Source organism: Quercus suber, unplaced genomic scaffold (assembly GCF_002906115.3).
Source record: "Quercus suber isolate HL8 unplaced genomic scaffold, Cork oak 2.0 scaffold_4, whole genome shotgun sequence".
Classification (NCBI taxonomy): domain Eukaryota; kingdom Viridiplantae; phylum Streptophyta; class Magnoliopsida; order Fagales; family Fagaceae; genus Quercus; species Quercus suber.
The window spans coordinates 2,611,686-2,683,774 of NW_027069470.1; the positions used below are offsets into that span (position 1 = coordinate 2,611,686).

Sequence of the window (72,089 nt, forward strand, 5' to 3'; positions counted from 1 at the left end):
TCCATGGAAGCAAACAACACTTTATTCTAGGATATAATATGGGAGATCGCGTATTTATTTCTCCCATAGGGAAGAAAAAGTTGATTTTTTTTTTTTTTTTGACATCAAATATAGAACTATAGAAGTACATTAAACAAATGAAAAGTGAGCAGTATACATAATCCAGATAGAGAGACTTGGCTGAGGAGCTCTAAAACAAAAAGCCATGCAAGCCATGCATCGTGGCCTACAACCTTTACGAACCCAAGCAGTACATGAGAAAATATAAAATAACAAAACTCTAATGATCTGTTTGGATGTTTAAAAAAGGAAAAGAGTAGAGTAGAGGGAGAGAGAGTAATTTAATTATCTTGTTTGGAAGTTTTTTAAAGGAGGAAGGGGAGGAGTTTGGAGGGGTTTCAACTATTTCTAACTCATCATTTTTAATTCTCCAAATTGAAGAGATTTAAAAGGAGAGTAGAGTAGATAAATTATTAACCAAATAAATTTATCAATTTACCCTTTCTAAATTAACAAAATTACAAATCAATTATTTAAATAATCTTTGTTTGTTTCCTGAGAAAATAAATAATTTAATGCTAAACTTTTAGAAATTCTGAACCGGAAAAGCCACCAAAAGCAAACACTTTCCTCTTTCAAAAAATTTTATTTTCTAACAAACAAAACGACCAACAAAATACACAATACTCAAATTTCAATTCCTTTCCCTTTTCCTCCATTTTCAAAGCACCCAAACAGAAATTAAAGCCACAAAATTTTTCTCAAAATCTCACAACTGTAACCCAAAAAAAGCACAAGATCGAGAACACGACACCACAATTCGAACTCAAAAACCAGTGATTAAATCAACAAAGAGAAGCGAAAACTACAATATGAGCTGCCAAGCTGGTCTCTATATGGTCTCTGGATCTGGACCTGGGTTTCGCCGGAATCGGCGTCGATGAGAGCACGCATTTACACCGGCATTCTCCTCTCCTCGGCGGCGGAGATTCGAGACACACGCTAGTTCTGGCAACGAACTAAAACGACAGCGCCATTTCAGTGGCTTCTCTGCTTCTTGCTTGGCACGCAATCGTTTCAAGTTCTGGCGATTCTGCTAACGACGTTGCTGTCCTCCATGGTTTACGGGTACCGTTTCTGGACCGCAATTGGGTTGCCCAGCGCGTGCTTCCCATTCGTCGTGAACTGCCAGGTCGTTTTGCTGCAACTTGTGGGAATTGTTTGTTTCTCGGGAAAGTTGAGGAAAATGGAGGAGGTTTTTGATTTTTTATTATCATTTTTTTTAGGGAATAAAAATTATTTTATAATAGTTAATAGTAGTTTTATTAGTTTATTAATGGTATTTGATGGAATGAGAATGTTTATTAAATAATTATTTAATTTAACAAATTAATCATAGACTAATGATGCAAGTTAATTTTTAAATAGTGGTAAATTTGTCTATTTAAATCATTTCTTCTACTCTCCCTCTTAATTTTTAAAACATCCAAACAAGAGGAATGACTAATTACTTTCTTCCCCCTTACTAATTTTAAAAACATTTAAACAAGGTGGAGGATAATCATTCTCCTCTACTTTACTCCCCACTACTCTCCTCTACTCTCCTCCCTCTCTAAACTCCCAAATAGGCCATAAGAGGGTCCATAACAAGTTCCTTATATTCTGCCAAGGTCCTTAACAAAAAAGCTATAGGAGTCATCATGCTTTCTGCCGTTGCACAAGATCTTTAACAAGTTTCTGGTAATCCACCATCAGGTCAGTTCCTTGCTTGAGGATCTTAGTTGAATTTTAACTAGTTGCTAACCCGTGTCATGGGAAACTAATAAAAATGAAATTTAAAGAAATAGTGTTATATTTTTTTCTATTAAATTGTCATGGATTTCAATAATAACTATTTTATTTACATAATTTAATAATTAGGAAATAGAGATAGTTTGTTATATGTGTGAGTATTGTTATCATGTTATAATAACTTTTTGTTATAAAGTTAGTATAATTTAAGAAAAAAAAATTATAAAGTTAGTGATTGTCCAAGCATTTGATTAGTTAAGTAGACACATAGTGTATAAGTTTATGTATAAATAAGTGTGGTTGTGTGCGTTAATAATTAATACAAAGCTAATGATTTTGCTTTAGTAATTTAGTTTAAAATATTTTTATAAAAATAATAACAAATAGATAATAACAACTACATAAAAATAAAAATGTTAGATAAACCTAACAAAATAAAATGATCATAGGCTCATAACTACCCACATTGACAATAGATACTCATAATGAATTATCATATAACAATTTAAATTTTGAAAACTCGTAGAAAAAATTGTAAAACTTTATGTATTAATTTTTTTTTTTTTGTCGATAACTCAATATATATTCAAGTTCTTTTTTATTAAAATTTTTTAATGAAACCCCTAAACAAAATTTCTGGAGCCGCCACTGTTGTTAGCTCAAATATGCGTATGGTGCTCATTCTCAAGTCATGATTTTTTTTTTTTTTTATCTATCCTTTTTGTGGACGTGTTTTGATTGGAGTAGCCATTAGAATGACTATCATAACCTTTCTCATGTACATATTTGATAGGTGATAGCTACATATGTGGATGTGGGTTTATTATAATATTGGTGTTCATTCTTTTTCTAGCCTATTCCAAATGTATGTGTGTGAAATTTCTTTACGGAGACTTAAATTTCAGCCTTTAACCTCTCACACTCTACAAAGATTTATACTTGTCAAGTGACCATTATATCAAAGATGTGCGTGGCGTGTTCCATCTTTTTAGTTTCCCTTCGTTTTAGCATTTGGTTATCTAATTTAGTTTGATGTCTTTGAAAGAGTCCCTGCTAACATTACATTTTGATTTTGTAGTTTTTGGGTCTGTTGTGGACCCAAGTATGTTGGGTTTTTTTATCTTAGTAGCCCACATTGTGGAGGCAGGTCCAGATATTTACTTTTTAACGTTGCTTGGTTATGTATTAGGTAGGGAAGTATTATGAAATAAAGGCATCAAAAAACTTAAACCCAATTGAATCTTTGAGAGATTTCCTCAATCAAATTTAAAACTTATCTTTGTTTTTTTAATTTTTTCTTAGCCAAACCAGCCATCATAGATAAGGATTCGATCAATTTGGAAGGAGGAGGGAGTAAAATAGACATCCAAACTGGCCGTAAAGGTTACAATTTAGCTTTAAGGCCCCGGTCCATTGCCATCTCCCGTAGTGAGTTGGGTTGTTGCCAGTGCCGGCTCAAGGCATAGACAAGTTGGGCCTAGGCCGGCCCCACCAAAAAATAAATTTTTCCTTAGGAAAAAAAGCCCCACTTTTCATAGTTAAAGGCCCAAATTTTTATAAAATTATATATATATATATTTTCTAAAGGTTGTACATTTTTTTTTATTAGTGATGTTAAAGATACTACAAATTTTACTATTAGCTTACAAATTGCCATATTATTAATCACAAAAAAAGTGATATAAACATTCATTAGTTAAATTGATGAAATTCATCAATGAGAGACAATATCATATTATATTTTGAACATTTTATAGTGTTTTTAATTAGCGCATTTTTCTTTTTCATTTTTATTAAGACTCTCAAAGTACGAGACTAATAGAACCTTAACTCAATTGAAACCCTAAAATATTTCAAAAAGATGTTGCAAAGGTGTTAAATTATCAATTATAGATTAATCTCTCCTAATAGTTTGAGACTTTGATTTTTGTAAAATAATATCCTACAAAGTCATACACCAAGTAATATCTATCTCTCTCTCTTAAAATCAAAATATAAAATTAAAAATTAGATTACAATTTTATTTAACTGTGCATCGTCTTATATCCAAAATAAAGTATCTTTTTCAATCGGAATATATTTTTATTTTTTTTTATTAATATTCATAAGTTCAACTATGATATTCAATTCTTTATATGAAATTAACATTAATCTAGTTGGTATTATTTATGTATTTAATGTATTAAATTAACCTTAATTTGATTAGTATTAAATAATTTTGTTTAATTAATATTTACATATTAAAGGCACCGCATAAATTTTTCGCCTTAGGCCCCAAATTATGTTGGGCCGCCCCTGGTTATTGCTCGACAATAACATGGGCTAGCCTCCTATGGCAATCTCTATTTCATTTGTGCATTTGTACTTGTTCCCTGTTGCTGTGTTGGTTTTAATGCCATGATACGCATAAAGGTCCTATGTCAATCTCTTGTGTGGTTCCGTTTGCCTTGACATTGTGCATTTTTACTTGTTCCTTGTTCCTGTGTTGGTTTTAATGCCATGATACGCATAAAGGTTCAAAGTTTGCGTCAATTCCAATACCCTTAAATCACTCACAAAAATTTTCAACTATTTCACTTTTTACCTATTTTAACTTTTAAATTTCTTTAAAAAACTTTTTTAATCCAATGGCTAATATTAAAAGTAATTTTCCTAACTTTTGATTACAACCATTCTTAGAGCATCCACAATAGTGGTGCAAAATAGCTATATTGCTATTTTTAGCATCATTGATACTTAAAATGCATGTTGCAGTAATGGTGCTATAGCTAAAATTTTTTAGCTTCTTGCTATAGTGCACAGCCATAAAATGGTTGTGCACTGTAACTAGAAGTTTAAAAAAAAAATTATTAAACTTCTCTATCTTCTCTCATTAAAAAAATATTTTCTCTTTTCTTTCTTTTTCTCTCTTTCCAGCTTCTCTTCTTTCTTCCTTTTTCCTTCTCATTTTTTTTTCTCTCTCCCTCATCTCCTCTCTGTTGGATCTTCATCTTCATCGCCGATTTGTTCTGGGTTTGTCTCCAGTTTGTGCTAAGTTTGTCTCTAGAGACCCATCTCGCCCACATCACCGTTCCACACCGCCAACCCATCTCGCCCAGTCCTCCATCTCACCGCTCACCCAACGCCAACAAACCTAGTCCTCCATCTCACTGCTGATCCAAGTTCCATTGCCAACCCAAGCTTCATCGTCGATCCAAGCTCCACGGGCACTGCCTTCATCGAACTCAAGAGTGTCGCGAGACCAATCAAGGTAGAAACGACGCAGAGGAATTCGGCTTTGGTGGTGTGGCTAGATTTCGTGGGTTTCTCTAGGTTTCGTGGTGGTGGTTTGGCTGGGTTTCATGGTGGCTGGGTTTTGTGGGTCAGTGGTGGTGTGGCTGTGTTGGTGGTGATTTGTGTGGTGGTTTTTGGCTAATTTGGATTTTTGGCAGTGGTTGTGGGTGGTTGTTCTTAGCTTGCTAGTTGTTGTTGGGTGGTTGTGGGTGGTTGTTCTTGGTTGGCAGTGGTTGTGGATTGTGTCATTGATCAGTTTGTGGTTTTTTTTTTTTTTTGGTAGTGGGATGTATTATTTTATTGTGATGTTTATATTATTTTATTGTGTTAAAAGCTAAAATAAATCCACTGATCTAGATTTTTTGTAAAATGAGTAGGTAAAATTGATAAAGTAGCTTCTTGTGATGCCAAATAGATTAAAAAAAAAAATGGCTCAACTGTTGTAGATGCTCTAAAAAGGAATTTGTTTAAACTGACTTTTGCAACTTGGAGCATCAACATTGGTGGTGTCAATAATTTAGCAATTTAACACCACAAAAATCTAGTTTATCTATTTTACCACTTTACTTTACAATACACCAAATATGTCCTATTACTTTGATTAAAATAATATAAAAAACTCATTAATTTTTTTTTTTTAAATATCCACCACAAAAACCTTTCAACCAGCCACAACCTCCATGTGGCAACCATAGCCCATGGCAAGAAAAAAAAAAAAAAGCACAACCCACCATCACCAGCCACCGCCACCATTGACCCACCATTTTAACCATAACCCACTGTTACAACCAAATCCATAGCCAAAATCAAACCCACAGATAAAATCAAACACCAAACCACCACCAACATAGCCACCAAACCACCATTTCAACCCTAACCCACAGTCGCAACCAAATCCACAAACAAAACAAGCACCAAACCACCACCATAGCCACCAAACCACCGCCACGATCACGATCACCACCACCACAGCCACCAAACCTACAAAAAAAAAAATAATAAATAAATTCAAACACCACTACTACCACCACAGCCATATCAAGAGGAAAGGGAAGATATGGAGAGGCGGGGAAAGAAGAGACTGTGTGAGAGATGGAGAGGTGGAGATCGCGTGAGAGATGGGTTGGTGGCGGCTTGGGGTGTGGGTCCTTTGGCGATCGAGCAACTGAGTAAAGCAGATGGTGTCGGCGAGGCCTACTTCCTTCTGTTCTTTAAATTTTTTTTTTTTTTTTTTTTTTTTTAGAAAGAAAGAAAGGGAGGACTGATCCAGAAGAGAGGTGAGAAATAGGAAAAAATTATAACTAGGAGGAAAGAGAAAATAGTGTTTAATTAGAATGGGGGGAAGATGCAATATAATATTATTATTTTTTGTTTACCTTTGAGCTATAGTGCATTGCTATTGATGGCAAGTTACTATAGCTTAAGAGCTAAAATTTGTAGCCATAGCTCCATTTAATGCCTTAATATTATTGTTGTTCGAGCACTTACAACAGTGGTGCTAAAAAGCTAAAAAGCTATTTTTAGCACCACAAACTACAAATATTGAGCTACAACTGTGTAGCTATATCTAAAAATTTTAGTTGTTGGGCTATAGTGCACATCTATAAATAGATGTGCACTATAGCTCAACAACTAAACCCAAATAATATTTTTTTATTCTCCCTTTACTTTAAAATATTGTTTTAATTCACCCAACATGTTTTACTCTCTGTCTTTCTTCATTGAGCTTCCCATACACCTCTCTCTTCTCATTCTCCCTCAATTCGATCTTCATTGAGCTTCTCTAGCTTCTCTCTCTCGTGCCTCTCTGAGTAAATCATTGTCGTCTTGCCACTAACGGGTCACCGTCACACCGCTGAGGATCGCCATCATGCCACTAAATGGATCGCTGTCTTGCTGCTGATGGTTCACCGTCATACCGTGATGGATTGTGTAGTGCCACTGGATGAATTGCCATCGTGCCACTGGGTAGGTCGCCACCGTGCCTCCCCTCTTTGGGTGGATCGTGGTCGTGGGTTGCTAGTTTTTATGGTGGGTTCAAGTGTGGATGAGTTTGCAGTTGGCTTGTGTTGGCTTTTGATGGTTTGGATTGGTGGTTAGTGGCGGTGTGTCGATTGGTGAAGAACATGGGTTTTGTGGGTTTGTGGTGGTGGATCGTGGCTGGTGGCAGATTGATGGTGGGTTTTGCCATGAATTGGTTGTGAGTTGGTGGCTGGGTTGGCTTGACATAGCAGTGAGTGGTGGTGGTGCCGTGAGGGGCTGTGGGTTGAAGAGAGGGAAGAGAGGGAGAAGACAGAGATAAAGATGAATAGTGAGAAAAAAAATAATAAATAGGTGTTTGTGGATATATATTATTTTATTATGATGTTAATATTATTTTATTTTGTTGAAAGCTAAAATAGATCCACTGTTGCAATATGTGAGTAGGTAAAATAGATAAAGTAACTTTTTGTGGTGCTAAATGGCTAAAATTATAACTCCACTGCTGTGGATGCTCTTACAAAGTTATTTTGCTATTTTTATGGCTTTTTAGCACCACCAATACCAAAAAGCATGCCAAAAAATTTGGTTGTTGAACTATAGTATACAACCATGCAAAGATGGTTGTGCATTGTAGCTTAGAAGGTAAAAAATTTTTTTTATTAAAAGTTATATTATTTTATTGTATTGGTGGTGGTGGTTGTTGTTTATTATAGTAGATATATTATTTTATTGTGTTGTTTATATCATTTTATTGTGTTAGAAACTAAAATAAAATCACTAATATTGGGTGTTTTATAAAATGAGGTGGTAAGATAAATAAAGTAACTTTTTATAGTATCAAATTACTAAATTTATGATTTCATTGATTTGGATGCTCGCAACTTCTTTTTTGTTATATTGGTTCTTAAATTTGATAATTTGACAATTTAATACCGCCAATACTAAGGGGTGTTTGGTATATACACTTAAAAACTAAAAATACGTGTTTAAAAATATGTGTGAAAATACGTATGGATAAAAAAGTGTGTAAAAATATGTGTTGAAAACATGTGTTTGAGTGGGTGTACCAAATTGGCCTAACACTCTTAAAAAGTCAAAACAAACAATCTCGATTTTTTGACAACTTGCTATATGCCGGAATTTTTGACTCTTTTTTATCAACTAGTGTGGGTTGCACGTGCTGGCTCTTTAGTGAGAGAATTAATATAGATTTTTTTTTTTTTTGGTTGAAGAAGAAATATGAAGTCATGTACTTAAATTTAAAATAGCTATTTGAATATCTATGTACTATGACAATTTCTTTTTTTTTTGAAAACGACCTTAAATATCATTCATTGAGTAGACAAACAATGAGAGTCAAAATACACTGCCTCAAGAGCTGGTGGTGGGACTTCCTCCAGCCAGATTAATTCATCTACTACATTCTTAGCAAAGTGAGCAAGTGCATGTGCTACCCCATTTGCACTACGTTTGACAAAACTAACAGAACAGCTTCGAAAACCCGTAGCAAGGCACTGGATATCCTCATAGATATTACCCAACCGTGATCTATTGGCTTTCCCATTTGATATAGCCCGCATCACATTCAAGCTATCTCCCTCCAACACCACGTCCATGAAGCCAGCGTCAAGAGCAAACTCCAACGCTTTACGACAAGCAAGCAATTCTGCTTCTTCACTATCCTGTACCGGTGGACCTTTAGCTGCTAGGGATGCCATAACTTCAGCCCTTTCATTGCGCACCACCACCCCAAAGCCTGAAGCATTTAACTCCGCAAACACCGCAGTGTCGACGTTGATCTTGTACGAGTAACCCGTTGGTGGCTCCCACTGCTGCACCTGTTCTGCCCGAGATGAGATAACCAAATGCTCTTGCACCTCATTATACTCATCCAGAATGTCCGCAGCTCGCTGAACCAGCCGAATAGGATCCTGCACAGAACCTCCGTGTAAAACAGAGTTTCTTTGATTCCAAATGAGCCAACATTGCACCAAGAAAGCTTCGAGCTCCTCCCTTGACAGCCTATCCATCAATTCCTCAAACAATTGCATAAAATCTGCTTGTCCACCTGTACTTTTCTGTATTCTACCCTTGCTGCCCGCCCAAATACCTCTAGCTACCCCACAATCCCACAAGACATGGATCCCTGTTTCTGGACTTTGCTGACAGAGTTCACACCTTCCATACTATGACAATTTCTTAGAACTTATTTACTAAATGTAATATATACTTACCAAAAATGCTACAAAGAATGATAATGAATGTCATTATCTTTCTACAATATTTAAATTTTTGCAATGAATGATAATATATGCTCCAATATTTTTGAAGATCTTCATTAAATTAAATATTTGTAATCATCTACAATGAAGATTTTGTTATTCATATTTCATTCTTTATTATCTTATTTTATGGGTCTAACTACGGTGTTTAGCTTACTTATTTTTAATGAATACCCTTTTAAGTAGGAAAATAAATTAAAATAAGAACAAAATAACAAAAGACATATGTCATCAAAGTTTTTATTAGATAAAATTTTAAGTGTAGAAGATTTAAACCTAATAAATTAGTGTTCTCTAGGTAACAAATAGAACACCATATATCATCATTCTAACTTTCTAAGCATAACTACCAGTCTCCTACATAAAATTCAAAGTACACAGAAATTTTTTGGGACATTAAAATTTAGTAAGAGTTTATTAGACATTGCACAATGGAATATTTTAGGAATTATAAGATTTTGTTAGGGTTTAACTAAGAGAGAAACAATAGGAGTATATGCTCATTTACAAAATATAAATAATGAAATTATTCAACTTTACTTTAGGGGGGAATGCAACTAACCTGAACATAAAGGAGGAAACAATGTGTAAAAAAAAAAAAAAAATCAACCTAAAGAAATTATGCATTAAACAATGAATTTTAGTTCAACAAATTGAATAAACCAAAAAAGAAGTCTAGAAACACAAAAAACAAATCACAATATTTTTACAATACCTTTATTTTTAGCTATGGTGGGTCTTAGTCTGATATTTTATTATTTTATTTTAGAGTAATGTTACGTCTACAATATTTTCATAACAAATCTTAAGTGGTAAATTGCTACTTGTTTTAAATTGGTCTAACCACTTTTAACCATGTATTTAAAAATAAAATAAAAAGCCAATTGAAGAAAATTGTGCCTAAAACAATGAGTTTTGCCTTACTAAATTTGACTAAACAAAAAAAGAAGCCTGGAACACAACAAAATGTCACACAAAAAAGAAGTTTAAGAATATAACAAAACGTCACAACATTTTCATAATATTTTTTATTTCCAGCTATGGTAGGTCCCAATTTGATATTTTATTATTTAATTTTTACGTCCACAGCATTTTCAGAACGAATCTTAGGTAAAAAATAATTACTAGCTTTAAAATTATGCATTAAAAAGAAAACAAGCAAAAAGACAATACAAGAAAATTGTGCGTGAAACGTACAGTGAATTTTGGTTCACCCAATTGGACTATATATACTAAAAAAGAAGTCTAAGAATATAACAAAATATTAAAACATTTTCACAATACTTTTATTTTTAGGAAATGAATAGATATATTTTTATTTTATTTGAGAAAAATGCTACATCTATAACATTTTTAGAACAAATTATAAATGACAAGTTGCTATTGGTTTTAAATTAAACCCACTACTGGTATCACTTTTTTATCGTTCAAAAATACCTTGTTACATAAAATTTGTTACAAAATTATTATGAAAATGTTGTGGACATAGCATTTCTTTTTATTTTATTTTATTTTGATCTATAAGGAACAGAGATCTCGCGATTGTGAGAATATTGTGACAAGAAGAAGATGTTATAACATTTTCATAATACATTTATTTTTAGTTGTGATTGTTCTCAGTCTCTTATTTTATTTTGACCTTTAAAAAATTGACAACTCAATATAATTATGAAAATATTGTAAAAATTTGTTGCGTCAATGTAATTGTGTATGCACATATAATATAATATTTAAAAGCACAAGTAAAACCAGCGTATTGTGAAAAAAAGGGGCCAATGAACAATGCAAATATTCAATAATTGTGAAAATATTGTAAAAATTGGTTAAGTTAGTGTAAATGTATATACACATATAAATATTTATAAGAAAAGACAAAAACAGCACAACCAAAACTAGCGTACTATGGTTTGTGGGGGGAAAAAAACTTACTAAACAATGTTGTGAAAGTGTTGTGAAAAAATACTGTGGATGCAGCTTTTTTTTTTTTTTTCATAATACCTTTAGTTTTAGTTGTGGATGATTTTAGTATGATATTTGTTTTAACATATAAGAAATTAACATATCAACGGTTACAAAAATATTGTGACAATTTATTGTGTTCATATTTTTTTTTTTTTTCCTGTCCTATAATGGGTTTTTTTTTTTGCAAAAAAAGAAAAGAAAAGAAAAGAAAGCATTTAAAAAAAAAAGAAAAAAGAAAAAGAAAAAAAGGACTCATGCAACCAAAGCACTGTTGCCACTACAATGCTTGCACAGTGAAAAACACTGGGTGCACAATGCCAAAGCATTGTATAGGCATAGCCGCTTGTAAAAAAAAAAAAAATGTCATGAAAGTGTTGCGAAAAATATTGTGAATATAGTACTTTTTTTTTTTTTTCCATAATACCTTTAGTTTTAGTTGTGGATGATTTTAGTATGATATTTTATTTTAACTTATAAGAAATTAACCTATTAACTATTACAAAAATATTATGACAATTTATTGTATTCATAAAAAAAAGAGTGAACAGGATATTACCAAAAAAAAAAAAAGAGACTAACGAAACCAAAGCACGGCTGCCGCTACCGTACTGCAGCGGCATAGCCGCTTTTTGTATAAAAATTTATTCTTGTTCTTTTTTGAAGTCAACAACCTTGACCACGATCAATGATTCAATATACAATAATCAGTGCCCATTGCCCACCACTTAAAATAACAATCATTGCCCAGTACCCAACTCAGAAATCAAAGCCCTCTCTCTTGGTCTCACATCTCCAAAACCACCTCACCCTTTCATTCCTCACCCATCTCCACAACCATCCAGTTTTCCTACCAAATTAAATAAACACACAATGGCACAAAAAATGAATCCAAATCCACTGGAATTAAAATCATCACCACCGACAGTTATTCGCCAAATCCAAGGTCCTGTGCCTCCTCCTCTCCGAGTCAGCGAAGACTCCCACAAGATCAAAAAGTCTTCCCGACGTCGGCCGCCAGTAATTACTTACCAAACCTCAACCACTAACTTCAGGCCCATGGTCCAAAGCGTCACAGGCTATTCATCAGCATCATATTCCGGCGATGGAGATTTAGTACCTGTGGCGAGACTGGCCTCTATAGTAAAGACCAACCCATCAAAAATTGATAGAGACAGAGCCAACAGTACTAACACAACTACTGCTATTTTGAAAGAAGAAAGTGTAGGAGTCGTAGTAGAAATATTACGTCAGACAAGTACTCATCCGGGATGGCCGGAGCCGTCGACTTTGCCTTCAATCCCAGATGGGTTTTTCTCGCTGGCGGCGAGGCTGCCCTCTATAGTAAAGGCCAGCCCATCAAAAAGAGACGGAGACAGATCCGACAGTACTAACACAACTACGGCTATGTTGGAAGAAGAAGTAGCAGAAATATTAAGTAACGCAAGTACTCATCCTGGGGTATTATCGCCATCGCCGTCGACTTTGCTGCCGATCCCAGATGGAGTTTTCTCGCCGGTGATAGAGCCGCAGAGTTATTTGGTGAAGCATGAGCTGAGCCCACTTTGGCACAACGCGTTTATGGCCAGTACTTCTGGTTTGTTCTCAGCTCCTTTGATCTCCCCGTCTCCTTCTTGCATGGACCTCTTCAACCTTTTCTATGCTGTTTTGAATGCCAAAACCGATATCTCCGAGGAACTCATAAAAAAGGGCGGCGACCTTGCGGAACAGCAACCAAGGAGAAGCTTGTTTCCAGGTATTGGTTATTCGCGCCTTATAAATACTCATTCGCATTTTGCTTGTTCTTATTTTATAGAACCATCTCTTTCAAAACAAAATTCACAGTATCTTGTTTACACGCATTTCATAAAAATATATATTTTTTAAAAAAAAATTAATTTTTTTTTTATATACAATATAAAGAATAGAGATTAAATGTAAAATAAATTACACAAAGCAATAATGTATTCTTACATAAATATTCCATAGTCAACCCTGAATTTGTTCATCATCTCATCGGACTCGACCAACTTCTTAAACTTACCCATTCCCCAAAGGCAACTAAAAGTTCTAAAACGAGAAAAAGAAGAGTGAAATCGAGAAAATTTGGGATCACTAGGAGAAGAAGACTTACAGAAATATGACGGAACTCTTCAGATAGTGTGCAAGTCGAGCCAGACTCAAATCAGACGCATCAATAACCGTAAGCGCGAAAATGATGAAACCCTTAGGTTCAAACAGGTATTTAAACTCCCCCTTGGGCTCCCCAAATGTAACCACCTGCTCATGAAAGCAAAAAATCAGGTCGTTGATAGTGGGAAACGTGGTGCCGCCAAAATTTAACGTGGGCACCCATTAAGTCTTGAAACGCTAAAAACGCGCATCGGGCAGTCAGAAAGCCGCCAACATCAGTACAAACCGACGTTGGGCAATTCGTCCGTGGGCTCGCGGGTATCAAAACCCTCCTCCCCGTCCCAAGGAACGTGCAGCAGGGTTTTGAGGGGCTATTGTGGGGCCTATGAGCCTCACAGCCTCGGCCCATTACGAAGAAGGCCCAAGGCCCAGGCCGAGGAGCATATGCCATTTTCTGTTGGTGTTGTTAGGCTAACTTGGGGGAAGCCTCTTTTCCCAATCCACACCGAGGACCACCTCATCCTCGGCCTGACGAGGGGGATTTTAGAGAGAGACTAACCCCAGAGTAAGCTGTCATTCTCACATTTAATGCATTCAACTAACTCCCCCTGGCCGCATTAATGGGGAGGTAACCCCTTGGCAGGATAACATTGATCAGAGTGAACCACTTGAGTACCGATAAGGCCTCTGATGGGACGGATGGCCAGATAAGAAGGCAAATAGATGACCAACAGATGAAAAGAGGGGATAGGGAGATGAAAACTATAAAAGAAAAGGTAGAAAAGAGAGAAAGAGGGGGGAGAACAATAAGGCCTCCTCGGCCACAGGCCGAAGAGCATCTCCCCCCCTTTAAAGAGAAACTCTTAGCACTTTTCTTAGTTGGGAGATAATTCATGCTTGGTGATTGACGGTCAGCACCTAAACCTTTCACCCCACTCTCTATAAATTTATTGTTTGGGCTTATTGGGCTGAAAACCCATCACTCAGGGTCAATCCAATTTGAGTCCCCACAAGTGTCAATGTAAAATTTACACAGTTATTGTAGCAAACTTGTAAATTTACATAATTATACACTAACTGATATGAATCATATTTAGGTAAAATTATGTAAGTTTTACATTTTTTTTAGTACTATAAACCAACTGATGTGAGTGCTAATAAAAGTGGTAATTTCTCTATAATACAAGCATTGATGCAAGTGCTCTTATAAATTAAGAGATGTGAGTAGTTTTTGGGCTTAAATGTGTAAATTTGACATTGATGTAAGTGCTCTATGGAGTTTTTTGGTTCGTAGGCCATCCTACGATTTTTATAAGAAATAATAATCAAACAAGCACTAGAGAAATTAAGTTAGTATTTAATTAGTTTAAGTTTGTTCACTTAGCTTTCGTTTGGGAGTTCACAAAGAAATAGAATAGAATGGTCATAAAACCATTGAATTCTAATTCAAATGACACCACTTTCTCTCATTAGAATGAGTGGAGATTGAGCTTGTGGTTTTGAAACGCATTGAGTCCATTTGTAACTTACCAACTCTTTCTCTCATTAGAATGAGTAAAGGGTGAGCTTGTGAGTTTAAAACCCATAGGGCCCACTTGTAACTTATCAATTATTTTCAGTAAATTACCTATTTGGTTCCTAATCTTTAGAGTGTGTGTCAATTTGATCCCTAATGTTTCAAACGTATTCGTTTAGTCTCTAAAACTATTAAACAAAAGAAGAGAATTAACTATTTTCTCAACCTCTTAGCAACTATTTTCTAGGATTCCAAACAAGAAAAAATAAATAACAAAATAAAAGTAACAATCCATCAGAGTTTACGATAGTAGAAGCAAAAAGAAAAATTGAGATTTCAGTTACAAATCATATGCACAACAATAGTTACAGAATGATATTCCTTCACCGGCATTAGGGACCAAACTGATACACTTTGTAAAGGTTAGAAACCAAATAAGTATTTTAACTTCTTTTTTTCATAGATCGTTTACTAAAATTACATTAGCATTTCAAATTTTTAAGAGCAATGATGTACAAACAATACTTTTGTGAAAATTCTTGAAATTTTATGATTTGGATTAAGACTGTGCACAACTTAGATCGAGTAGGGTTGAGGTTAAAAATCTTAATCAATCTGCAATTGGCAGGTTGGAACCAAATCATCATCGACCCTCCAATCTACAAAAATGGCGAGTTGGTTGAAAATTTGGGCAATTTCAACTCAGCAAATTGGGTAGAATAGGCAAGTTAATTTAAGTTATAGATTGTATACTAAACTTCAAATTTTATTTTACCATTTACGAATAAATTTAAAAAGTATTTCCTCTAAATTCTATAAAGCAATGAAGGACTTGGGACAAAGTTATGCAACTAAAGTGAATCATAGGAAATGTCCATTTTTCATAGATCAAAGTGCATAAGTCTTATAGTGTGAGTATTTTCTAATTTTTTTCTCAAAAAAAAGAAAAGAAAAAAGATATTAAGTATATCTATGTCACTATGTATGCTTACGAATATGTTGGGAAAGTATCACATTTTCCATATTAACATGTGTAAATCATAGAGTTAATAAATAAATAAATAAAAATTAAATTTGATATGAGATAAAAACTAACAAGAGATAAATATATATAGATGGGTTGGGCCAGCTGATTGGGTCTTTTTAAAAAATTCAACCCGTCTTGCTACTTTAAGAGTTGAACTTGCCCAACCCGACCACTTGGAAATAAGTATCATATCCATGAGGAGCGCAACAGGTTGGCCGCTTTCGGCAAATTGAGTAGGTTGTTGCACAAACCTAATTTGGATAATCATAGCTAAAAGAAAATCCAATTAAATTTTCAATAATTATGTGGCACACATCCCATATAATATTTAAATTTTTGTGCAAAGTGAGTTGTTACTTATTAGTGCAAAATTTGAAGAGTAAAAAAAAAAAAAAAAAAAAAAAAAAGATAAGGAAAGGTTTGTTTTTACTTTGACAAGCTATTGATATAATTGTTGGCAATGAGAATTTGGTAATTTTTTTAAAAAATAACAAAAATAGAATTTATATTTATGTTAGACTTAAGCTTCAGCTTAGGTTCTGTTTCCATCTAGACCGAATTTAAATTAACATAAACTAAACTCTAGCACAATAGGAAATTAATAACATTTGCTATCAATATTTTTTCTTACAATATTATTGTTATTATACAAATAGTGGTTGAACAAACTAAAATTGAGAATTTCATGGATAACAATTTTTTTTTTTTTTAATTTGTTTCAAATAAGCTTATATCTTTTCTTTTTCTTTTTTTATAAGTAGCCATTTAATATTTTCAAAATTACAAAATGATATAGTATATTATATTATAACAAACTTGGAAATTTTTTAATATACATTTAATTATGCTTATTTGTAAATTATCCATGATATACATGAGGTTATAAACTAATTTATTCTAAATAATTAACATATAAAAAGAAAACAGCATTTATGGTTCTCAGTTGTGTATTTTTATTTGTTTGATAAACTAGCTAAAGCAAGATTTTTATACAATTGGGTTGTAAGGGCACGTTTAGTACACTAAATAGGGATTAGAATATGAATGATATTTTTTATTACTAGGAATAAAATGTGTTTAATAAAATAACTAAACATATTCATAAGTTTGGTTATGAGTTTTAACATTAAAATAAAATTAAGATCTATTTTAGGAAATATATTACTTATACAATTATATTTCTTAGAAAATATATATATATATATATATATATATTTTTTTTAATTTGAGAGAGATGTGAGTTATTTTTTATGATTTTTTATTTCCATAATTGTTATGTGAATATGAAAAGTTTATTTATTTGAAAATATATTAATGTTACAAATTATGTTATTTACTAAGGAATAACTATTACAACTATTTTAGAGATGAATAGTTATCTCTCATTTTAAAAAATAACTATTAATAAGAAATAACTATTCATTGTAATAAAAACATAATCAAACTATTGAATAAATAAAATATAAGAATAATTATTACATTATAGTGTCTATTAAAGTTTACTAAACATGCTCTAAGAGCTTGTAAAACTACTTGTAGTTTAGTCTTTATTTAATTAGTTAGTTGTAAGTGACAGGTGTCATTTAGTCATTGTTCTGTGTTAATTGTTAGTTAGATGAGTTAGTAACATTTCCCGCTCTCTGTTAGTGTATATAAACACACAGTTTGTTGTAATCATTATTCAATGAAGCATTTTTCACAAATCTCAATTCTCTCTCTCTCTGTTATGGCCTTCATTACTAAAGCTTGAAGCTTTGTTACTGTAAACACAGAGATGCTTGAGTCTTCATATTTGCCGTTATGGTCGGAGAGAAAGGGAGGCATGGAGGCTGAGCCGGTGAAGGAAGCAGACCTGATGGAGTTGACAGTGGAGGAGGGGATGGATAGTGAGTCGCAGGCATGTAAGGAACAGGAATTGGGCAATGCAGCGTACACTAAGAATGATTTGGATACTGCAATTGCTCATTATACTAAGGTGGTGGAGTTGGACGATGGTCACATTTCGTGTCTTATGAATCGGGCCGTTGCTTATCTGGCAATGGAACAGGTATGACAAATCTGGTTACAAACTTTTCTTGACTAGACTGGTTTACTCTTGATTATGATTGTTTTCATGTTTTGTTACAATCGAAGTTTATATACTCATTGGTATTATTTTACTTGCAATTATGTTTGCGTTTGGTTACAATTTAGTTTATGTAGTTACTCGACTAGGTTTATGAATGTCTCAATAAAATATGAAATGTGTGTAATTTACACTCTGCTGCTCCTTCCTTAGCGTAAACAAGCTCAAAAATTAAAGATTGGTTGAGATATAAATATGGAGGGTCAAGGCTGCTCCAAAAGTTTCTTTTTTTGTGTGTACAGCGGCTTTGGGAAAAAATCTTGGTTGTGAGATCCTCATCAAAATGGGTTATTCAATAGCGAGTTGTTGTTATATGTGCCATTGTAGTGGGAGACTATGGAGAACCCTCTTGATTCATTGTAGTATGGCTTTTGAGTTGTGGAGTTTCACATCCGGGATGTTTGGGGTTCAGTGGGTATTTCTGGAGGAAGTTCTTGATTTATTATATGGGTGGTGGGGTAGGGGACCTAATTCAAATATCTGGAATCTTATTCCTTTATGTTTGACGTGGACTATATGGAGAGAAAGAAATTGGCGTACTTTTGAAGATGTGGAATGCACATCAACTCAATTGCCAGCATCCTTCAATAGTTCTTATAAGTGGTCTTTTGTATCAAGTCTCACAAATAATAACCTTGTTCAATGCTTTATAGAGTCGACTCATGTATAGATGTTTTTCTAATTGTAATTCTTTAGACTACTTCGTGTTTATTTTCACAAGATAGTTTTGTTTTACCTATAAAGAAAAAAGACTGAAAAAAATGGAAACGATTAGAATTTGCAATATGTTACTTCTACCATTGGTTCTTTAGCTTAATAAGTTAAGAGTTTGTGCGGATGTGGACATTGGGGCTTATTATATGATTCCATTAAGGTTTTGTGAATTATTTCTTTCATTGAATTTTGATTCATTGAAACAAAGGGGACCCTAATTTGGATATACTCAGGGACGGAGCTAGGATTTCGAATGAGGGGGTGAGATACACTCAAACCCAAATGCTTAAAAAAATTGTTATAGACTAAACCTTCATATTGTAGCTCTAGATTAACCCAAAGATAACCATGTTTTTTATCCAAGCAACTTATAAAACAATATGTGTGTGTGTGTGTGTGTGTGTGTTTTATCCCAAGCTTCTTTGGCGAACTTTATCAAACACTTAAATTGCAATTATTTTATGCTAATACTTTAGGATAAATTTCATAAATCATTTAAAACCCAGACAAATACCCACAAAAAGAATCAAAATTTAATGAAAATTTGAATAAAGAAAGTGTTCTTTTTGTGAAAGCATGAAAGTATTGAACAAAAATGGAGCATGAAAATTAAAAAACAAGCTTTATATATTACATATTTCCCTTTTTCTCATTGGGCCAAGGGGGGCTATTGCCCCCCTGGTCCAAGCATAGTTCCGTCCCTGGATGTATTGAATTTTTATTACTATTTATTTTATTCACTGGCAAAAACATGATGGAGGTTGTATACCAATAAATGAAGATTGTTTTATGCTCTAGTCTGAACTGCCTTTCCTATTCTGACCTAACCCTTGTATCATCGGACAAACTTAAATATTTGGGGCTAACTTCTATTTTTGTAACTAGATATTCAAAGTTTTTAATAACTATACATAAAATAAAAGAGGTTTTTTATTTTTTAATTTTGGAGGGGCCGTGGCCCCCCTAATCCTAGTAGAGCTAGAACGTGAGATTCTATATAGGTTTTCATGATTGGAAATTGAAGTCAATAAACTCACTTTTAGAACTTTTATACTCAAATAGCCCTAGCTAGGAAGGAGGGAGGAGATGGAGATTGAAAGGGACTGGTTGCTCTTATTATGATCTTTGTTTTAAAGGCTAAAATTTTCCTTTAGGTGAGCATTTGGTGTGTTAATGCCCTAATGGAATGTGATGTCGCGGAAGCTTGAAGAAAGTATACATGATACTCTCTTTGATGAACAGAAACTAAACTGTTAGTTTTTGGGTAGTAATCCTCAAATCTATGAAGGGGTTCTTAAATCTACAAGGTGATAAACTGGAATTCACCATAAAAAGAATTCGACATAAAGTTTGTATTTTATTAATAATAATCTAATTTGCCTTTGACGGCTACAAAATATATAAATACTAAGAAAGTAAAACCCTAGGACGATTAGGAAATGACTGAAATCCTAATTTGCACTAATTACGTGATTAGGTGACAAAATATTGAAATTTACTAAAAATGGCAAAATTGAGTTAAATAGAAAATCATAAACTACTAATTTTAAGGGTTGTCCCAAAACAAGTGGAACCTTATTCTAACTTTTGAGTAAAAAGTTATTAACGAAACAAAAATTACTATAAATGGCAAAATCACAATTTTCTCGGCCTAAATGGAGGAATCCGCAATTTCAGGGGGTACCTTGTGGCAAAGCGATGACTATTGCTCAGAATGCCATTTCGCTTAAGCCAGCCAAATTTCATGTGATTCCAACTCCGAGGCCCATGATTTCTACTAGTGCTTTTTTGCCTTGCACGATGATTTCAAGCGTGCGTGAGAGTCCAGAAAGGCCAAGGCAATATGTTCTACATCAGAATGTGTCGTTCTTTGTTTGGACAATAGTATTTTGGGGGAAGATTCTTACTTGTGATAATTTTATTAAGCAAGGTTTCTTATTAGTTGGTTGGTGTTGCATGTGTCAGTATAATGGGTAGACAATGGAACATTTTTTGATCCATTGTGGATTGGCATACACTTTGTGGAGTGTAGTCTTTAGAGCCGTTGGGATTCAATGGATGTTACCAAGGAGAGTAGATGATCTTTTGCTTAGGAGGAGAAATTGAATAGGGAAGTGCTTATGATTATGAGATATTTGAAACTATGTCTGTCATGGTTTAGTGGCAAGAACGAAATGGTTGTTGTTGTTGTTGTTGGATTTTTTTTTTTTTTTTTTTTGACAATATAGAAAGATCAACATCCCAGTTGGACTTTGATTGGGCTTGTGTGTGGATTTTCCTTGTAGAATTTCCTTATTAGATACTCATTTATTCACTTCACTTTTATGTATAAGTTTTTTTTTTTTTTTGGTGCTCATCATCATGAATATGAAATAACCTCTTTTTTTTAATAAAATATTATTACTTATCGAAAAAAGGAACCCTTCAAGATCTCATCAAGAACCCTAATTTGTTGAATTCCTAAAGATCCTAGATAAAAATTGGTATATGAGCCCATTCAAGCTTTTGTCCTACCCCAATACTGACTATATTGAACTGTCCAGTATTTGCATTTATATATTTTCAACCACACTTTGATCAAACTTCTAATTAATAATATTGTATTTTTTCAGTATGAGGAATGTATTAAAGATTGTGACAAGGCTGTTGAAAGGGGAAGACAGCTTAAATTAGACTCTAAGATGATAGCAATAGCTTTGACTAGGAAGGGTACTGTCCTAGCAAAGATGGCAAAACTCTCAAAGGACTATGAACTAGCTATTGAGGCTTTCCAGAAAGCTCTCTCAGAGCATCACAACCCAGACACATTGAAGAAGCTAAATGATGCTGAAAAAGCAAAGAGGGAACTAGAGCAGCAAGAATACTTTGATACAAAATTAGCTGATGAGGAACATGAGAAAGGTATTCCCTTTGAGAACACTTGGACATTTGTCTTATGCATGATGTTGCGGTTTGTTTCTCTTGATATATATCATTCCTACAAGTAGTTTCTTCCCATATATGTTGTGTCTTCTTGTCAACTCATTTCATTCCAATTTACTTTGTTTTTAGTTATATTCAATTGAATTTAATTGCAATCATTTATAATTCTTATCCACTATGCAAAGCTTTTGCAAATGTGGGGTTTAAGAGAGTTGGTTGGTAGACAGTCTTACTTCCAATTTTAGGAGAGATTGATTTATAGACTCGAACTTGAGACATATAGCTTGGGTGGAGTGAATATAGATTTTTCAAAAAAATTTTGATTTTTCAAAATTTTTTGATCTATCCCTATGTCCATATTGTGTATAGCTTGGGGGGAGGGAATATAGATTTTTCAAACATTTTTTTTTATCTATCCCTATGTCCATATTGTGTCATATCCGTTTCTTATATGGGGTAGTTGAGCTTCATAGTTGGAAAGTGCATGCATTGGCACTTTTTGGGAAATTAAGAATTTGTGGCATCAAATTTAATTTGTCTCAGATTGTTAGGCCACTATTCACTAACATAAGCTCATGTTTGGAGGTCCAGAAATGTCAATTCCGTTATTATTTTGAAAAGTTCTAAAATATGCCCCCAAGAAAGTCTCATGTTTGTGTGGAGAAATGAACCATAAAAGGCTTCTAAAATCCAGCTAGTGCTATCGAATTACATTAAACATTTTAGTCTAGAAAGTTGGTTCAGCAATTGTGATTCCGTCTAGAAAGTTGGTTCAGCAATTGTGATTCCGTAGTAGGTGTTTGATGGCTTGGGCAAATTTTCAACGGTTCAGGTTTTGTTTGTTTTGACATTGCATGTCTACCATTGAAAAATTTTTCAACTGGGATATTGTTTATTTTTTGGTGTTTAGTTGTTTCTGAAAGTGTTACAAAAAATAGTTTCCGACATTTGTCTTGTACAAAAAATCATAAATTTTTCTACATCATCACCTCTTCTAGAAAGCATCCATATCTTTGAATTCTCAAGCAAGTATCAATTACAACTCAAGCATCCACTTGGATGTCACAAATTTTGCACATAGAGATGGATATCACATAAAAATAAGAATAAATGTGAGATTTTGAGAGAGAGAGAGAGAGAGAGAGAGAGAGAGGGATCATGTGGGGTGGTGGTGACAATGGAATGGGTAGGATGATGGTTGTTCGCTGTGGGGGATGGAGGTGGGTCAATAAATTGGGAATGAAAAACAGTGAGAATAATTTTTAAAAATAGTGTTCATGGTGGGTAACTTTGGCTAAAACTGGAAGATTATCGGTCTACAGGCTCACGAGACCCATGTCTCATTGACATGTAGATCCTATCCCACAGGATCTACATGTCAGTGAGAGGGGAGCCCTTCTCAGGACATGTTAGTGAAACATGGGTCTTGTGAGCCCTTCTCAAGATATACTTTCTGCATTGGGGGGTATGTGGGATGGTTTCTTTGGTGGTTTGGTGTGGTTGGCTAGGGGGAGGGGTTGGCTACTTTCCTCGGGGTTGAGGGTGTTTGCTTCCTTAAAAATATTTTGTGTGTGGGGAACATTTTTCGCCTCTCTTAACCATGTTTTCCTAGTCAACCGAAAATATTTTCAATTCAACTAGGATTTTACACCACACAGATATGTGAACACAAAACATTTTAACACAAAACGTTTTGCAGTTTTGGCTATATACAAGGCCTCACGACTAATTCCTTGGTGGGCAAAAAATACAACATTTATATTATGTCTTTTGATAAACAATGGCGATTACTTTTCTAGGAAATACAAACTTTCTTTACACACAAAAGAAAACTCAAATAGGTAACCACGTCAAAATAAATTTTGAGGCAATTTCCAACATTGGTTTACCAGAGTGTTAATATGGTTCTTTAAAAAATTACTAATGAATTTTTTTTTTTTTTTTGGCCATAACACAATGTAGTTTTTTTTTTTTTTTGGGGGGGGGGGGGGGGGGGGGTGTTATTTTCAATAGGTCTGCCTACTGGGTTGAATCCACCATCTCTTTTATCTTTTAAAATGGACAGATAACTTAGTAAATTAATTGAGAGATACTTCTTGAATCTAACATGTACTTATTCAATGTATATATTTTCAATCTATTCTTTTTTTTTTTTTGGGGGGGGGAGAGGAAGTCATGTTTGCACAGGAAAATATAAATTTACTTAAAACCTTTTTTTTTTCTTTTTCAGAAGAAAAAAGTGAAAAACAAATCATGTCAGAGCCTCATGGTATGGTGTTTGATGTCGAAGCAGTTAAGATGACTGATTCAGGTGAACAAAACAGACCTGAAATTGAAGAAATTGGGAATGTCGCTTCACATACAAGACAACCAGAGGTTATACAGGTTGAGGAAATGCAACGGCAAGCATTAAGTACTTTGAAACCTCAAGGAGTTGTGTTTGATGATGAAGCAGTTAAGATCCTTAAACCTAGTGGGCAGATGGAATTTCAGATTGAAGACAATGATATGGAACCTGAAGCAAGTGAGCAACATGGATTATTTATCACGCAGGGTGGTTTAGTGTTTACAAAGCCAACAAAGGATGAGGATTGGAAGCACGCCAAAGAGATTTACTTGATGGACAATGAGTTGTCTGTTTTGCCTGAAAATCCAAGGTGCCTCAATCTATCAGCTTTGTTCCTTCCTAGAAACTACAAATTGAGAGTGATTCCTCCATCATTTTTTGATTACATGCCAACCCTTCAAATCCTAAACTTATCCAGGACCGGTATCAAGTCTTTGCCTGATTCCCTTTTCCAATTGGTAAGCCTCGAAAGACTTTTTCTAAATGATTGCCATCGTCTTATGATGTTGTCTCCAAAAGTTGGAGATCTTGAGAAGCTTGAGGTTCTTGATCTTGAAGGGGCAAAGATTATGAATTTGCCTAAGGAGATTAAGAAATTAACTAATCTGATATGCTTGGAAGTTTCATTTTATGGATATACGGGTAATGGTAGGAGTTCTATGCAATCAAATGCAGTGGTTCCTTGTGGGGTAATTTGTTCATTGTCTCAGTTGGAGGAGTTGAATATTGATGTGAATCCAGATGATGAGCTGTAGGATACACGTGTGGAAGATATTGTTAATGAAGTATGTAACTTAAAGAGGTTGGAAACTTTCAAATTCTATTTTCCAAGGGTGGAACTTTTGAGGCACATTCAGTGGAATAGCCTATCGCTATCTCATTTCAGATTTACTGTTGGACACCATGTCAAGCGCATTATGTCTCGAGTCCCTCTTGATGTTGACTTTGATCTGGAACGATGGGAGAGATGCTTGAAATATATAAATGGTGGGTGTCCCTAGAGATACTAGGAATGTACTCCAACATGCAACTGCATTTTTCTTGGACAGGCATGCAACTGTTAAGAAGCTGTCTGATTTTGGGACTAGAAATATGATGCAAATAAAATGTTGTGTTGTTGGGGAATGTAATGAGGTTCAAATGATTATAGATACAGCAGATGCTTATGGAGAAGATGGTATCAGTGAAATAGTATCTGAATCACATGATGCTGAAAGAATTTTCCTTGGATCACTTGAATACCTGTATATATATTATATGAAGAGTTTAAGGAGCATATGGGAGGGGCCAGTACCGCAAAATTCTTTATATCTTCTCAAGTCCTTGACATTGCGCACATGTCCCGAGTTGACCACTATTTTCACACAAGAGTTGCTTGATAACTTATGCAGCTTAGAAGAGCTTAAAGTTGAAGACTGCCCCTCCATCAAAAGCATAGTAAGCTGCAAAATCCCTGCTGAGCATAGAACCTCTTATTTTCTCCCAAATTTGAAGAAGATTTCACTTCAGTACATGCTTGGATTAGTTAGCATCTCTAGTGGTTTACACACTGCTCCGAAGTTAGAATGGCTGAGTTTTTATAATTGCCCAAGTCTTTCAAATCCATTAATCAATGAAGTATCTAGTCATGATTTGAAGAAGATAAAGGGTGAGAGGAGTTGGTGGGAAGCATTGGAGTGGAGCAACGGTCGGCCAGATTATTTGGATGAAATTTTTGTCCCAATTGACATATGGGATTGCTGAGCACCTGAGGGTGTATAATTGTAAGCTGAGGCATCCTTGGATCACTTTGTGTTTGCTATATTTATACTCATGTTGCTGCAGTTGAAGATATTTACAAGAAAGAAAATGACACAAACAATGTATGAACTGATGTATATTCACTGTATATTGTATATTTATACTCTAGTTTCTGTATATAGATCTCTAGAGTTGGCATCTTACATAGGTAAGAATCCTTGATTTGGGCTAAAATCAAGGATAAATACATATGGCAAATTATATATACTAATAGTAATAGCTGCTATGGCGGTGAGACCCTTCTTATTTGAATATATAGCCCCTCTAGCTCGATGATCTTTCTCATGCTATTTGTGAAAAAAAAGATGTACTTGTGTGTATTTAGGTTTCTGACCCTCCAATCAGAGAATGCTAATGAAATCAAAATTCATGAACATCCGGGAAATTCTTTCCTGGAATCCTACAAAGTACATATAGACATATAGTAAAGCTCTAGACTAATGTAGTCCATTATAGTATTGGCTTTCAACTCTTTAAATTTGTTTATTTATTTTTGGGATATATGAATATCTAATAAACCTTCTAGCGGCATTATCTATTCTCTTCTAACAATAGAACCAGTATTCAAATTTCTTCTAAAAAAAAAAAAACAGCGTTCAAATTCCCCCTTGTTATAACTATAGAAATATTAAAAAAGAATTCTAAGACTAATCATGTTTATAAACAAAAGTCTTGTATCACTATCCTTATAGCGGAGGATGAAAATCCTGGATGGTTGAGACTTGAGAGCATTATAGTTGGCGTTGGTAGAAAAAAAACTGAATTGGAAGGTTTTTGAGGTGTCAGCTTCCTCCGGTGCCAATCAACACTTAGACCTAGTGATAGCCCATCAGCTTCCTTTTTTAAGCTTCAATTGGCAATCAATTCTCTGTTTTCTTTTTTAAATGTTTTTCCACTTAATTAATCATGGTTAGATATTACCACCACGCACCTTTGGTGTGATGGTCATTCCATAAGCATAAATACTAGTGAGATGTGAGACGCAAGAGTCAAGATTCAAGTCTTTAAGAAGGAGTTTCGCACATATACATTTAAATAATAATTTAAAGTAGAATTCTATCTCAAATGAAAAAAGAAAAAAGAAAAAAAATAGTCAAACATTATGGAGCCTCAATTATTGTTAAATTAATTCAAATTAAGAATTAATTTAGATAAAAACTAAGGGTTTATTAATGAATGATGAGAGGATTAATTATGTGTGTGCATGCTTACCATTAGTGTTAGCCTAGAACCATGACACATCATTGATTTTAAATTGATCATAAATGGAACTAATCAAAATCAATTATTCATAATCGCATGTGATTATGCTCAATAATGTGGGTGCACCTTTATTGTTGAAACTTGAATTTTCAATTATTATAATCCGATGGTCCAGTTGAAGCCCATGATGAGTAGTTTTGATTGTTATGATATCGAGATATGTTTTATGACAAGTGATTGAGGATGCAACAATTAGAATTAAGATGTTACTTTAGGGGTGTAAAATTACCCTTTTGCCCTCTGGGTGAGGTTAAATATAGGTTGTAAATTGGTGTGTTTACATGATTTCAGTGGCTAAGATTGAGAGTTATAAAATTAATTTTCAATTTCAACCCTTAAATCAAAAAAGTTATAAAGGTAAAAATTTTAAAAAGAAAAAAAAATCCTCTTGTCCAAAATGTTTAGATTGAAATTTAATATTTTAACTTTCAATCTCAACCATTGAGAGGTATTGCAAGGTTAGTGGTGGCGATTCATATTAGCTAGTCGTGTTTGTTTTGTGTCGATGTAAGGGCAATATAACACATAGCTCAACCTAACTTAACCCATTTCATAATTGCGTTCAAATCCCTCAACCTTAACACAACTTGTTCCCCCTCAAAAAAATAAAAATAAAAATAAAAAAACACAACTCATTTATCAAGTAGATTGACTAGACAACTTATTTAATAGATAATTTTAAAAAATAAAGTGAAAAGAAAGTTTAAAGTTTTTTTTTCCTTTCTTTCTTTGTTACAAGTAAAAAGGTTAAGGATTTTTAAATTTCAATGAATAATTTATCAATATAAACATTTATTTTTTATTTATTTACTCAAGTATATCTAGAATTTAAATTTATATTAGATAGAAAGCACATTAATTTATATAGAATTGCATCATTTTGAGTTAATTACAAGTTAAGCAGACCAACACAAATTGACTCATGTATAATCATATTAAAACATGTTAAACCAGCCAAAAGTCTTGTAACTAAATTGGTACCTCATCATGCAAGTGCGTCATAAGTTTTTTAATTCTCTTATCTCCTCCCAAAACTTATATAAAACAAGTCATGAAAGTTGAAAGAGTTTTTTTACTCCCACAAATAAACTCATAATTTTTCTCACAACTTTTCTTTTTTTTTTTTTTGTGAGAGTTTTTTTACTCCCACAAATAAACTCACTATTTTTCTCACAACTTTTCTATGTGAGAGGTTGTGATTAGTGTAGTCACCATCACATAGATTTCCAATTTTTTCTTTACTAAATATAGTCCGCTAGACAGAGAGTTGTACTTTTTTTTTATGAAGTTGAAAAGGTAGAGGCTTTCTTCCTCTTTGGCCGAACTCATTTACTCTCCTTCCCTCGTACCTTGTGCTTCGTTTTCGTTTCCCACTCACTCTCAAGAAGTCTCTCTGACTCTCTCTCTTTCTCTCTTTCTCAGTCACATTTCACTGATTTCAAAAAGCGCTTCATTTTCACCCTTTTGGTTTTCATTTTTCTCAACCAGGGCTTACATTTTCGCTCTCGGAATCGTCACCTGCATTCAGGTACGCAATTCCACCCCCTTCTTCTTCTTCTTCTCTCTCCGTTTGTTTCCCGCGAAAATGTGACTGAAAGTTAAAGATTTTGTCTTTTGCTTCCTAGTCTATCAAAAATTTTAAGCTTTGTAAAGGTCTGATATTTTACAAAAGTGGATATTTTTTTCCTGTGCTTTCTCGGCAACCAAACAAAACTTAAGGCTTTAGCTGACACTAATGGAGTCAGTTAAGCATAATGCATGTTCTAATTTTCGTTCACTTTTCAATTTTTTTTTTTTTTTTTTTTTTTTTTTTTTGTTTTCATAAAAATCATTTGTATTTTACTGACTCCATGAAAAAAATTATAATTTTTTATTGTTTGGTTAGTTTCAGTTACTGAGAAAATGGAGGGAAAATATCAAGGCTAGGGTTTTGTAATTGTGGGCTAGAATGGGGAATGTGAGAGTTAAAGGGGAAGATGGTGATGACGAGTGTGATGTGAGGTTACTGAGGCGGTTGAAGAGAAGGTGCATTGCCAATGGTAGTTTCAATGCCAAAGTTTGTGATAACTCTGCAAAGAAAACTAGAAACAATAGTGTTAAATTGGAAGCCACGCCTCTGTATGATAAGGATTATGTAGACTATGTCAATTATCTTCTCGAGAATGACTATGATAGTGATAATGGTACTGATTTCAATGGTAAGTCTGTGCTTGATGGACATGACAAGGTTATAATTTTGGAGAATGATGACCAAGATGCAGGTTTTTGGCATAATATGTGCTTGGATGATAATGATCTTGATGGTGATAATGATACTGGTGTTAATGCTAAGTATGTGCTTGATGGACATGACAATGTCAAAATTTCGGAGGACAATGTCAAAATTTTGGAGAACAATGACCAAGAAGCAGATTTTCGGCATAAGATGTGTTTGGATGATAATGATGATGTTTGGGATCCTCAGTATAAGATGTTCATGGAAAATTTGAGACATGATGGAAAATCCTATGTACTAGTTGTTGTAAACAATGAAATTCTGGTGGTTGTAAGGTATGAAAGAGAAGAGGGGTTGTGTGATGGGCTCAAGTTGGACACTCATGAAACTTTGAAGAGCTGCCCCAGGGGAGTGAATACCAAAACTGCTAGATCTTTGAAGAAAGAGAAGTTTGGGAGCCTGAATAATTTAAATAATGTTTTGAATGTTGAGAGGAGTGGCATGGCTGAAACTGGGAGAACTTTGAATGATGCTTCAAGGAGTGAAAAGACAGAGAGCCCAAAAGTTTTCTTTGGTGTTTCAAGTCTTGAAAAGACTGAGAAGCAAATAACTAAGATGAATTTTCTGAGGAGAGAAAGCATGGAAACTCTGGAAACTTTAAGTGGTGTTACAAGAAAGAAAAGTAAGAATTTGATGATGGATGTAAATGAGGAAAATGAAGATCCCTTTTCTGGTGGAACAAATGGACATTTGAGCAAACGGTCTGGTATGGCCAATGCAAAAGTTCTTCATCCAGCTAAGCATGACTGCAACCATAGAGTGGAATCTGATATGATAGATGAATGCTACAAAAGATTTCTGAATTGTCTTGAGAGTAACGGTGGAAATCTCATATTTAAACCTGAACATGGAAAACCAGTGACATATGAGGGGGATGTAGAGAGTTCAGATGATTTGGAAATATATGCAACAGACAAAGATCCATTCAGTGATAGAATTTGCAGCCCTTTTGTAGCTTCAAGATCGGATGCAATTGTATGTGTATCTCTATTTCTTCCTGCTACCCCTTTGGCCTGTTTTCTTTATATCAAGAATGGTCTTACTGATATTGTATGCTTCCTAGTTATGAAATTTATTCTGTTTTGTTTGTGTGCACTGTTCAAAGGTAAATGTTGATATAGACAGGACACGCAATGGAAGTCCTGGTAGTGGTAGACATTCTCAGTTTAGGAAAAACCTTATGGAAATTCTTAGAAGGCCTTACAATGAAATGGAGTACAAAAAACTTATGCATGAAGTATCTTACAGAAGGCCAAAGAAAAGAGACAGAGAATTGCGTAGTGGGACAAAATCATATTCAACAAAGTCTTGCGGTAAATCATATCTTGATCAGTACAGTGGTAAGTTCATTCTGACATATGCCATGTTTTCATATATTTTGAATGTTATATTTATGATAGATGAGTCTCATGTCAAGAACAATTCCTAGTTTACAACTATAGTATGAACTTGTGATTTTTTGCATTGCCTGAAATAGAAAGCTTATCCTGAAACACAAGCAAACAAACTTTCAAGATCATTACATTGTATATAGACCAGTTTTGTCTGTGTTATGAGCTGTCATTTGGTGGAGTATATTTTTATCTGGCTAGCCCACTACTAAGGTTGTTGGACTATTAGCATCTTCATGCCATGAGAGGATAGGCTTGCCTTCCTTCCATTTTTACTGCTTTGATGCCTGGATGTTAGTTTTATGTAATGGGCAGTTTGTCATCTTTGTAGTATGGGCATTGTCTCACTTAATAATGTAACATATTTATCTCTGGTCAGTCCACTTTAAAGGTTATTTGACCATTCAAATATAACAGGTGTAATTGATACCCCTTAATATTTCCCAAACATTATAAGCAACTCAAATATATCCAGGATTCTTTTTATTTGCTAGTGCTAGATGATTCTTGAATCAATTTTCCTCCCTATGCTTGACAGCTTCTATTTTGACCAGAGTATGTATATTATTATTAGGTTTTTTTTTTTTTGGATAAGTAACTAGAAAACTTTTATTAAAATAATAAGCCACCCAAGTACACTGGGAATGTACTACAGGGGCAAATTCAAGAGCCCAAATTACAATAATCAATTAAAACAAGAAGGGAAATACAAGAAAAAAGGGGCAAAGCTAGACTCCACTCAAGGAGACTAAGGAAGAAAAGAGACTTAATACCAAGAATAGACTATTCACAATCCTCAAAGCATCTAGCATTCTATTCCCGCCAAATACACCAACATAGACAAAGGGGCAAAAACCTCCAGAAGGCGAAATTTTGGTGTTGACTGAACCTACCCGGCCAGCAATCGAACATCTCAATGACTCTATGCCACATAACCCAGTGAATACTAAACAAACCAAAAACCATTGACCTATAGTTCAGATGCTATAGGGCAGCAAAGAAGTAAATAATCCACAGATTTCCCACACCTTTTGCACATATAACACCAAAACACCAATCAATTACTAAAATTCGTCTCTTCCAAAGGTTTGCTGTGAGGATCCCATCTAAGGAAGCAGACCAAGAAAAGAAAGCTACACTTAGAATATGCATAATTATAAGCTTGACTTGTTGATGGTAATGCATTTCAGAATATCAATCATGATGATGGTGGTAATCATTATTACAACAGCCAAATTGATTTTTCATTTTGTGGGGCCTGGATTTTTTTTTTTTTGATTGATAAAATACACGCACCCAATGGGTCTTGAACCCCTAACTTCATCCTCCATCTACTTATAAGGGGAGAAGGTACCAGCTGAGCTAGAGCTCATTGACGGCCTGGATTGGCGTTATAAGGAAAAAGATCTTACCCCTGTAGCTCTGAGAAGCAGATGAATCTAATTTAAAACTCAGGAATTTACTTCATTAGTGTTTGTGTGCTGGTTCTTGGCCTTGTTTATGTGAGGACATTTCCTTTGTGCTTAATCTTATTTATTACACTTTTATATACTTAAAACTGCAATTTAAGTATTGGTGAAGCATAGCTCTTCTTGGGTTTAAGGATTTGTAGACTTGATTTTCATATACATTGACTTCTGTATTCTTACTGATTGTAATGTAAATTTTAGAGATTTGTCTTATAATGTTGCAGGCTTTAAAAGAAAGATCAAATCAGTCCAATCTGATCGCCATAGAGTTTTGAATCTTGTACGTGGATTTTTCTTTTGGTTGCAGGTGAGTACCTTCTTTCATGGGCAGAGGACATTTCCTTTGTGCTTAATCTTATTTATTACACTTTTATATACTTAAAACTGCAATTTAAGTATTGGTGAAGCATAGCTCTTCTTGGGTTTAAGGATTTGTAGACTTGATTTTCATATACATTGACTTCTGTATTCTTACTGATTGTAATGTAAATTTTAGAGATTTGTCTTATAATGTTGCAGGCTTTAAAAGAAAGATCAAATCAGTCCAATCTGATCGCCATAGAGTTTTGAATCTTGTACGTGGATTTTTCTTTTGGTTGCAGGTGAGTACCTTCTTTCATGGGCCAACTTATAATTTTATGGATGACCTGTATGAGCTACTTCTCAAAAAAAATTTGCTAGATATAAATTAACCACAGTTTGGTTTCCATTATTGTTATATGTTGTTTAATTTAGACAACAATCATAGAACATAATGTGATGTTTTGGCCTGGATGCGGATGGTCTTATTACCCCTTAGGCAAAGAGGGCGAACAACCTGAACGTTAATACCTCTCTTCACAAGACAATCTCTAACTGCAATGCTTTCAAAGAGACCACTTGGGCTACCATTGATCAGAATAGAGAATCGCACTGCAGAAATACAATATCATATCCACTCCCTCCATTTCTCCAAAAACCCACATCTCCTAAGCACATAGATGAGACAATCCCAATTAACGTGACCATAGCCTTTTCCACATCCAATTTACATAACACTCTTGGAACTCCTAACTTTATTCTACTATCCATTCATTCACAATGAATACTGAGTCCAAAATCTGCCTTTCACAAAAGCATTTTGAAAATCTGAAATAATTTCCTGTTGCACCACCCTCAATCTGTTGGCCATGACATTGGCAATAATCTTATACACTCCACCTATTAAACTGATGGGCCAAAAATCCTTCACATCCACAGAGGCTAGGTATTTTAGGAATAAGGGAGATGAAAGTAGCGTTAAGGCTTTTTTCAAACTTACCACGGGCATGAAAGTTCTGATTCTGAAATACCTCCATTATGTCAGACTTGATGATACTCCACAAAGATTGGAAAAAGCCATGGAATAACCATCTGGCCCGGGTGCCTTATTGCTACTAAAATGCTGTATCACACCAAAAGCTTCCTCTTCCTCAAAGGGTCTTTCCAACCACTCAACATTTTCCTCAAAGATCCTAGAAAATTCCACAACATCCAAAGATGGGTGTTGAAAGCTGTCTTCAGAGTACAAATGACGATAAAACTGCAAAATACAATTAGAAATGACTGCTGGATTAGTAGTCATCTCTCCCTCCACCTGCAAACTGGTTATAGTATTATACTGTCTCTGAGAATTAATACTTTGGAATTTTTTTATTTATATTTCTTGCCCCTCCCTTAGCCAAAGAACTCTAGACTTCTGTCTCCAGCTTATCTCCAACAGATTGGTTTTTTCAAGCTCTGTATGAATACGATCTTTTTCTGATTTCTCCTCGTCATATGTATATATATATATATATATTAAACAAAGTTTTTTTCATAGAATGATGGAGAGTTAGAATGCATAGTTTTCATGTAAAGAAAATTGCTGAAATGGAATGTTGTTATGGATGAGTAGAAAGACATGAATTGAATAAATAAGGAATGGATGAATAAACCAAAAGTTAGAGGTAGCACAAATGTGCAGTGAAGACTATTCACTCTATCAAGGAGTGATATAGGAATCAGCAAAAGGATGATGAAGGCCAGAATAATTGTGGTTTTAGAGTCTTAGAAAATTTATGATGGCTTGTGCATTTTACTCAAAAAATTATCCTGGAAAAAGTAGGCTGCTGGAAAATAATTAATGTAACTAACCATAAGTAAAGCACTCGTTGTGTTGGGTGTATGTTCTACATACTTGCCATGATATTTAAATTAACTAATCAAAAAAAAAATAATAATTACTTTTGAACATAAATTGTGATTTGTTACATACAATATGTGCTCTTATTGCACCTGTTGGGTTAGGAAGCCCTCTATGGAGAATCCAATTTGAATGTGTTTCTCAGACTAATTTTGGACAGAAATTGCAATTTGTTTCAATATGCACTTTAATAAATGAACTTGTTACTTCCTTTAAACAGAAACTGAAATTTGTTTCAATACAGGCTCTAAATGCACTTCATGACTAACTCTTATCTGTTTGTTTCAACTCTGAACGTACTTTGTGGCAAACTGTGTGCATGCACGTGTGTGGGGAGTGCGTGCTCTAACATATATATATATATATATATATTACTACTGGTTATTGCAAATCACATGTTGTGGCATTGATGATTGTCATATTTTGTCAGAATTTGTCTCATGAAGGAGCGTTTCAGCCTTGGAAGGACAAACATTGTTTGGGTGTTTTGCCCCAAAAGTAAACCAGGAATTTTCCTCTGATTCAGATGGTAGTCACTCAAGATCGCAATTGCATAACAGAGTGCAGTTGTAGCTAACAAGACTCCATGTTTTGTATAGTATAAGACCTAGTGTGAAAATATTGTGGCAGATACAGTGTTGTCTATTTGGAAGCTGCCTATGATGTAGGGTATTTTTGGAATGGAGGGAGATGAAAGGCGGAGAATAGAAGAGAAGTGACCAAAATGTACTATTTTTTACATTTTAGTCACCTTCCCTTCCCTTCTCTCCTCTCTTCTCATCTAAGCATAAGGTTTGTATCTCTGCCTGTCTATCAATCTTATCATGTTTTGAAATTACCCTGAAAATGATTTTGTTTCAAGCCTGTTACAATAACAGTAACGTAATGTCAAATGACTGATTAACAGGGTCCCAAGTTTGAATGTGAATGTGTGTATATAACTATATATATGTTTTAATATATTTCAATTATTTATATATATAATCTAATCTTTTTTGTAATTTTTTGTTGTACATATTCTATTACCATCCCCTAAAACACTTGTTTTCTCTATTTTTTTTAGCACTCTTATGATTATCCCTCCCTTTTTATTTCATTTTCATCTCATTAATATTAAAGCCTCCTCAATTTTTGCCAAATATTCTCTTCTTTACTGAAGCAAAACAGCACATAGGGGTTGTAATCTAGCTCAGATAAACTAGCAACAATACTAAGACGGCTTTTAACAATTTTAGATTTCAACCGTGAAAGTCCATTTTGAAATTCTATAGTAAGCCAATAATCCGTATGCCTGAGTGGGAGAGGATAATTTAAACTGCTGATATAATGGTCTCATCTCTTTGCCTCTATTAGTATGAAGTAGGTTAATAATTTATACAAAATTTTAACTATTCTTCCCTACATGAAATAGAGCTGTTCAATAAATTGTGTCTTATTACATTGACAATTATATTGGACTTGGTGTAATTTACGTAATGGATGTGCGAAGAAGGTTTACTTTTCTAATAGCTTGTCACCACAACCTAAGACAGTGGGTCCAGTTACTTTCCCAGCCATTTGACAAAATCAAATCATTGTGGTTGTACATCTTGAGGTTGGCCATCGTGGTTGAATTGAACTCGTGGCTTTCCCATGCTGAAGTTGAGAACCTGTGCGTTCATGTTGTATTTGATTTCCCCATCAAAGAGCAGCTTCCTTATGTAGTGCTCAATGTCTGAACCAATCAGACGAAGTGTGTATTCAGTCAGAGGGGAACCCTGATTCCACATGAAATGTTAGGGTCTCAACCAGGCAAAATTGGCTTAAAAGAATATGGTGGAACAAAGTCACAAACGTTGTCAAAATTGAAAAGTGCATGTTGGCATACCATAAGAAAAGACTTAGGTATTAACTTTTGTCTGTTATTATAAAATGGATAGATGACTAACTATCTTAACTGTTTAATAGAAAAAATAGATAGATTGTTAAATAAGGTAATATCTTATGTTAAGATTGGATAAGTATGGTACATTAAAAAAAAAGTATGTAATATAAAGTGGAAGGAAAGATTGTGGTTAAAATTTAGGTAATTTTCTATTAAGTGTAGCGAGCCTAACTTCTCAAAAAATAAAAGTAAAGTTGGCCTAAATGTGTAATTGCTTATAAATTTATGGTTCAAAATATGCATTCTATGAAATTTTCTATTAAGTGTAGTGGGCTTACATTCTTAAAAAATAAAAGTAAAGTGGACCTAAACGTGTAATTACTAATAGATTTATGGTTCAAAATTTGCATTCACACCATAGAGTTGGATTGTACAATCTTGAATGAATTTCTTTTCTTTTATAATAGAGTTATGACCCTAAAAAAATGTACAAATTTACAAATCTTTTGTTATTTGTTCTTATGCTAGCTAAATAGGGGGATGGGGTTGATGGCGGTTCTAACCCAATGCTTAGGCATCACAAAAATTGTTGGAATCATTGAGTAACCCTCAAACCCGTACAAATTTTACAAGCTTGGTAAATAAGGAACATTTATATTTACGCTACCAAGTTAACATAAGTCTTTTAGTGGTATAATTCATCAATAATGAAGGGTTGTAGAAAATAGTTGCACAACCCTTCATTATTGATGGATAGAATGTTCGGGATATATATAGTGGTAACGATATTAGAGTATTATGGTATAGAATTCTTTTTCTTCTCTATTAATGTAGTGTGTACTAATACGAAGTCTTCACATTTTGTCCAAAAGCAATCAAGATGGATCCTCATTGATGAGAAGATATGGTTCGAACCATATGGAATTCCATATGTCCCGCCGTTTACTAGACAACCATGAGGATCATTGATGTGATGAAGTGCGGTGTTTGATTTTGCTTACCTTCTTTGGGGCAACCAGTTATATACTCTATTTCAATCAACCAAATTCATTGTTTCGCAATTCCTAATAAGGATTTGCTAACTGAAGATTTTTAAGTCGCCTCAACTATGATGTTAGAATTATGGTTTCGAAAAATAAGGCACAGGTAAATGCGAACTCTAGCTAAGCAATGATTATTAGTTGCAACTTTCAACTACGAGGCATGATTTATAACAAAGAAATTGACGGCTGCTCAAAAGTGTTCCGGATATAATTACCTCATAGTGATCCACAAGCTCCTGGAAGTAAGAGTAAACCTTATTGCAAGTCTCAGGATTCCAAACAAACTCATCTGTTGGATCAAGAATAAGCGTAAGCTTGTCCATCTGGGTTTGATCAAACGCACAGGTTTCAGGATCAATGTAGGCTGCATAAATCCTAACATGCCGCGTGGCACTGCTGAGCCACTGCCCTCCATACTCTCTGCCCATATTCTTGCTCTTTACGTTCACTTGTGCTTCCACCGGCCTTAATGGTGTAGTTCCTTGTTGCTTCGTTTTCTCTTGCTGTAGTTCTTGTTCTTCTTGTGGTTCTTGTACTTCAGCTTGCTGCTGCTGTTGAGCTGAAATGGTAAATGTGCTTCTCTTTCTCATTTCTCTTTTCCCTCCAATCCTACCCAACATGGGGAATTTTGTGCAAGCCATGTAAGAGGAAATTGCTGCCATGTCTGAATGTTGTATAATACCTTCTGGTATAGAAGTCTATCTCTATCAAACTTTTTCTTCGTAGTTCTGTTTGGTTATTGCTCCAAATTTGAGAAATTGTAATTGTGCCAATACGTTTAGATCCATATATTTTGTGGATAAGTTATCGTCTTTATTGGATTGGAAGTGAGTTTGTGGTGAAGGTGAAAGGAATTTTGGCAGCTATCAAATCACTACTTTAAGTGTTGGCCTTGTATACTCCATGTGTTTATCTCAATAATCTTTGCCGTTGATTTTTGTGCAAGATTAATTTTTGTTGCACACATTTAGTTACACAGAGCTGTACGCATAATTTGTAAAATCGTGTTTATGAAACATGATTTCACAATTTTAACTGAAATTATGTTTTTAAAACAAGATTTTGGCATATATACCTACACTATTTTTTATTATCATTAATCTTTGTACAAGGTACATTAATTCATGTAACTTTGAATAATTTGACTTGGTAGCTTTACTAATGGCAGTCCCTTCGAATCCGAGGCACATGAGCACGTTTCTTTCGTTTTCTGTTCGGCTCAATTATTATGAATTACTAAGAAGTGGCCCGACCACTGAATAAGACTTTTAACCTTTCACTAAATCACTGGGTTTTTGTACTAAATGACCTTCAACTGAACCGTAACTTGTTAAAACCTTCGCAACTTTGTCAGGGCTTTTAATTTTCATAAGGGAATACGTAGAAGACAGCTTGGGATATCATTTCAAATCATCTCCCTGTCTCTCTCACCTGTTTTGCCCGAAGAGTGCATGACTGTGTTATGATTGATGACAGCTTTCACAGAAACAACTAGATCATCTAGCATGTCAATTAAGCAACTTTGGCAGAATAGAATATTAGAATCATAAAAGAGTGTGACCATTCAATAAGATCTCTGAAAATCATTTAATTTCCTAATTCATGGGTTCATGTACAATGTAGATTACAAAAAAAAAAATGAAAAAGAAATAAAACATTCCTTGAAAAGAAGATTAAAAAAGAAAAAAGAAACAAAGGCAGAATACATCTTTCTATTTTTTAGAAATTGAGGATGTCTAGAACTCTTTGAGTACTTGACTATTCCCTCATAAGAAAAAGAAAAGAAATAAAAATGCTATACCTCATTTCCTACATATACAATTCCTACATGGCATTCCAAGCATGCTTTTAAACTTCAGCTGTCATTGTCTTGAGAAAATTAAGTTGTATTCCTACTCATGAGTTTCAACTTCAGCCGTCAGTCTTAAGAAAATTAAGCTGTATTCCTATTCATTATTCGAACTGGTTTTATTAGCTCATCAAGGTCATCTAATTGTAGATCCGATGAATCACTATCATAAAACATTCGCTCGCTTGTTGGATCATTAGTTTCACCAACTTCTTCATCACTAAAATCAAGGCTAATGTAATCAGCATATTTCCCCTCAATGAAAATGTCATCATTGTTTTGTGTAGAGTGCTTTTCATTCACTGCTGATCTGGGCTCAGAAACATTGACATGTGTAGAACCAAAGTAACGCCCTTGAGCCTTCCTCTGCTGTCCCACTCGTTTCCTTTTCTTTCCCTTACTTCCCTTACTTCGGTTCTTTGGGTGATGAAGCTTGCATTTGGACCCTTGAGGACATGTTCCTGTCGCTTCAAAAAGGGGGCAGACATAGCTGTGCTTCTTCCGACACTGTGAGAGCAGAGAGATATATTCCATTTCACTTTTTCGAAGTTAGTGTGCAATTGTGTGCGTGAGAGTGAGAGAGAGAGAGAGAGAGAGAGAGAGAGAGAGAGAGTTATCAAGCATCCAACAGAAATCCAAGACTTAAGTTCAAGCACTACACAGCATCCCAGAATAAAAATTGAGGGGAAGCTGCAGCTGTGGCAAGGTGAGAAAAAAATTTACGACTCATCCCTAAGAGGTCAATTGGCTTCAGTCAGGTTGGACCAGATACAGAATGATGACCAGCATAAATCTACCCAATCATTAAATGGAAGAGATTTACTCCCTGATCTTGGGCAGAAATAAAAACTATGGTTTGAAAAGGCTGTTATCATATGGTATGTCAAAATGAATACTCAGGACCCTGTAAAACTAACAAGCATGTGCAAATGCACACTCACCCACCCAGACTTACCAGTGTATAAGTAGCAAAGGAAACCAGTTCAACATTCATATTGTAAAACATTAATGCCAAAAGAACATATCACTGAATATAACCAAAACAATAGAAGAGTTATGATAAGGTAATACCTCGTCCCCATCGGCACAATAGCCCCTAAGAAATCCTTCACAAGTAGAGGCCTTTGGGTTCACATTTACGTGTCTGTAAGGACAATTTCTATTGGTGCATAAACCTGCCAGGAAATATCAAATATGTAAGAACTGTCCTTTCAATACCTTGAACAAGAGCACAATATGGTACAAAATCACCTTGCAAAAAGTAAGAGCAATCCGGCATTCTTTCTGGAATGACCTGTGCATGAGAAATGCATCAATATACAGAGTCAACAAACACTTTCAGATACATTGTGATCGACAACGTCAAGTTCACTAACTGAATACATGACAAACCTTATGAGTCAATTTGCAGTTGGGATTTGAACATAAACCATTCAGAAACTTTGTGCAGACAGCAATCTTGGAGGGGTCATGGATATAGGGACATTTTCCATCATCTTTATTGCATTTCCCAAATCTTGTAAAAAACTGACAGTACTTCCGCTTTCTTGCCAACCGAAGCCTGGCAGTATGCAAACTCCATCTAACTTTCTCACTTGCCAATATACGTGCTCGTTTCTTTGGATCTCTGATAAGCTGGTTACCATTGCCAATCCGAACATATCTGCCGACATTGGAAATTTGGAACACATTTATCCAAATCACTAATGCATTCAAAATAAGTAACACACTAAAGTTCACTTTTTTTTTGGGGGTTCCTAGGACATCAGTTATAAATGTTAACATTTACTTGCATTAACTGCAGTAATGTACAGTTTAAGGCAAACAGAGGGAAACATACTCATCATTGCCAATCACTAATCTCCTAGGAATGTAAGATTTCTTGACATCCCTTTCTGATTGCGGAGCAGTAGAGCATGTTGATTCCTCATCTATACAAAACATAAGTGAAAACCCATAGAAGCAATTTAGTGATTAAATAACATAGCATATTATACAATATGAAACAAAAGAGAGAAAATAGAAAACTTAAAGGTCATCATTCAGCAAAGACATCAAGAATGGGCCACCTGAAATCCTCTGTAGTGTCCGTTTCGTAGAATCCATCTTGTAGCGAACTGAACCAACGCGGAATATACGCTCTCCTATAAAATCATTGGATACATTAAATATCAATTTATTACACTAAAATGAAATAATTATTGAAGTGTCCATATTCTGACAACATACTGATCATATATCCAATACAACAGACATATCATAGAGTGCAAGAACTGTGAATGCATCAGCACAACAGGATTAACAAATGGCCTGTGGATCTAATTCTATACTATGAAAGGACTTACTGGAAGAATTATTTCTATTCTTTGTCCGAGAACTACTGCATGCAGCATGATACTGTTCTCTCTTCTTCTTCTCAACTGCAGCAACTGCTAGTGTAGCTTCCTAAAGAAAAGATGATAATAAATTATTTAGAAAATGATAAAAATGCTCTATTTCTTGAAACCAACCATTACTTTACTTTAGCTAACTTTGAAGGGAAGAAACAAGTATCTGTGGGCTGCAGCCAAACTAACCTCATTAGCCTTCTTCGAGTGCTTTTCAATGGACTTTGACCATTTTAGACTGGAACCACCAACACTTAAAACCTTGAATTTTCGAAGCGAAAATCCATTGCTCGACTTTGTATAAACAGTGTCCCTTCTTCTCAACAGTAGCAATTTCCTACTGAAAGAAGACATATAATGCATGTTCACTTTTTGTTTTTTGCTGAATTAATTAACATATATTCACACGCAAAGGTACCTGATCATAGATAAGGAACTATTATTGGAAATAGAAGCTGTGTTTTGCATGAAATTTCTACAGTATGTTGCTCTTTTCCATGGAAAGAGCTGAGGCAAGACCTTCTGATCATTTTTTGAGGACTGTGTACCACGTAATGTCCATACCAAAGAGGATTTCATAGGTTCACGTGTCTTTGCTACAACTGCAAATAAAAATTGAACTTTAGATTCTCAGTAATTACTAATCATGCAAAAACAAACTAATCCACGTTATTACACTAATATCTCCAAATTTCTCCATTGACGGTAAGTTCAAAGTTTAAAACACTTAGGAATGGTGGCCATGAGATACATACAGTGAACTTTGTCAAATGACCATCATCGTACATAACTACAGTTTCAAATATAAAATCATCTGCATTATGATTTTTAGTTAAAAAAACATAATTCACTCATCAAATCTGGAAACATAGCTATTCCAGAACACATTATCAAAAACATTTCAACAAACCGAATGCCACAAAAAAGAGAAGGAATCAGATGATATAAAATGGAATACATTTGCACAATGGTCCAGATACTACACGGCATTCCAGAACAAAAATATGCCCATTATAATAGAAAATTATGAGAAGATATTTTGTATATGTCATGAAAAATAAACTTCCAACTACAATAATTTCTATCTTGACATCAAATTACATGACGTCATACAACTTCTATTGTGAAAATCTGTGGTATCAACCTGCATATTCATCTCTTCATCTAAAACAATGAATTTCACCAAAGAGTAGCTCAACACTTCATTAAGAGCATGTTGATTACCAGAATTAACAGTCAATTAGAAAAGATGGCTAGTACCAATTAAAATCCTACCTCCTAGCATCATATAACTAGAAGATTAGGGAGAAAAGAAATTTTTTGTTTTTGTTTTTTTTTTTTTCATCAGACATTGCTATAAGCAACTATACGCAATAACCAAGGGAGGAGGAAGAAAATATGAATGTAGGAAAACATAGAGTTAGATAAACATGAGTCATAATATAGGATTTAAAACTAAGCCTCATTTACAAAATAAATTACAGAATATACATGATAATCTCATTCAGCACAGCCATACTTTATACAAACGGATCCTTTACCACAGAAACATTAACTTCAAATATGTTTTTTGTGTGTGAATGCATACAGACTAACTGCTATGGGTCGGAAGATTGTTCCTTATGAGGGATAAAATAGACAACATCAGATGAATAAGTTCTTCATACATACCCTTATGCAGTCGTTTCTTACTGTATTTTCTGCTGGAAACAATGGTAGTAGCCTGTTGCCCCTCTGAGTTGAAAAGGTCATCGGGTATGGCAACTGACTGCTTACTTTGATTTTCCAATGAAGCCCTAATAAGCTGATTTTTGCTCCTCTTGTAGTAGCCATCAGAAGCAGCTTGAATCTTATTTCCATTGTGTCCAGACAGGTCACTAGGGTTTGAAGTTGCGACCAGCTGATTTGATTTGCGCTTTACATATACTATCCTCTTCATGTTAGAAGATGCCACATTGGCACCATTTAGTTCAGCCTGGCTTTCCAAATTGTTTGACGAACCAGTTAAGTTTTCAGAAATTTCAGATATCTTCAAAGCATCTTCAGAAGTCTTTGGCACATTTTTAGTTTCTGAAAATTTCATGGGATCTGATGTACTTTCAAAGCAATCACTTACAGAACGCTCTGCCAATGGAGAAGGTGTATTATCCCCAGAAGATACAGCAGCTTGAGTAAATAATTTGGTGTCATTGGGTAATGGGGGTGTCCCGGGCTTCTCAAGAGGAGTATTTGTTCCTGTTTTTAAAAGATTCTGTGCATCAATAACATCAACCCTAATGTCAGACCCAGTGCTCTTCTTCAATTCATCTATGCCTGAAGAGTTTGCCCGATAAATAGATGAACTCAAACCATGAGAGCCCTGGCGCTGAGCAGGAACTGGGGCAGCTTTTCTTACAAGACTGTTGCCTTTACGAATGTAAGAAGTATTCTGAGACTTCACATTATTTTTGACCAACTGCCTTTGAGGAGGAACACTTTGTGAGAAAGGCTTATTTCCTGGTAAAGGAGCAGAAGAATTACCAGTTCGATGCCAAGTTCGGGGCTTCGCAATTTGGGTAGAAGAGGCTGTGTTCTTTGAATTGGTCGAAACAAAAGATGAATGACCTGGATATGTCCTAGGAATGGCATGACCCAGTTGTGTCTTCCTCCCCATTAATTCAGTATTCTTGACACTCAGACTGTGAGACGTAATTTTGGAATCTTGTGACGGCAACAGTACTGTCTTCCCCATGGTTGAGTGGTTAATTTCAGTCACAGTAACCGGCTTGATACACTGGGGAAATGATGTATGAGTAGATAAATTGGAACCACCTTCTACAATGGACTTCTGACCTAGTTTTTGGTCATCCCCACAAACTTTCTCATTGGAAATTTGGCTGAGTGATGTCCTGGCATTCAACATGTGTATGTTCTGGACTTCAGACAAGGTATCTGGAGAAACCAATGTCGGATGTGTTCCAGACATAGACTCCATAACTTCATCACTAGTGTTAGAAGAAAAAATTCTACGACCATCAGCAAATAAAGATGGCTTGTTTGAAACAGAAGGCAAATCCTCCTTTACAAGTGGATAATCATATTCCTTATCTGTACCGGAAAATCTTTGATCAAAGTCTGCAGACTGAGGTTCTGAAGTAATTTTGTGCTGACTCTCACCATGAGTTAGAACTCGATCTTCTGCGGCCTGTGCATCCATTTTTTCATTACCACTACTCTCTATATCCATAATGTCATTTTGATTAATATTACAGGCCATAAGTGTGCTCATTTCTTTTGGCTCACTTCCCAACCCTGATATACAAGGGGACTCTGCATTTGGAATAGCCTTGTCCTCAGCAATTATAGAAGATTCAACACCATGTTGCAGAAGTTTCAAACCATCTTCTGTCAAGACATCCCTGCTTACCCTCACAGCTTTCGAAGAACCTTTGTCCAAAGTATCCTTAGGCAACGCTGTGAGCACATTTGGACAAGGTATCAAACCACTTGTACACAGATTATTTATGCTAGACGCTGCAACTTCCTTGTCTGGTTGTGTTATATCATCATTATTAGATAACGGCACTTCTGCACAAGATGTGGAGGTGCCTGTGGGTCCCTCATTGGTCACATATGCCGTTGGCCTAAACACCAAATCAGAGGCAGAAACTTCTCTTTTGTTTTCACATCTAAGTGAAGTCCCATACAGATAACCATTAACATCAACGTTATTTGTAAACTTAACCTCAGAAAGCCCATCTGTCAAACTTTTTGCATGGATCCCACTCATACCATCTTGACCAGGTAGTAAACCAACATTTGAACTTCCAACCCCAGAAAATGTGACTTCTGCAGGACTTGGACCCTTTACAGATAAACATAAGTTTGAATCCGCAGCATTTGCAGGGCTAACTAAATCATTTACAGGCTCTACATGTATGTCAGTTGAATTTGAGAAGTCTAACTGAGTCCTTGTTTTTCTCCTCTTCTTAATCTTCTGTGTGTTACCCTCACTAGCTCTGACTGAAACGCCACTTGGAGATCTTTTAATTGCACAATTCTCAAGTGACATGGTGACCTTAACTGGGGATGGGTACTTGCCAGTATTATTCACGGTCCTGCCATTTAAAACAGTAATTTTCTCTTCCAAACTAGTAAAACCATTGTCAGAATCCCATGTAATATCACTACCACGTTTGGAGCATTGTCCATGAACAAGACCCCGGTGAATTTTGGTTTCCTCTGAACTTGACAAACCAACAATTGCACTGCTTCCTACCCGTGTCCCAGGAATTTCTTCTGCAATACTATTCTCAAGTGATATGGTAAACTGATTTGTACAAGGCTGTTTTCTAATGGCATCCATGATGCCAACATCACAAACTGTAATATTCTCTTGTGATTTGACCATGCCATTTTCAAAACCCGAATTTTTATCTGTACCATCGTGTGAAGAGTGTGTATTAGTAATATCCTCTTGAGTTTTGATTTCCTCTGAACTTAACAAACCAGAATTAAAATTATTTTCTAAAGAAAGCATGGCCTCAGTGGAATCTTTTTCTGCACCATTTCTATGTGATAAAGAGACTCCATTATGACAAATCTGCTTGCTGACATCTTCCACAATATCAATGTCAGAAAAAGTAATTTCCTTTAGCAGTTTAGTTACATCATTGTCAGTATTTGAAATGCTATCCAAGATATGAGTTGAATTATCAGCATTTACAGGACTCTTACCAATTTTATTTTCTTCACAACTTGGAGAACCCAAAGGAGAAGTTGAGCCTTTCCAATTTCTCCTGATCTTAGGTACACATGCTCTATTACAATCAACATTAATTCCACATTCATTTGATACTATGTCATTTTTAGGCAACAAGTTTACCTCATCTGTAGAAGGCTGCAGAACAACATCTTGCCTTGAAGCCATACCATCAGAAGTGATTATCTTTTCTGAAGGTGTCACACCATTATCAGACCCCGATGCAGCAGGTGGACCATGAGTGGAGCCATCTGATTTCACAGGTTGGTCACACTTTTTCATTTGCTCTGAACTTGACAAACGAGATTGAGGATTTACAACTCTTCTCACTATTTTCTTCACTATTTTTTTCCTCTTTACAACCTTGGGAGCAGTATTTTTGCCAGAACTAACATTAGTACCATCTTTATCTGAAACAGTATCCTTACTACACCTTTCCACTTTACTCTTTACTAGTGATACACTAGCCCGACTTGAACTAGGCTGCGAACTACCATCACAAACATTCCCAACATTATAAGTCATTGCTTTCTCTCCTGAATGTTTCGAGTCCTTTCCAGAAGGGGATGCCTTACTAGTAACATGAGTTGAACTATCCAATTTTACAGTACCCTCATTGAGTTTTCTCGTTTTTGAATTCGAACAATCCCCATCAGACATTTTCCTAATTTTCTCACTCTTAGGAGTCAAATCCGTATCCGAAACAACAGTTGAACTAGGAGGTGTCACAATTGCCTTGGCTACCAGCGAATTAGATTTGAATGAAACATCAAGCTGTACCGGGCTTCCCTCCCTCTCATGTTCTACTTCTTCTTCTTCTTCTTCTTCTTCTTCCATCCCATGACTCGAATACCCAAATTGATCTTTACCTCTAAAAGAACCAGAGTTGGTTTTATCAAAGTAACCAGAATAATGTGACGGTTCACGCTCACTCTCTCTATTCCTATGGTTAGTTTTCACCACCTGAAGTCTCAAAAGAGCACTCTTCTTCTGTATTGGTTTCCTCGGAGTGCGATTATATTCAGAACTACCCTCTCTATTTCCCCTACCACTGTTATATTTCCCCGATTCCGAACCAAAATACTCTCGTTTCCCGGAACCAATCCGAGCCCTATCACCATCACCATCACCAATCTCATACAAAGAATCACCTACACCATCTCTAGAGGTTTGTCTATCATGACTTGCATCAATTCTACCACCCCTAAATCCCTCATTCTCACGCACTGAACCAAATCTGTGATCATAACCACTAGAATTCGACTCAATTTTCCTTAAAGTTTGATTCTGATTAGACACAAACCCTAAATCCCGAGAAGATGTATTGAGACGGCGATGATCGCCGCCCCAAACCAATTCATTCCTTTCTCTATCTCTATGGTTTGGATCGGAACCAAAGGTATAAACAATGGTTTCGGGTCTAACAAACCTAGAACTAGAATTACCCTCAGATTCAAGCCTAAACTTATCGAACGTGCGCTCATTATGATGATGCTGCGCGCCGTTTCGATCGAGATCCAGGTGGTGGTAAGGTCGGGAATCGGGCAAAACCCTAGGAGGCGGGTTGAAGAATTCGGGTCGGGAGTGGTCGGGTTCGGGTAATCGGTAGCGAGTGCGATCGTCGATCTGGTTGTGGGAGAAAAAGGGAGGAGTTGTGGGAGAGGAGAAGGAGAAAGATTGGGATTGGGTTGGAGTGAAGGGATGGCGTTGCTGTTGCGGTGGTGGTGGTGGTGGTGGAGGGAGGGGTTGTTGGTGATACAGAGGAGGAAGAGGGCGGGGGTGCGGCGGCGGCGGTGGTGGTGGATGTGGCTGAGGAAAGTGGTGGCTTTGGTGGTTGTTGTTGTGGTGATGAGAAAAAGTAGGGGGTTCGGGGTAGTGAGGACGAGGAGAAGCGATAGGAACGTACCTTGAAGAAGTATGTTGTTGTTGGTGGTGGTGGTGGTGTTGTTGTTGGTGGATGAAGCGATGGAGGTCCATGGTGGCGGAAGGTCAGATCTGCTGGCTGCGGATGCGGCGGCGGCTGTTGTTGTTGTTGTTGTTGTGATATTATTGTGTGGTGATGCTGTTGCGTCTCGTGTTTTTCTTCTTTTTGTGTAGTTTGTGTTGTGTACGTGTCTTTGTGAGCGGTAGTGGACCTAGTGGTTGCTTTATAAAAGGAAGGGGTGTCTTTGGTGCGTGTAGGGTCACACGCTTATTTGACTTGCTTGATCTGTATCATTATTATTGATACTCGTGTCCTGGATGTATGGGCCATGACTTGTAAACGGTGCCGACCTAACATAGTAAACGTCACATGTTGGTAAGGGCTACCAAATCAACCCAAACTCAATTGCCTATCTTACATTGTGTTTGATTCAGTTTTTTAAAATTGAGCTATTTAAAAAAGTAAGGGTTTCAAAAAAGTACAATATGAAATTGGATTTTTTTTTTTTAACTGAGTATTTGGTAAAAACTATTAAAAAATTATTTTTGAAAAAGTTGAGTGAACAGAGGAGGAAGAGGGCGGGGGTGCGGCGGCGGCGGTGGTGGTGGATGTGGCTGAGGAAAGTGGTGGCTTTGGTGGTTGTTGTTGTGGTGATGAGAAAAAGTAGGGGGTTCGGGGTAGTGAGGACGAGGAGAAGCGATAGGAACGTACCTTGAAGAAGTATGTTGTTGTTGGTGGTGGTGGTGGTGTTGTTGTTGGTGGATGAAGCGATGGAGGTCCATGGTGGCGGAAGGTCAGATCTGCTGGCTGCGGATGCGGCGGCGGCTGTTGTTGTTGTTGTTGTTGTTGTGATATTATTGTGTGGATGCTGTTGCGTTTCGTGTTTTTCTTCTTTTTGTGTAGTTTGTGTTGTGTACGTGTCTTTGTGAGCGGCAGTGGACCTAGTGGTTGCTTTATAAAAGGAAGGGGTGTCTTTGGTGCGTGTAGGGTCACACGCTTATTTGACTTGCTTGATCTGTATCATTATTATTGATACTCGTGTCCTGTATGTATGCTCCATGACTTGTTAAACGGTGCCGACCTAACATAGTAAACGTCACATGTTGGGGACAAAATTGGAAAATGTCCCGTTTGAGCAAAAACAACAGCATTATGCCATTTTTTTAAACTAAATAGGAAAATGTCATTCTTTTGTAACTCGATTTTCTCAAAATCGAGTTATTAAAAAAAAAAATTTCTGGAGCCCTATAGCGGCGTTTTTAAGGACCTATAGTGACATTTTGAGGACCTATAGTGACGTTTTATAACTCGACTTCCATAAAATCGAGTTATAGGCAATTTTTTTAATTTTTTTTACCTATAACTCGATTTCATATAAATCGAGTTAAAAAAACACCACTACAGGTTCTAAAAACGTCACTATAGGCTCCTAAAAAACGCCGCTATAGGGCCTAAATCGATTTTGAGAAACTCGATTTTCAAAAGAGGGGCATTTCCCTATTTAGTTTGGAAAAGAGGGTATAATGCTGCTTTTTTTGCTCAAACAGGGCATTTCCCAATTTTGTCCCACATGTTGGTAAGGGCTACCAAATCAACCCAAACTCAATTGCCTATCTTACAGTGTGTTTAGTTCAGTTTTTTAAAATTGAGCTATTTAAAAAAGTAAGGGTTTCAAAAAAGTACAATATGAAATTGGATTTTTTTTTTTAAACTAAGTATTTGGTAAAAACTATTAAAAAATGATTTTTGAAAAAGTTGAGTGATAAAAATGACGGTTTGAGTTGTAAATTACAAAAAAAAAAAAAAAAAAAAAAAATGTATATATAAGGGAGTTTATTTCATACTTAAACCAAATTCATTTGTCTATCCAAATTCATTTGCCTGTCCAAACTCACCTACTTAGGGTGAGTTTAGTTCAGCTTTTTGAAAAAGTAAGGGTTTCAAAAAGTACGATATGGAACTGAACTTTTTAAAAAAACTGAGTGTTTAGTAAAAACTGTTAAAAAATACTTTTTGAAAAAGTTGAGTGATAAAAGTGGTGATTTGAGTTGTAAATTACCAAAAAAAAACAATATATATATATATATATATAAGGGAGTTTATTTCATACTTAAACCAACTACTTAATAATACTTACTTTAAAAAAATTACTTAATAATAATAATAATAATAACAATAATAATAATTTATTGTTAACTAAAATTTGTTGTAAAAATATTGCTAACTAAAATTTGTTGTACAAATATTTAAAGATAGCATTTTTCTAATATAATTTTTTTTCATAAGCTTACTTAAAAAATATATATATATATATATATTGTTCAAGCCCGTGCCCCACACCACACTTATAACCAACACAAAACCTTTTTTTTCCCCTTTTTTTCTCAACCACATCTTCTTCACCTTTTGTCTTCTTTATTTCTCCCTTGTCTCTATTTTCCTCCACACACTTCTTCACATTTTGTCTTCTTTCAACACCCCTCTCTCTCTAACCCTGTTTCACATCCTCTAAACTATTACTTCATCAAAGGGGAGAAAGTGAGAACTAAGAAAGATCAAAATGAAAAATAAAGAGATCTCGACAAACCCAAAGAAAATGCCGCTAGGTGAAAGGTCAGGGGACAAGGATTCGCGCTTCTGCAGCCTAGAGATGAAGTTCAACGATGACATGCCTCTGCTCTTGTCTCACAATCTCTTTTCCGTTGGCTTCGACTTTGTCGCCACTACTCTAGTTCGTATAATCACCCATATAGATGGAGTTCAAACTATTACTGCAAGGGATTTTTTTTTTTTTTTTTTTTTTCTGATTTGGAAATTTTTTTTTTTTTTTTTTTTGTGTTTGTGTTTGGATTTGGAAATTTGTTATTGAATTCAACTTAGGATAGACGCTATTTTTTTTGTGGTCTTTGTAGCAATTAATTTATCAAAGGGTTTTGGGGCTGCAAATGATGATCTGCCTTGATTTATCAAAGGGTAAAATTGGGTTTCCAATAAAATGTGAAGGGCAATTTGGTAACTGAACATAGAGTCCAACAGTAATATTTATGAATGTGTATGGGCTTTTGGAAAAGGCTCTGAAGAGTTGCTTTCTGAGAATGCGCATTCTCCTTCACATTTCAAAAGTTATGTTTGAAACTTCACCAAACGCTTATATTATTTTTTTGGTTTCAAAAAGTGTTTTTTGTCAAAGGAAAGTGCAAACAAATGGGCACTTAAATAACACCCAAATCCACCAAATTATTAATTGGGTTAAATAGGTATTAATTCAATTAAACTCAATTAACATTAATGTTTATTGGGTTGTAAGTGGGTATCCAATTAGACCCAATTATGATCCAAATATCATTTTTACAAATCACCAAACTCTAAAATACCCAATACTACTACAAATTACCAAAATACCTCCTAAACCTACAAAAATGACCAAAATATCCCCTAAACCTAAAAATAACCAAAATACCCCTAAAACCTATAAAATAAATAAAAAATAAAAAATAGAAAACCAAAATAACCCTAAACCTAAAAATTACCAAAATACTCCTGAAACCTAAAAACTGATTGAAATACTCACGAAACCTAAAAATTGGCCAAAATACCCCTAAACCTAAAAAATGACCAAAATACCCCTCGAAACCTAAAAATTGATCAAAATACCCCCCTTAAACCTAAAAATGACTAAAATACCCTAAAACTTAAAAAATGACCGAAATACCCTTTAAACCTAAAAATTACCAAAATACCCCTTGATGGTGAACCAAAAATCGGACCATTTTCAATTTGTCCATAGAGTCGTCTAGGACCAAGAAGGTTAACTCAACATAGGAAGGTCAATCCACGGTGGGGAGGTCGTCCATGGGTATGAAGGTCGTCCATCAGAGAAGCAGCTGGACGACCTCGCAACACTTAGAAAATTTTCAGAAATGGATTTATGTACAAAAGTTTGTAATTCGGATTACGTTCGTTTTAAAGTATGAGCAAATCCTTGTTCATCGCTATAACTTCTCATTAAGTACTTAACTACTAATGGCAGTTGTAGAAGATAAGATTGAATATTCTAACTTCTATAGGAGTTGTGAAAGTTAAGTCTGAACCTTCTAACATCCACACACGTTGAGGAAGTTACTAAACAAGTAACCACTCCAAAACTCACTAAATAAGGACTTATCCCCACCAAATGAAGGTAAGTTTCCACTACCCCTAAAGTTGGAATTATTGAGTTTTAGAGAGAAAAACTAACTTAAGCATCGGAGGGTTCTTGGCCAGTTCAGCCCAGTCACCTTTGATCTTGTGTTTCTTTCTTTTCAGGCCTTCTAAGCAACCACTAGCCCATTGAAACCCGGAGCATTCAGCCTACTGATTTTCTTTGCATCATCACCTCCTAAACCTAAAAACAATGACCAAATATTCCCAAAACCTAAAAATTGATCAAAATACCCCCGAAAACTAAAAATCACAAAAATACGCTTTAAACCTAAAAATGACCAAAATTCCTCCAAAACCTAAAAATTGACCAAAATACCCCTATAAACCTAAAAATGACCAAAATACCCCTAAAACCAAAAAAAGACCGAAATACCCCCCTAAACCTAAAAATTACCAAAATATCCTCCAAACCTAAAAAATGACCGAATACCCCCCCTAAACCTAAAAATGATCAAAATACCCCCAAAACCTAAAAAATGATGGAAATACCCCTTAAACCTAAAAATTACCAAAATACCCCCTAAACCTAAAAAAATGACCGAATACCCCCAAAACCTAATAATTGACCAAAATTCCCCCTAAACCTAAAAAAAAGACCAAAATACCCCCGAAAACTAAAAATCACCAAAATGCCCCCTAAACCTAAAAAAGGATCAAAATACCCCTAGGTTTAGGGGATATTTTGGTCATTTTTTAGGTTTCAGGGATATTTCAGTCATTTTCTTAGGTTTAGGGGGGTATTTTGGTAATTTTAGGTTTCAACAGTTTTTTTTTAATCAATTTTTAGGTTTCGAATGTATTTTGGTCATTTTTCAGGTTTCAGGGGTATTTTGGTCATTTTTTGGTTTCAGGATTATTTCAATCAATTTTTAAGTTTAGTAGAAATTTTCGTCAATTTTTACGTTTTGGGGGTATTTTTATCATTTTTTAGATTTTCAGAGGTATTTTGGTCATTTTTTAGGTTTTAGAGGGTATTTTAGTCATTTTTTAGGTCTTTGTGGTATTTCAGTCTTTTTTTTAGGTTTAGGGGATATTTTGGTCTTTTTTTAGTTTCTGAGGTATTTCAGTCATTTTTTAGGTTTTGGGGGGGGTATTTTGGTCATTTTTAGTGGTTTTTTTTAGCATATTTGGTTTTTTTTAGGTTTAGGAGGTATTTTGGTAAATTTATAGGATTTTATAAGTACTTTGGTCATTTTCAAGTTTTAGTGGCATTTTTGTAATTTTGATTATTGGGCAATTGGGTGGGATGCGATTTACCCATAATAACTGTGTTGGGTTGGGTTTGGGTTAGAAGTAATTAGTTAAATGAGTAATAAATGGGTAAATGAGTTTTATATACCCAACCCAATTATGTCCACCCCAAACCCACCCATTTGACACCCCCTACATGTTGGAGATGGATAGAGATACTACGATCTAATATCTATCAATACATTTTGAATTTATGAGTTGTTTTCTTGTTTTGGTGTCCAGTCCTTTTGGTTGTTTTGATTGTTGTTGTTTTTAGAAAATATAAGTTATTGCATGGAAAGGATTTCAAAGGAATCAAACTTTTATGACCAAAAAAAATCAAATCAAACCTTTAATTTGGTTACCTAAAAAAGTAATTAATGGAAAGTTAATAAATTTGTTTGAAGGTTGAATTGAAAAGAATAATTACTATTATTAATGTCTATCTTTTTATTTTTCTAGTATTTTTTTCCATCCTTATTTATATGTACTAATAATTTATTGGAAAATGACATTTTGCATCACATGTATGCTATTTCTTTTTTTCTGTTTTTTCCAAGTGTCAAATCTACTATACTTTTATCTTTACTCTATCTATAAAATACAATCGAAAATAAACTAAATATATTTTACAAGAAAAATCTCCTCCAAGTCATACGGAAGAAAATACAAATCCTAAAAATAGACTTGAATGGATCTAACATCATAGCATTTTGCAATATTATTATTCTAAATATTTTTAATATTAATATGTTATGAAATATAATAATACTATCATTATCAATTTTTATTAAAATTGAAGAAGATCAACACGGTGGAACAAGCAGAGAAAAGAAGAAAGAAGGAAAGACTAAAGGGGAGTCCACGTGTTAGAGAAACAAAAAAGAGCAAATAGAAGTGACAAATGTCAAATAGTAATTGGGTGTATTAATAATCAATTAGTTAGTTATTTTGGAGGGAAAATTTGTTAGCCTCTGTTACACACATAGGCACAGTGCATATTTCTTCTACTTTGATTTTAACTAATGTCTTGTGTGTACCCTCTTTTACATTCAATTTGATTTCTGTCAATAAACTCACAAAATCACTTTGCTGTTGCCTCATCTTTCTTGGTGATTGTTGTTTTATTCAGGACCTTGCTCAATGGAGCATGATTGGTTTGGGTAAAGCACACAATGGCCTATTTCTGCTGCAAGATTTAGGTTGTAGATCTTTTGCATCTGTATTTGCTGTTGCTATTACTTCCATTTGTTCTTCAACTTTATGGCATAGTAGATTAGGACACCCATCTCATTCCAAACTCCAATTGTTGGAGCAACATGTATATGATGTTAATATCAATAAAAATGCTTCTTACTGTGATATTTGTCATTTTTCAAAACAAAAGAAACTTCCTTTTACAGCTAGCACTCATGTTTCAACTAATCCTTTTGATTTACTTCATTGTGATCTTTGGGGTCCATTTGCTACAAGCACTGTTGATGGTTTTAGATTTTTCTTAACAATTGTGGATGATTTTACTAGATGCATTTGGGTGTACTTGCTTAAACATAAGTCTAAAACACAAGTGTATCTTCCACAATTTGCTACTATGGTGTCTACTCAATTTAATTGCAAAATCAAAACCATAAGGAGTTATAATGGAACTGAGTTTTATCTCAAGGATTTCTTTCAATCAGATGGCATTTTGCATCAGTTGAGTTGTGTTGATACTCCTCAACAAAATGTTGTTGTTGAGAGAAAACATCAACACATCCTCAATGTTGCAACATCTTTAAGGTTCCAATCTCAACTTCCTTTATGTTTTTGGAGAGATTGCATTTTAACTGTTGTTTACCTCATTAATAGGCTTCCTTCCAAGTCTTTAGGTAACAAAAGTCCTTATGAACTTCTTTTTAAATCTGCACCATCTTATAATCATCTCAAATGTTTTGGTTGCTTGTGTTTCATTTCAACTTTACCTCATAATAGAGACAAATTTGCACCTAGAGCTAGGAAGTGTGTGTTCTTAGGCTATCCCCAAGGCATTAAGGGCTACAAGGTACTTGATCTTACTTCCAATTCTATTCACATCTCAAGAAACATTATCTTTTATGAGCACATTTTCCCTTATGCTATTTCCTCACAACCTTCCATTTCCTATTTAGATGATTTCATTGTTCCTCATTGTACTTCAGAATCTTCTCAATCTGTTGATCCTTCCTCTATTTTAATTGATCCTAGCACCATACCTACTGCACCATTTGATGCAGCACCTAGTATCCTACCTGGTGTAGCACCAGCATCTAGTGAAGCACCTGATGCAACACCTAGTGCAGCACCTGATTCTGCAGAACCTGAACATGTTATCCTTCCTTTATTCAATTCAACTCTTAGCATTTTACCTTCAGCTTCTAATCCTACCCTCAGAAGGTCCACTAGATCACATAAACTCCCTCCTTACCTATCTCAGTATGCCTGCAAGTCTGTTAGCACTAAGCCTCACTCTGGTCTGCCATATGATGTTTCAGCTTATTTAGACTATTCTCACCTTAGCCCTAGCTTCAAATCCTTTGCTATGACAGTTAATTCCGCTCCTTCAGACCCTATCTTTTTCCATCAGGCAGTGCAATATCATGAATGGAGGGCTGCCATGGACAAGGAAATAGAAGCATTAGAGGTCACTAACACTTGGAGTTTGGTGCATTTGCCTCCAGGAAAGAGCCCTATAGGTTGTAAATGGGTTTATAAGGTTAAATATCTACCCGATGGCTCTATTGAAATATATAAGGCTAGGCTGGTTGCTAAAGGTTTCACACAGAAGTTTGGCTTGGACTATTCTGAAACCTTTTCACCAGTAGTGGCTAAGTCTATATCAGTCTGGACTGTACTCACCTTGGCTGCTGTCAAAGGGTGGTTTCTTCATCAAATGGATGTTAACAATGCATTCTTACATGGTGATTTAAATGAAGATGTGTACATGTGCCTGCTACTTGGTTTTCACAGCAAGGGGGAATGTTGTATGCAAGCTAAACAAGAGTCTTTATGGTCTTAAATAGGCCTCAAGACAATGGTTTGACAAATTTTCTAAAACCATTCTTCAAATGGGATTTGTTCAATCCAAGTCTGATTACTCACTGTTTACTCACACTCAAGGGACTTCTTTTACAGTGCTTTTGGTGTATGTTGATGATATTTTGCTCACTAGTAACAATCTTGATTGTGTGAACAGTTTGAAGAAGTTGCTAGATGATAGATTTGGCTTGAAAGACCTTGGTTCTTTAAGGTATTTTTTAGGTCTTGAGGTAGCAAGGACTGATGCAGGCATCGATCAGCTTGACACAAAGAAAATATGCACTTGAAATTTTGAAGGATACTGGTTTCCTTGGATCAAAGCCAGTTAGATTTCCTATGGAGCAGAATTTAAGGCTATCAAAATATGAAGGGAAGTTGTTAACAGACCCTGGAATGTATAGAAGGTTGATTGGGAGACTGCTATACTTAACCTTGACATAGCCTGACATCACTTATGTTGTGCATAGGTTAAGTCAGTTTGTCTCAAAACCTAGAGAACCTCACTTACTTGTTGCTCACAGAATTCTTCAATATATTAAAGGATCACCAGGAAAGGGACTCTTCTTCTCAAGCACCTCTGATTTACACATTAAATCCTTCTGCGATGCTGATTGGGCTGGATGCCCTAATACAAGGAGGTCACTGACAGGTTATGCAGTGCATTTGGGAGAGTGTTTGATAGCATGGAGATTAAAGAAACAAGGAGTGGTTTCACGATCATTAGCAGAGGCTGAGTATAGGGCAATGGCCAGTGTAGCATGCGAAATTACCTGGGTACTTCAATTACTCAAAGATTTAAGAATTGAGCACCCTAAACCAGCTATGCTCTTCTGTGATAATCAGGCAGCTTTATATATAGTTGCTAATCCAGTCTTCCATGAGAGGACTAAGCTTATTGAGGTAGACTGTCATCTGGTTCAAGACAAAATTCTAGAGGGGATGTTAAAACTTTTCATGTGAATTCAAATGCTCAAGTAACTGATGTGTTTACCAAAGCTTTAGGCTACAATTCCTTCATAAGATTAACACAGAAGTTGGGTTTGCAGGATATTTTCATGCCAAAGCAATTGCAAAAGGAGTTGCAGATTGAAAATCATCTTCAAGCCCATGATCTTCCAGCTTAGGACTTGAGGGGGAGTATTAAAATTGAAGAAGGTCAACACGGTGGAACAAGTAGAGTAAAGAAAAAAGAAGGAAAGATTAAATGGGAGTCCACGTGTCAGAGAAACAAGAAAGGGCAAATAGAGGTGACAGATGTCAGATATTAATTGGGTGTATTAATAATTAGTTAGTTAGTTATTTTGGAGGGAAAATTTGTTAGCCTCTGTTAGCCCCTGTTTCCATGTATAAAAGCATAGGTGATAATTATTTGTACTCACTTTTTTCCATTTTATCAATCTAAGTGTAAATTTAGTTTTCCATTTTCTCTCTCTCTTTTATTTTGTTTTTCAATAATTTTATTATAAATGGCATGCAAATTTATATGATAGAGAATTATAAAATAATAAATAAACATCAAATTAATTTCATAGGATTGGTGACAACAATTTGCAAATACTATTTAGAAAATTTTGTAACCATGGGGGACTTCAACATTACCACCTCTCGATCTTCAAATCATGTTTCAATTACAAATAAGACTTGGGGGACTTCTAGTTTCACTAACCTCTGAAACTCACAAACTGGGTGTGAGTTTCTAAGTCCATGACAATTCAAAATGTTGGGTTTTTTAGACCCCGAAAAGAATCGGTCAACCAAATTTTTGGCTAAGTAATTTTTAAGTCCAATTATGCAATGTCCTTGGTTGGGCAAACAATTCCAATATTGTGAAATTAGTAGAAAATGCAACAAAAATAACATAATACAATATGATAACTTAAAGAAAACCAATGAAACAACTTGTCCTAAAGTAAAATCCACTAGAAGGAATTCTTACCCAAAAGCACTCCACTATAATAAAGAGAAATTTATAGATTTAGTACAAAAATTTTGTCTCTAGATTCTAAAATTTCAATAAATAAACATACTGTAGAAACCTTCTATAGTATCATAACCTCTAAACTATTCTACAATATGAATGCTCCACAAATGATGCATCTACGATCACAACTGAAACTTTTGACCGACTCCAAGAACCTTTTGAAAATTTGATTCCATCAACTTTGTTTTCTAGATGAAGTAGCAACGTGTACATCATTGCAACATGAACTTGATCACTTTAGAATATTAGTAGAAACTTTTGTAAGTGACATGCACAAAACTTTCAGATCCATACTATCTTAGGCTCCAAAAGTCTTTTTCATGTTTCCTAAGGTTTTCTTTGTATACTAGAGACTCAAGGAACCAAAACCCTAGTGATTGAATGGACAAAATGGGCCAGAACACGAATTAGGTCTGCCACACTTTCGATTGATCTAACTGACATTTTCGATGGATCAGAAGCTGTCGAAAAAGTTTCAAAGCCACAAATTCAAGATAGTGAATTACAGAATTTGACAACTTTCTTGTTTTCAAATATTAGGCATTCTAAGTGTGTAACAAGGTCGGGCTGCTTAGCATTCCCCACCAATAACAAAATCATGCCCATTCGTATCAATGGAGCTCTATTATCTACGTTTGGAAGTCATATCATTCTTACCACCAAACACTACCTTAGCACTTCGTTTGAAAGCAATTGGGCTTTATTGATTTTTCTCTAAAATGGGCCTCACACGGCCATGAGCCTCCTGCCTCCAAGAGTCCACAGTTTATGGGCTCTTTGTGGATTGGGTCATATTCTCCAAGCTAACTACCCTATTGCTAATCCAAATTCAAATCCCCTTATAACAAGTCCTTAAATAGGGATTTTAAGTATTATATATATATAATTTGTTTTGGCTAAAATGTAAAATTCACCTTTTATGTTTCACCCAAATTCATTTTAATTCTTTAACTTTGCTTTCGTTTATTTCAGTCCCTTAACTTTCAAATTTATTCAATTAAGGTTTTTTCCATCAACTTTTATTATATATTGTGGTTAATTTTCTAATTTTTAAAATTTTACTTCAAATTTTTTAAATTAAAAAAAATTCAATTAATGATTGAAAAGTATTTTCAAGTTTTTTTTTTTTCAAAAAATTTTAACAATAGTTGACAGAAAAACCTTAACTGAATAAATCTAAAAATTAGAGAATTGAAATAAACAAAAGCAAAGTTAGAGCATTGAAATGAATTCTGAAAAAGCTTAGAGAGTGAGTTTTACATTTTAGCCTAATTTTTTTAATTTAATAATTATTACATGACTCTTGATGATTTTAGTACTATTGAGACAGATTAGATTATTATATGGTTTGATGTCATGTATTTAAAAAATTGAGATTTTCGGTCACATAAAAGAAAACTATGGATAAATACTACTTAAGGAAAAGAGAGAGATGACTCGTTAAGTCCTCACGTATTTTTGCAAGATCAATAAATCGTATTTTCAATTTTTTCTATTTCTAAAAAGTCAGTCTTATATCATTCCTATATTTATTTTTAGAGTGGTGTTTATTTTACATACAATATTGCATATAAAATACACGTACTCACTTTTTTTGCTTTGAACTAAGAACTTAAAATTGCGATTTCCAACTTGTATTTTTGGCCCTATAACAATTTTTTCTTTTTCTTTTATTGACTTTGGTGAAACCACGCATAAGCCTTCAATATGTGCTTGAATATTCAGAAAAATGCTTTAGATTTGATAACATTGATAGGATAAATACGCCCAATAACATTATTTTTACGTTCCTTCTTTTGTCCTCACTAAATTACCAACTCCTCAAAGTCCTGTAACATTCTTTCTATATAAAAAAAAGGTCCTATACCATTCTAATATCCACTTCCACAATCATAAAAGATCAATTATTTTGCCTGACACCCACAAAATAATCTTTTCGTTGACAATGCAGGGAATATTGTCAAAAATACCGTGTTTTGGACGCAAAATATTCGCATAAACCCATGGTTTTAAAAACCGAACCCTTTTTTTCAAAATTCCCAGTTTAACCCAATTTTTTACCATTTTTTTCGGTTTTTGACCGGTTTTCACCGGTTTTAGGGGTTTTTACTGGACCAAACTAGCTTCAGTTTCCCAATTGAACCGGTCGGACCGGCCAGTCCGATCTAGTTTTTAAAACAATGCATAAACCTCCCCATAGGCCCAAATGTTTTGAAGGCAAAAATATTATGTTTGTTAGGGTTTTAAGCCCAGTTATAGCAAAGTTAAACATTCTTAGCTAAATTTTAACCAAAAAAAAAATCTTAGCTAAGTGATTTTCGAAGGAACTATTTTGCTAGAAAATTTTAGGAAACATTGTTAGGTTCATATTTTTAGGTAGGTTCATATCTTTAGGTTGGTAAACTATGGACGATTGTAACAATTATAATCTAAATTGTCTCTTAAATTGGTATTGAATTACAACATTGAACAAGATAATTCAAGATTCGAATAATGAAAGACTTAGGAAAACTTAAACTATATTGCTACAACATAGGTTTTCGACACAAGCTTAATCTATCGAGTTCCACTTAACTTGACTAGTCAAAGTACAAATTTAGACTGATTGAGAATTGTGCAGATCTAATTCTCTAATTTCTATAACCTATTTGAGAATTGTTTGTTGCATCAATTTGAAAGATTCATTTGGATGTTATCAATTTCTAATGCATGTATTGTTTATAAAATATTAACTAACAATATATATTACATATGCAAAAGAAGTTATCCAAAATTAAATTTGATAAAATCCTATTTAAGATAGAATATGCTATAAGAAACTTTTAGTGAATTAGTGATATTACCAATTGAAAATAAAATCTTAGTGAAGTTGAACACAAAAACATAATTAGTAGTAATCTTGCATCTGAAAAAGCAAGAAAAATAAATTTTTAAATGAAAAAAAATATTAAAACATAAACATTATTCAATTAATATTTAAAATAAGAGAAGTCCCACTAAATTTGTCGCCTTAGACTCTAAAATGTGTAGAAGACTTGGCCATATTATTAAACCCTTTTTTTTTTTTTTTGAAATGAAACTCGAAACTTTCCATTGACATCTGAGATTGAAATACAACAAGGCATAAAGACAAAGTCAATACTAGCACTTTGTTCTATCAAACATTAGTACATTATGAAGCCAAGGGGGCTCGGAACCCATCCAGGTCTGAGACATCTTTGCCTTTCTAGCATACTGAGCCAGCATATGTGCTGCATTGTTGTAGTCCCTTTTCAGATGCAGTACTTTCCAACTTCTAAACTGATTAAGCAGATTAAGAGCACCATGGATAATAGGGCCCATAGTTCCATGGCAAGATCCAGAGTTCACCGCTTGGACAGCAATAAGGGAGTCAGATTCTATAATTACTTGAGAAAGCTTTAACTCACCAGCCAAAAGAATCCCAGTCTCAATTGCAAGAGCTTCAGTAGTCTCCACATCATAGGAAGCATTCAACAAACCACTTCTAGCAGCAATCATAATACCTCTACAATCACGTATCACAGCTCCGACACTAGAACATCTGCCATCGTCAGCTGTAGCTCCATCTACATTTATCTTAAAAGTGTCAGGAGGTGGGGCAGCCCAGCCAACACCAGGGGGCTGTTGTCGAAGTAGGGAAGCTGTGATAGCACCTTTATAGTCACAGCGAAGCCTTTGGGCATAATCCCAAATCTGAGAAGGTGAGAGGGAAGACTGTTCGTGTACCACCTGGTTTCTATTGTACCAGATTGACCAAGCAGTGACAAAGAAAATCTCCAAATCCATATCTGTCCCCTTTTCCATAATTCGCATAGCCAAATCTGTGATGTCCAAGGTTCCATCTCCCAAGTTTATTGGACAGGTCTGCCAACTCCACCAAACCTCCCATACCTTCCTACAATGAACTAATGCGTGTTTGATGCTTTCCGGACCCTTCTCACATAATGGGCATAAGCCATCAATTTTGACCCCTCTGTTTTCCAAGTTTAGCCGAGTTGGCAGTCCATTCATACAAGTTCTCCAAGCGAAAACTCGAATTTTTGCAGGTAACTTCAGTTGCCACATCTTCTTCCAAAAGGGGGTTCTATAGTCCCCACTTGAGCTCTCGGCTTCCACAGAAGGATCCACTAGTGCTAACGCCACATAGTACGCGCTCTTGACAGAAAATACACCACGTTTATTACCAATCCAGCCAATGGAGTCCTCAGGTAAGTTAAAGCTGAGAGGAATATTTAGTATGGTTTGGGCTTCAAAGGGTAGAAAGAGGGAACGGATAACATCAGCTTTCCAACGCCTTGTGTCCTCGTCAATGAGGGAGGAGACCATAGGAAAATCATCAAAATGTCTCGGTGGGCTGCATACTCTGAATGTGGTTGGGGTGGGGAGCCATTTGTCCTCCCAAATGTGTATAAGTTTCCCATTTCCGACCCTCCATCTAGAGCCCCTCCGAATGACCTCCAAGCTTTTAAATATGCTTCGCCACGCGTATGAGGGATTGCTTCCAAGCTTCGCCCCTAGGACATCGCCATAGGGGTAATATCTTGCTTTGTAAATGCGAGCCACCAAAGAAGTTGGATTAGTAAGAAGACGCCACCCTTGCTTGGCTAACATAGCTAGGTTGAAGGCTTGGAGATTGCGAAAACCCATGCCTCCATGCCTCTTAGCTTTGCACATCTTTTTCCAGCCAACCCAGGCCATTTTTGATTCTTGGTTTCACTGACCCCACCAAAAATTCCTCATCATCCCTTCCAAATCCTCACAGAGACCTATAGGTAACAGAAAACAGCCCATAGTATAAGTGGGGACCGCTTGCGCCACTACCTTAATAAGAATTTCTTTTCCCCCCATTGATAGCATCTTTTCCTTCTAACCCGAGAGTTTCTTCCCCACCTTTTCTTTAATTTCAGCAAAGACTTGGTTTTTGGACTTTCCTATTAGAGATGGGAGACCAAGATACTTATCATGTCTTGTATGTTGCATAGGTCCAAGGATGTCCATTACTTCCTCTTTCATAGAAGATGCCGTGTTGTGGCTAAAGAAAACAGAGGATTTGTCTGTGTTCACTTGCTGACCTGAGGCTGCTTCATATTGCTTAAGGATCTCCACCATTTTGTTGCACTCCTGATTTTCTGCCTTACAGAAGAGTAGGCTGTCATCGGCAAAGAACAAATGAGTTACTTTCGGACTACCTCTGCAAATGGATATACCTGTGAGGGTGTTATTGCTGTTTGCTTCTTCAATTAGTGCTGAGAAGGCTTCCGTGCATAATAGGAAGAGATAGGAAGAGAGCGGATCCCCTTGACAAAGCCCCCGAGAAGGAACTATGTTGCCATGTGCTTCCCCGTTGATAATTATGGAATATGTAACCGTGGTGATGCATCTCATAATCCACCCTATCCATCGCTCGTGAAAACCCAATCTACGCATTACTTCCTCAATAAACTTCCACTCCACCCTATCATAAGCCTTGCTCATATCTAATTTAACAGCCATAAACCCATCTCTTCCGTCTTTCTTATGATCCAAATAGTGCATAAGTTCGAAAGCTACTAAAATATTATCAGTGATCAACCTCTCAGGTAAGAAGGCACTCTGATTTTCTGAAATGAGCTGTGGCAAGATTACTTTGAGACGGTTGGCAAGAACTTTGGAGATAAGCTTATAGGCAACATTACTAAGGCTTATGGGACGGAACTCCTTCATTTTGGTAGGCTGTTTTACTTTCGGCACAAGAGTGATATTAGTTTTATTTAATTCAGTCATGGGGTTATCAAAATTAAGCACATTAAGCACCATACTAGTAACATCACAGCCTACAATATTCCAGTATTTCTGAAAAAAGATGGCAGACATACCGTCCGGGCCAGGAGCTCGAGTTGGGTGCATTTGTTGAAGAGCGACTCTGACCTCTTCTGCAGTAAAATTTTTAACCAAGCTGTCATTCATTTCTTCGGAGACTTTGGCCGGAATGAGGCTCACTACTTCCGCAATTCGGGTTGGGTTTGTAGTAGTATAGATGTTCTCGAAATAGGAGATAGCTGTGGCTGCCACACTTTCTTTGCTCTCACACCAAATTCCATTCTCATTCCATAGCCCCAAAATAGTGTTCTTTTTTCGCCTCTCTGATGCACGGTTGTGAAAGTATTTTGTATTACGGTCACCTTCCCCCAACCATCGTACCCTTGATCTTTGTTGCCACCATACTTCTTCCCCATCAAGTAATTCATTTATTTCCTTCTTTAATCTATTAATTTCAGCTCCATTTTGTCCCTCCTTATCCTGCACAGTCAGCTTGTGTAGATTCCTCTTCTTTTCTTCAATCTTTTTCGGTATATGCCCAAAGACCCCCAAACTCCAACTACTTAAAGCATTAGAGCATTGCTTAAGTCCTGCGGCAAGACCACTCGGAGTACTTGGCCATATTATTGCGGACTATGAATTTGAATGATGTATTTGAAGTTGAATTGAGGTATTTGATAGAATTGAAAAAAAAATTAGAATTCACAAGTTTTGTAGAAAAAAAATTATTTTATATTTAAAATACTCTATGCAAATGAAAAACTCTCACAACAATGTGGCCATATTTTGCATGAAATGTATTTAACATGCCAATAATATGGTTAATGTTTTATGATTTTGGCATGATCATCACGGTATTAATACAAAGAAATCAATTCAATTAAGGCTGAAGTTGTTAAAAACACTTAAATATCAAATTGATGTTTTTAGAAAATAGTGTTCAACAATAACCACCATTAGGATATTGGAAGAAACTAATAATTTTTTAAATTAATAAATTATAAGAAAAAGTATCCTTATAGAAATTCCATTTTACGTTGATTAAGTTAGATAACAATAAGGTGAAATACATACCAATCAAAGGTGAATTAGATGTCATTACTTATAAAATAATAAACAGTAACTTCATTTACATGGTGTTGGTTGTGGAAAAAGAAGTGCTGTTGGAAAAATAAGTATATATAGAAAATATTCTTAACTTAGGAATAAATAAAAGAAATTTTTCTACATGGTATTTTGAGTGGCGAAAACTAATCATTCGTCATTCAAAAACTCTTTGTAATGTTTACAACCATTTGCAAGGATATTGAGTCACAAAACCAATCAAAAGACTGCAAAATAGAAAATCAGAAAGTAAAGTTTTGCAAAGAAGGTAAGTAAGAAATCATAGAGCCAAGCCACTCTTCATGCAAACGATGAAACGATAACCTCGTCACAAAGATACTTGATTTCATCCAATAAAAGGAATAAAATGGGGTTTAATCAGTTAGCTTTGGACTTGAATAACAAGAAGAAAACTTGACCTCAACATTTTTTTGTTGATTGTTTTCCTAGGAAAATTTAAAATTTTCTTGGAAGAATGAGAAATTATAACCCATAATTAGGGGTGTGAAGAATATCCACTTGACCCACCAACCTGCTTGTCCTGTGCGGGTCATTAAGTTAGGCAATTTGGGTTGGACGGGTTAGATGCCCAAAATAGTGGATTGGGTTGGATAACGGATTGAAACATTACCAACCCGCTACAATCCAACCCACCCGCTTAATTATACATAAAAAATATATATATATATATATATATATATATATATTAGTTTAAATTGATTAGTCGTATATTTTGTATATAAAGTTAATCAATTCACCTAATCAATTTGTATAGCTAATCAATAATCAATTCCTTATACAAAATATAAAAAGTTAACATTGAAACCCTAAAATCACTTCAACCGTATACTACATATACTCTATATTTACCCTTCACCTTCAGCTACTTCCTCTCCCTCCCTCTTTCATGTTGTTTTGTCTTTTTCTTCCTCAACCTTTTTGAAGCCTCTATTTTTTTTATCCCTTCAATTCTTCACCTTCTATCAATTGCATACTCTCCTAGATAACCACAAAGGTAGTTGTTCATATGTATTATATTGCATAATGTTTGTATCTATATTTTTATTGAGTATGTTGTTTGTCTTTTTGATTTGGGTCCCATATTTTCTTGTAAATCTTGAGACTATGCATACAATTTTACAGTTTATTTGTTATATTGGTATGTTATTATTTTGAATCCTTGATGTGACTTTGGGAATATTAAGACTTTGGGTTTATTGATTTAATTTTTCTCAGTTGTAAGGCAATAGTCTATTGTTTTTTCTTTTCCTTTTTCCTTTTTTGTGGAGACAAGGTCTATTAGAGATGATATATCTCTTTTTTATTGACCCTATGTTTGTGTTAGAATTGAGATTATTCAATGAAATATAGCTTTAATTTTTCGTGTGCATTAGTTATATTTTGAGATTATGCAATAATAAATTGTAGATTGTGATAATTTTTTAAAAAAATAACATTGTTAATGTCAACCCGCCTAACTCGCCAAGTTGAAACTACCAAAATTTGTAACCAATCCGCCGGTTTAGACTTTGGTGGGTCAGTGGCGGATTAAAATTTTCCCAACCCACTAGTGGCGGATTGGATAGAAATATTAGTTTTTGCCTGACAAATCTGACCCGCACACACCCCTGCATAATCTCTAAAAAACTGAAACAAAATTTTAATATGAATTTCAAAAAAAAAAAAAAAAAACTTAGAATGTGAGATTTAAGAATCTAATTTTTATAAATGTTAAATCCAGTTAACTCACTCAACTCAACTCAACTCATTTTATGAATTAGCTAAAATATGGTTTGCCATAAAATTGGAAGAAATGTTTATTACATCAGCTATTAAATAATGGCGAAATTGGTCAAGCTTGTTAAGATTACTTCAGTGGAACATGATGATCTAATGTCTAACGCAAGAGTAGTCTCATAAGTAGATTGACATAACATTATGTATGAATGTGACATTCTATCAGGATTCAAGTAATTGATATAAATCACTTTCCCAACGAAATAATTTAAACGAAGACAAGCAACATGCAAGGTAAATGTCACCTAGAATCACTAAATTTGTCAGTGGGCTAAAGAAAAGTCTAATGTGTCTTAGATAAACATCACCAATCAGTCTATTTTCATCATAGTAAGTTGGACTCATGCTGAAACAAAAGGAAAGAATAAGGAAATGATGGTAAGATTAAAGAAAGTGGAGAATGTGATTCAAAATGTATTTAATGAAGATCAGGATCCTATAAAGTGAAATGAACAAAGCATAAAAAATAAAGGATATAATAATATGTAGATTTGTAATACAAAGTGATGTTACAACATTGAAACTGTCAGTTTCTAACTTTTGTTATTAAAAAAAAAAAAAAATTTGTAAGAAGCAATAGTTAAAGTCAGGGCACAATAACATAACTGTATCTTTGTTAGTTCACAATCATATTGTTTGTGTGAAAAGCAGTTCATATTCACATTGTTTCCATGAAAAAGAAAAGGGTAGATGGTAAAACCAGAAAATTCAAGTTTCTTGACACAAATGTCAGACATCGGTGTATTCTGCACATATTGTAGGTATGAAGAAGTCAGATTATCACGTTCTGAAATTGCAAAACTGAGACTACCATTATTAGCAGCACTACTACTACTACAAGGTTAGCATTATCCATAGCGCAACCCCTTAGTCATACAGAGTTCCAGCTAGCACTAGTCCATGCAGAAGTTTCTTTGCAGAAGAGTATGCTTCATTTTGGGTTCCAAACTCTAATCAAGGAGAACCTGGCATCAGGAGCAGCACAACAGTAGAAGCAACTGATGTCATTGCCTAAGGCCCCAAGTGATAGAAGGCTCCCAAAATCAAGCTCCAGGTCAACAAAATTTAAAAATATAATCTCAAATATTAGTCAATACTTATCCAATACTATATTTAAAAAACAAAGAACGGTAGAAGAAAATTTTGGATTATTAATTACCTTGGAGAGTATTAATTAAGCCTCAAAATTTAGCCAATACATGAAAATTTCAATCTCAATATGCGTATATTTTGTTTGACTCTCTCTTTCAAACGATTAGAATTCTTCAGAATTTTAGACTAAATTGAGTCCTAGACACACTAAAAAGTAAAAATATAGACCAAACTCTCTCAATCTCTCCAAAACTCCTAAACTAAAACTGATTACAAAAATTGCCACTAGATCTTCTGTCTCTACCTAAAATGGTAGTCAGTTACAAGCAGCTCCCTCGGCAATTGACAGTCCCTTGATGAGGTAAAACAAAGCCAATATTTTACCTTTTTGTGACATAGCTTTCTTATTTTACTTTCTCTAGGTTATTTACAAAAGAATGGGAGAAAGAAGACAATATATATATATATATATATATTTTCTTTTTAAAGAACATGGAAGAGGTTCTCTGGGTTTTTGAGGCAAATGTTTGGTAAAGAGTAACAACTCCTCTAGTGGTTGTATTACAGTCACTACACTCTTCTAGATTTATCATTTTGTTCTTTTTATTTTTTTTAATTCATAAATTCTTATTTTAAAATATAAAAAATAGTCTAACACTAGCTTCTTAATTCGTTGTTTCTTGGTCCAATTAGGCGTTATTTAATCTTTATTTTTTGAAAAGTATTTATTTTATTTGATTTTATTAAATAAATCTGTGAATTTCGTATAAAAAAATTAAAAAAACTTTTTAAACCAAATCTCAAATCAGATCTCTAGATTAATTTGTCACTAGCAATAAAAAATATAACTAAAAATTCAGCTAAAAATCTTACAAATGAACAATAAATTTATAAAACATAGTTAGAAGATAACAATGAAATAATTGCAATTATTATCAATTAAAAATAATATTTTAAAAGAAGTTGAATACAAAACTTAATTAATATTTTTGCATCTTAACAAGCAAGAAAAATAAAATTTAAATAAAAATATTTTATATAAAGTTAATAATATAAAGTAAATATTTAAACAGTAAAAAGGCCCAATTTAAAAGTTTTGCTTAAGGCCTCTAAATACCTTAGGCCGGCCCTGCCTGGCATATGCCATCACATGGTTCCAACAAGGATACTCCTCAAAAACTATGCTGAAAACCTCATTAATAGCCATATTTTGATCAGATTCAACCACAATATTTGTTTATAAAAATAAAAATAAAAACCACAATATTTCAGATTTTTTGTTCCTTATTTGAAATCTTAGATTTCACTTTTTGAAATTTGAATTTCAGATTTTTCTAGATTTCACTTTGAATTATGGAATATAATGTGGCTTGATGTATCCCTAACCTAATAAATTGAAGCTAGGGAATGGCTTTAAGTACTGCAATTTGAATAACAATTTTCTGATTAGAGAGATTTCATAATTCTCTAGGCTTGGTAGTGATTCCAAACAACCATAAACGATGAAGCCTAAGGTTTTCAGATAGATTCTAGATGGTGAAGCCTAGGATTTATCTTGTTCTTCTTTATTTCCTTATATTTCCACCTTGTCCTGCATCAAACGCCTGTGCGAGGCTATTCTCAGTTCATGTAATATTTGCTCAAAGTCCGGCATGTGGAACAAGTATTTTAAGCCAATAATTGGGGTAGAAGCTAATTTCTGCTACCCGTGTAGGAGGAGCAGGTAGTGATTGTGTTAGAATGGGACATATTAAAGTGTCATGTCAAGCATATCTATCATAATTGTTGCTTGTTTGGCCTGCTAAGACAGTAATTGTGTATACACAAGGTATTCCTGGATGAAGATTAGTTTATAAGTGTCGGCAAGTGCTGCACAAAATTTTGACAGATATTATTCCTGTAGTCCTTTGTTAAAAGTTCTAGTAGTGATTTTTGATCCCATGATACCTTGACAAGTTAAAAGTACGTAGAGATCAGAAATTGGAAGGAGAGAAGAGGAATGAGGCAGTGTTTGACGAGTTAAAAGTACTAGCAGTCATTTTAAACCCCATGATACCTTGACAAGTGTTGTACACGTACAATGAAACAAGGCACTTCGGTACAAGATATAGACTATAGAGTGATGTCAATGTCTACGTGTGGGTGATGAACATCAGAACATGGAGTGTCGGTGGCGATTATTATTTGGGTGCATGAGACCTGTTTGACTTGCCATTACTAATGCCTAGAGCACCACTACAAAGTAAAATAGTACACATTTCTAGAGTAGCACTTGTAGCTTTCGTGGTGTTGGAGACATTGATGACTTTATAAATCCACGTGAGGATACAAGAGCGTCGGGGTAAAAATGTGAGGACCCAATAGTAGATGTTGATGGTAAGTGGGGAGGAATCTATACCAAAGTGGGTTTGGAGGGAAAATGCAAACAGAACGTAGCTCAACAATAATTGTAGCAAGTTCAGGATGATAAAGACTTGTATAGTCCTCATATGGGCACTTTGTGAGTCATAAAGTTGCAAATATCAAATGCTGTTGCATCAAATGGTTAGTAAACAGATGTAAATATGTAATCAAAAGATGGATAAATCAAGCACAAAATGCTGCATAGCTCTTACTAACCAGCTTGTTCTGGATATGAGCAATGTTTACTTGTGATCACAATAGTATTAATCTCTTAAAATTACAACATATTCCACTCTCATTTTGATTGAGATTTTTGGGAATAAAACTGACACTTGTTCTCTTATTTTATTTTTTTAACCATCCTTTTCTTTCTCAGAGGAAGCTAGCCCCAACAAATTGGGACTAGATTCTCAACTAATTGGGGAAGGAGGAGGGCACACCCACAAACAACCTCTCATCCAAAACCCATCTATATGAAACCGAGGGAAGACACAAAAGCCAATGAAATGGCAGGGAAAAACAAAAGAATGTACAAAAGAATCACACAATGGAGACACCAATTTTTTCTAGCAATTAGCTAGTAATGTGGTTAGTCGAAGCTTGATGAGCGGCTCCACCTGCCTTGCAAGTAGTCCTCTAGTGACACACTCTGCTCAATGCTGCTCATGGAGAGTGAGTCATCCCCCACATCAAGCAATGCAAGGTTAAGATGTGACTGCAGATTAGAACGTGGACAAGCTTCGCCATCCAGCATGTCGGATTCATCTGAAGCATTAACTTGTAGCCTTGCCCACTTGGTGACCTCAATATCACCTTGAAGGAGCTTCAAAACCTGTGGCCAATGAGAACAGATATAAATTTAGACAAATAATCATAGAAAGGAGAAAAAAAATGTTATTTAGACGAATATAATCTTAAAGAATCTACTAAGGAGTTGAGCTATTATAATTGAGGGACCACATGATGAGGGATATGCAAGTTATAAAAAGTGAGATTAGGGTCCAGAAAACAACATCTTCACTCACCAAAAAAAGAGAGAAGGAAAGTGTTTGGTGGGAGGGACAGCAATTCCAATAACATTTAGAATATGACATGGGGGCAGTGAAGGCAAATCATTAAGTATA

The 72,089-nt window shown here is 34.9% G+C and overlaps 4 protein-coding genes and 1 long non-coding RNA gene across 6 annotated transcripts in view; 2 read left to right on the forward strand and 3 right to left on the reverse strand.

Moving 5' to 3' along the window:
* The first annotated feature begins 28,408 nt into the window (after positions 1–28,408).
* LOC111999271 (uncharacterized) lies at positions 28,409–32,675 on the forward strand. Its single transcript, XM_065770332.1, has 5 exons — positions 28,409–28,663; positions 29,027–30,385; positions 30,516–30,750; positions 32,495–32,577; positions 32,667–32,675. The coding sequence occupies exons 2-5, from the start codon at positions 29,084–29,086 to the stop codon at positions 32,673–32,675; spliced, it is 1,629 nt and encodes a 542-aa protein (XP_065626404.1). The 5' UTR covers positions 28,409–28,663; positions 29,027–29,083.
* Positions 32,676–32,682: 7 nt separating this feature from the next.
* LOC136066604 (uncharacterized) lies at positions 32,683–35,395 on the forward strand. The gene is made up of 2 exons (XR_010628127.1): positions 32,683–32,872; positions 34,904–35,395. It is a non-coding gene; the product is annotated as an uncharacterized LOC136066604 (long non-coding RNA).
* Positions 35,396–35,797: 402 nt separating this feature from the next.
* Positions 35,798–38,386, reverse strand: LOC111999275 (NAD(P)H-quinone oxidoreductase subunit M, chloroplastic). The gene is made up of 2 exons (XM_024031405.2): positions 37,596–38,386; positions 35,798–36,230 (listed from the first exon to the last, which is right to left on the reverse strand). The coding sequence occupies exons 1-2, from the start codon at positions 38,040–38,042 to the stop codon at positions 36,045–36,047; spliced, it is 633 nt and encodes a 210-aa protein (XP_023887173.1). The 5' UTR covers positions 38,043–38,386; the 3' UTR covers positions 35,798–36,044.
* A 567-nt stretch (positions 38,387–38,953) lies between these two features.
* LOC111999239 (uncharacterized protein At1g21580) lies at positions 38,954–48,501 on the reverse strand. 2 transcript variants are annotated; one of them, XM_024031362.2, is made up of 10 exons: positions 43,288–48,501; positions 42,035–42,218; positions 41,806–41,953; positions 41,575–41,674; positions 41,299–41,373; positions 41,070–41,160; positions 40,622–40,892; positions 40,481–40,523; positions 40,301–40,404; positions 38,954–39,736 (listed from the first exon to the last, which is right to left on the reverse strand). In XM_024031362.2, exons 1-10 carry the CDS (start codon positions 48,332–48,334, stop codon positions 39,314–39,316), a joined length of 6,486 nt encoding a protein of 2,161 aa, XP_023887130.2. In that variant the 5' UTR covers positions 48,335–48,501; the 3' UTR covers positions 38,954–39,313. The 2 variants fall into 2 exon arrangements, with proteins under 2 accessions (XP_023887130.2, XP_023887129.2); XM_024031361.2 differs by having other exon boundaries at positions 41,806–41,956.
* A 22,696-nt stretch (positions 48,502–71,197) lies between these two features.
* The window catches only part of LOC111999270 (protein kinase STUNTED), a 4,228-nt gene continuing 3,336 nt past the window's right edge, over positions 71,198–72,089 (reverse strand). The window contains 2 exon segments of the mRNA XM_024031397.2: positions 71,198–71,586; positions 71,588–71,797. Of these exon segments, the coding sequence (XP_023887165.2) occupies positions 71,539–71,586; positions 71,588–71,797 (258 nt within the window). The 3' untranslated portion in view covers positions 71,198–71,538.

Bases quoted from the DNA above. Each gene is read 5' to 3' on its own strand.
- LOC111999271 (XM_065770332.1), top strand. From the start codon at position 29,084: ATGGGGAATGTGAGAGTTAAAGGGGAAGATGGTGATGACGAGTGTGAT. The intron at 30,386-30,515 runs GTATGTGTATCT...CACTGTTCAAAG, and splicing joins CTTCAAGATCGGATGCAATT to GTAAATGTTGATATAGACAG. The intron at 30,751-32,494 runs GTAAGTTCATTC...ATAATGTTGCAG, and splicing joins ATATCTTGATCAGTACAGTG to GCTTTAAAAGAAAGATCAAA.
- LOC111999275 (XM_024031405.2), bottom strand. From the start codon at position 38,042: ATGGCAGCAATTTCCTCTTACATGGCTTGCACAAAATTCCCCATGTTG. The intron at 36,231-37,595 runs GTAATTATATCC...ATGTGGAATCAG, and splicing joins AGCTTGTGGATCACTATGAG to GGTTCCCCTCTGACTGAATA.
- LOC111999239 (XM_024031361.2), bottom strand. From the start codon at position 48,334: ATGGACCTCCATCGCTTCATCCACCAACAACAACACCACCACCACCAC. The intron at 41,374-41,574 runs GTAAGTCCTTTC...ATGATTTTATAG, and splicing joins GAATAGAAATAATTCTTCCA to GAGAGCGTATATTCCGCGTT. The intron at 41,161-41,298 runs GTGGCCCATTCT...TGTTTTGTATAG, and splicing joins GACACTACAGAGGATTTCAG to ATGAGGAATCAACATGCTCT.